Raw genomic sequence first — 65,730 nt, 5'->3', positions numbered from 1 at the left:
CCGCAGCCCGGGCGGGGCGGGCGCGGACGCGCTTTTATACGGCGGCGGCGGCCCCGCTCCTTCCCCGCGCCGCCGCCGTAATCCTCCGAGCGCGGCGCCTCCGCATTTCCCCGCGCCGCGCCGCGCCCGCCGGACCGGGACCGGGACCGGGACCGGGACCGGGACCGGGACCGAGCCGGGCCGAGCGGCCCCGGGGTGCTGATGCTCGGGGGGTGCGGAGGCCCGGCCCCGGGACGCCCGGCCGCCTGCCCGCGGGAGCGCCGGGGCTGGGAGGGGAGCGGGAGCGGGGGAGCCCTGAGCCGGGAGCGGGACGGCAGCAGCCCCGGGCCCCTCCCCCCCCCAGCGCCCTCCCGCCCTGAGCGCGATCGGGGACCGAGGCCGGCGGGACGGAGCCGTTCCCCCCCGCCCCCGGGCGCAGCCCGCTCTCCCCTCCGAGCTCTTGAGCTCATCAAAGCACTGAACAAAGCCGACAGCACTCCAGGGCGGCTCGGAGCTCAAGGACTCGCCGAGTGCATTAAGTGGTTTAATACCGTGGCCGGAGGAGTGGGGGAGGCAGTGCCACATGTCACGCGTTTCACCAGCACCTGGCGGGGACAGTGCTGGGGCAGGACACGGCCCAGGTGGTGCTGGGGGCAAAACATCAGGAGGATCCACGGAGCACCGCTGCAGGCCGCAGTGCTGCGGGGGGGGAGGAGGGGGGCAGGAGACTCAAAACAGGGTGATCGCCCCCAGCCCAGCTACCGCGTGGATTTACAGCCTTGGGGACAGGGATGCACCGAGCAGGACGGTGGCACGGATGGGGGCCAGCGGCTGTTCCTCCCTGGCTGCTGCCCCAGGGAAGCCATCAGGCTGCAGAGATGGCACTGTCATCCCACAGTGGTGCAGGGCTGGGAATAATCACCGGGAAGGAGAGCCTGGCTTGGTGAGCTCCTTCGGCAGGGGCTGCTGCAGCCAGGCAGCGACTGCAAGAGGTGGGAGGTCTCGGCTCCCTCTGCATCCTGACTCCGAGCTGATAAAAAGAGAAGCACAGCTATGCTGAGGCAGACCGAGGGCCAGCAGCCAGCTCTGCCAGGAGAGAAGGTCCCCAGGGCCTGGGGGAACCACCCTCCTCCCTCTCTGGAAGCGAATTGCCCTGACCTCTGCCTGCACCCCCTGGTTTCCCACGTGCCCCCCACCCGCCGTGCCCAGGCCTCTCCCAGCAGCGAATGGGCATTCCCTGGCAGGGCGAGCGCTCTGATTTATGGAGCTTCTCGACACACTGCTCTGCCTGGCTCGGAGCAGCGGCTCTGACCAGCTGCAGACCCTCACCAGGAACGGGCCCCTCGGCACGGCTGCCCCTCACCGGCCATGGGAGCGGAGCTGGGAAAAGCTGCTGGGACGCTCCAAACAGGGCAGGAACCAGCCAGGACCTGGAGGGGTCTGGGCAGGGACGTCTCAGGGGCAGCATTGGGAGGGGGGACAGCGGTGGCCTGGCTGGACCCTGGGCTCTGTACTGCAGGGTGCTGAGTCCTGGGTCCCGCAGCGGGGAAGAGGGCAGAGGGAGCCCAGGAGAGGAGGACGAGGCTCACGGGAAGGGGAGGCTGGTGAACAAAAGGCTGGTGTTTGCCTTTCCTCCACCCTGCACAACGGTGGGTAAACAAGGTGCAGAAATGGTTGAGTTCCCGTGAGATAACAAAGAGCACAGGAGCTGGGCCAGCCCTGCCCGCTCGGCTCGGGGCCAGCCATCTCTGGGGCACAGAAGGGAGCAGGGTGGTCAGAGCTGCCTGCTGCCTGCTGCCTGCACTGAGCTTGCCTGGGCTCAGCTTGGGGCAGGACTTCCAGGTTTGAGGCGGAAGAGGAGCTGCAGTGGCCGGGCAGAGACGCTGAGGTCCCGAATGCCCCAGACCCCAGTGAAGGGACGGCGGGAGAGACCCGGCGCTCATGGCAGGAGCTGGCATGGGTGCTCGCATCTCCGACACCTTGGGGACGTGGACTCTGCCGGGGGCATCCCTTCCCAGCATCGCAGGCAGGGGCTGCAGCCAGCACGGGACTGCCACAGACCAGCGCTCGCCTGCGGCACTGCACTGCCACAACCGTTGTGTGCGGCAGGAACTGACGGACCCAGAACAGAAACGGGCAGAGAACAAACATTCGCAGGGCCGGCAGAAAACAAGGTTTCCAGGGCCTCCAAAACAGACTCTGGAGCCCTCGCTGGGCACCCAGCGGCGTGGAGCCAGGAGGGGTGCCTTTCCTCGCCTGCCTCCCCCTTGTCCAGGGCTCTCCACGGACCTGGGCAGTGCGGGATGCCAGGAGGGGACAGCTCTTGGGGCTCCAGAGCCGGCTCCCCAGGCAGCGTGACAGGGAGCCAGGCGAGGGCTGGGCGAGACGGACAGGCATCCCTCGTTCCAGCCTGGAGGCTGCCGGGCTGGAGGCTTGGCAAGGCCTGGGCATGGCACCGCAGGCAAGAGACGCCTGGCTGGGGATGCTGGCAGGGCTAGGGATGCTGGCAAGGCTGGGGACAATGCCAGGGCTGGGGATGCGGCTGGCAGAACCGGCAGTGTGCTACCACCTGCTGGAAGCTGGGAAGGAGAGAGCCCTGGCAGGGGAAGGGGCTGGTGGCAGAACCCCGGGACCCCGGGGCAGGGGCTGAGCCCCCGCCACAGGCCTTCCAGGGCAGGAGTGCTGGCCACATCTCCTCTTCTCCAGCTGGTTAGTTATTTCCGTGACACTTGCTGAGAGCCAGTGTCAAAGACTCTTACCCCTCTGTCCAGGAAAACTGAACTGGGGAGTTTTTGTTGTCAGCACGTTTGGAGACAGACAGAGGGGACGGTTGGTCAGCAAGATCCCCAAGGCCCTGGGAGAGCAAGGAGGCCATGTCCCTCTGCAGTCGCTTTTCTGTGGCTTCCAAACCTTCCCAAAACACCTCATCCTTCCCACCATCACACGGGCTGAAGGAGCAGTGCTGAGAAGCGAATCGCTCTCTCCTTCAGCCCGGCGTTAACTCTGGAGCCTACAGACTGCTACTCCAAACATGCCAGCAGCCACCAGTGGTTTCAGCACGTGTGCTGCTACCCACTTCGCTGCACCATCACCCAGCCCCAGCCCCTCGTGGGCCCCTCCTCCCTCACCCTCCCTCACCGTCCCCTTGTCCCCGGCCCAGTGAGGACCAGTCCGGAGCGGAGCCGCACTGGGGGTGCAGAGCACAAGGAAAGAAATCCAGTTTCAGATGGGAGTGCTCCCTGGTGCTCTGACTGCATTATTCATGCCCATACTTAACTCAATAAAGGCCTCATATTTGTTTTAATTGCTTTTTGCTTCAAGAACACTGCTGTGCAGCTCCCAGTCCGCCTCTCCCTGCGGGGTCCTGCCCTCGTGCCGGGCGGCCGTGGGGCACTGCCCCACAGCGGGACCCTTGCAAGGAGGGTCCCCGAGCCCCCGCGCAGCAGCCCTGCAGCCCCGGGCAGGGGGGAGCAGAAACCCCCTGCACCCCATGACCATCGGGACCGCACACCAGCCTCAGCCAAAGCAGTTAAACCCCTAAAATAAATACCCCACCAGCCCTTCAGCCACCTCACGGCAGCATCGGGGGGCCGAGGGACCAGGGCAGAGCCAGCAGTAGCCGGTGGAAGGCGTGGGCTTGTTCTCCGGCAGCGAAACAAGAAAGTCCAGGCTCTCACTGCCTTTTCCTGCCTCTGCTATTGAGGGAACAGTGCAATTATCTTTGCAGACGCATTACTACATGACAAAAAATAGCAGCTGAGATGGAAGCGCCGTGTCCCTGTAGGTATTCAACTATCAATGGAAAATTACACATTTATTACTGGGCTTTATTTAGAGGCTTATTTTATTCATTGCCTCAGCCAGCACCCGGCAGCCCTGTCCCGGGAGGGGCCACCCCCAGCGAAGGGCAGAGGGTGCCAGGGTGACCCTGCTCCCCGAGGTGGGTGCCGGTGGTGCGGTGGCAGCACGGGGCGCGCGGGGCGGAGCTGGCAGGGCGAGCAGAGGGGACCTGGCAGGACCCTGGAGCCGGCCGGGGCCGGGGCCGGTGCTGGACCCGCCGGGAGGCTGCCGCCCACCCAGCACACGTGCCCCGCGGTTCACAGCCCGGCCACGCCGCCGGCTCGGAAAGCCTCCCGCTGCCGGGCTCCAGCAGCACCGGGGCAGCCTTCTCCCGCCTCCGCCGATTCCAGCCAAGCGCCTTTCCTGCCTGCCGGCCGCGCTGCGCAGCCGGGAGCCGTGACCAGGCCCACCGTGGGGCTCTTGCTCCGCCAGCCGCCGTGTTCATTAACGGGAGACGAATGGCAGCTCGGCCCCGGGCCGCTCGGTGCCAGCCCAGCTGCGGCAGGAGCCAGACGAGGCCTCACCAGGAGGCTCCACAGCGAGCGGCCGCATCCTGCCCCGGGCAGAGGTGGGACGTGAGCCTGCAGGCAGCGGGAGCGGGCAGGGCAGGGAGATGCTGGGTGCAGGGAGGAGATGCCGTGCAGGACCAGCGCCCTGGGGCCAAGCCCTGGGTGCTGCAGCCCCCTCCGGAGCTGGGGGGACTGGGGGGGGTGACCCACATGCGGAAGGGGGACAGGGTGACCCAGGGGAGCTCGGGGGGGAGAGCCAAGTGTGACCAGCCAGGATGGGGCCAGCTGCCACCGCCAGCGTGGGACCGGCCAGGAGCTGGTGGTGATGGAGATGCCATCCCTGCACCCTCTGCATCCCCGGCCCCCGTCGAGCCCCGATGCACAGGAGCTGGCAGCGGCAGCCCCATCCCAGCGCCATGCCCGGGGGCGGCACGAACAACCGGGTCGCCTTGCTCATTTCCACGTTTAATTAGAAAGGTATTCCAAACCACGAACCCGCGCAGAGCGCCAGACACGCTGGAGAAGGGGCTGTCTATGCCGTAAAAACCTGCTGAAGCCCCGAGCCGGCCGGGAGGGTCCCCGGGGGCTGTGGGACCCCTCTCCTCCTGGCAGCCCCAGCCTCGTGAGCCAGTGCTGGTAGCTTGCCCCTGCCCTGCGCCTTCCACGCAGCAGCTTCGTCCTGGCCCCGGCCTGGGGAGGGCTGTGGGGGCTCGGGGCCGCCGGGAGCCTCGCATGGCAGCCGCTCCTGGGGAGAATCCAGCTGGAAGTGTGGGAGCGACAGGGACATCCAGCAGCACCGGCCTCCGAGAGACATTTGTGCCCAGCCCCATGGGCAGAGCCGAGCTGGGGGCTACAGCCCCTGCTGACAGAGGAGTGCAAGTACGGGGGCACCCCCCGAATGTCCTGGCAGAGAGCGGGGACCGAGGCGGGGAGCTGGGTCCTGAGCAGCAGCGCTGGGTGAGAGGCACAGCTCTGTGGGCAAGGGGCTGGTCCCCGGCTGCCCCTCACGTACCTATGCACACACGCACACGGATGCACACACATGTGCACGCACGTGTACACCAAGCCTGTTCGCCCCATCCCACCTGGGGAGCCCTGGGACGAGGCTCCTGGCACCAGCCCCGACCCCATTTGCTCCGCGATCATCCAGGGACCAGTTCCGTGTGCCGGGATGGAGCCGGCGCTGGGGGCCGCAGTGCTGGGCAGCGAGGGCCAGTGGTACCCGCAGCTCAACCAGCCCCGCGTAGGCAGGGCTCCCGGGCAGGAGGGGGACAGGGCAGCCCCACAGTGATGCCCACCCAGGCCCCCTCCCATCGCTGGGGCGAGCCGGGGGCAGCCCCGGACAGGAGCGGGCAGCACTGCCCAAGCCAGGTTTGGGCCCCGTCCCTCTTGGCGAGGCTGCCCGCTGTCTCCCACCCTGGCAGCGTTTCACCTCCATGCATGGAATAAACGTCTTCACGTCCGGCTGTGCAAGAGGCCCCATGCGGATGGGGGAGGGGAGGCAGCGGGGTGGGGGGGCCTTCGGGGCCAGGGTCTGCGAGGCTTTACTGGGGAGGGGGATGGGGAGCCCGACCCTGGGGCGGGGGGGGGGACTTTGCCTCCCCCAGAGGCCAGGCACAACTGGAGGAGGGGAGAACGGAGGGGCTCCGGCTTTGTCCTGAGGGTTGGGGCGAGTCCGGTGCCAGGGGAGCGGGTCAGGGGCTCACGTACCCCCGGGCATCACTGCTTCCTCCGGACAACCTGGCGGAGGTGCAGCTCGCTCTCTGCAGCCACAATGGGCTGCTCATTCTGCCGGTGGTGGCTGATGAGGTGGCTGATGCTCTCAAACAGCACGTCCTTGGTCCTCACCTGGGGGCCGGGGGGCACAGCGGTCCTGAACCCAGGAGAGCTGCCTCCCACACAGGGTTCCTGCGCAACCTCCCCAGCGCATCCCTTCCCACCCTGCCCTTACCCCCGTCCCCCATCGCCCGCCCTGCGCCCTGCCCTTACCACGCCTTCGGGATCCACCAGCAGCAGGTGCTTGGGCTGCCCGCTGTGCATGCCGGTCAGCACGTACTGCCCCGGGTTGGTGAGGCTGTCCCGCACCAGGAAGTCCCCGTCCGTCTGCAGGAGCTTCTCGGCGTCCCGCCGGCTCATCTTCCCGTGGTACCACGGCTCCCGCCTGAGCTGCTCCTCCGTGGGGGCAATGGGGGCTTTCCGTGTGGGGGGGCTCGGCCACTGGTCCTCGATGGGGGGGCTGGTGCCGCCCCCAGCAATGCACTCGTGGAGCTTCAGGGCATCCTCGAACGGCCCTGCGGGAGCCAGGGAGGGTGGGGCGTCACCCCCCGGAGCATGAAGCACGGCTGGGGCGTGGGGGGACACAGGGACAGGCTGAGCAGTGGCAGCAGGACCCAGGGTTATGGCCGGACCCACCTCCGGGCCAGACCCCGCTGTGCCATGGCCACCCCAGGCATGATGCTGCGCCTGCGCCCAGGCACGGAGGGGACGGTGCTCCCCCGCACCGGCACGGCTGCCCCCTCCACAGGGCCAGGCGGGGCGGGCGGACGCGGTGCCCACCCGCAGCCCTGCCCCGAGCACAGCCGTGCTGCCCCAGCAAGGGTGGGCGAGGATGGGGCCCCAGCTCACAGCCACCCGGCCCCCAGCACGGCACTGCTCTGGGCTCAGCCAGCGCGGGCACCGCCGGGGCTGCGGAACACGGCTGGGCAGCCCACTGGCACGGCTCGGCCCCTCTGCAGCAGGTCCTGCGCCAGACCCCCAGCCCGGTGGCTTACTCATATCAAAGAGGTCCTTTTTGGGGCTCTCCTCCGGTGCCCCACGAGCTGCCGCCTCCAGCTCCCAGGCGTCCAGGCTCTGCGTGTTCACGTACATGTGCTCCTCGTAGTCCCGCGGCCCCAGGGGGTGGCCGTCCGCCTGCAGGTAGCCGTCGCAGGGCTGGCCTGCGAGGACCGGGCATCACCGCCAGCCCGGGCAGGGCAGAGCTGCGGGGAACCCTGCTCATGGTCCCCGGGGTCCCCCCTGCAGCGGTACCCACCCTGGCTCTCCAGGTCCCAGGGTGGCCCCGGTTGGCTGCTCTGGTCTCGCCTGGCTGCAAACCCGCCCTGGGGAGAGGAGACAGTGAGGGTGTCGGGGGGACCTGCCTGGGACCCCCACGGCAGGGCTGGCAGTGGCCCCAGGGGCTCACCTGGCTGGGGGAGCTGGAGCAGGAGGGCTGAGTGCGGACATGGCCCAGGATTGTGCCGTGCCGGAGCCGGGAATCGATCAGCCCCCCCGGGGGCGGCTCCTTCCCTGGGATGCTGTTGTAGTAATCGTGCTCGGCCGACTCCTCGTCCTCTCCCCAGACCGACTCCTCCGCACCCAGCACCCTGCAGCAGGGACAGGCGAGCTGGGGACACCCTGCCCGGCGCAGACCCCTCCCCATGCCCGGCAGGGACAGGGGCTCCCGGAGTGACCCCTGGCCAGGGGATGTGCCCGGGACAGGCGGTGCGGGGCTGCGGTGGGGCACCCGCCCCCCTACCTGTCCGGGGGTGCCACCACCTTGGGGGGGCTGTGCAGGTACTGCTTGAAGCGCAGCTCGAAGGCCTGTCCCACCGTGCTGATGACGCTCTGCGCCAGCCCCTCACAGCACTCCAGGATGTGGCAGGCTGCGGACAGACGGACGGACGGCTGAAGTGTTTCCCCCATGCTCTCATCACCCTTCCGGGACCACCCTGAGCTGCCCCTCGTGCCCCCCACGAGGGATCCCCTCCTCCAGCCTTCAGCCCCCAGTGCATCCCTCCTCTTCCGCAGAGCTCCCGGGCGCGGGGGCCAGCGTCACCTCTCTGGTTGATGGGGTCCTTGGCGACGTAGGCGACGTAGTCCATGGTGTCCTGGGGGCAGAGGGGGAGCTCAGGGCCTGCGTCCCGCTGCCGTGCCAGGAGCAGGGCTGGGGCTGCCCACATCCTGCCCCGGGAACAGGCTGCCCCGGAGTTCGGCTCAGCCACAGGACGGGCAGCCCCCAACCCCGTGGCCCCCGAGGGACCGCGGCCGGAGGAGGGCTGGGGCGCGCGTGCCTCACCGTATCCCCACCGGAGGCGAAGGAGATGGATTGCATGTGGTGGTTGGCGATGATCTGCAGGGGGGACACGGCCCATGGGGGGGTTAGTGTGGGGGCTGCCAGCCCCCCGGGTGGCGGCGGGAGGCAGAGGGCTGGGAGGTGGCAGGTGGTGGCACTGCGTCCCCAGGGACAGCTCTCACCTGGCGCGTGGTGGGGATCATGAGGTTCAGCCCATCAACAGAGATGTTGACAGCGATGCTCATGCCAGCAAAGCGGAGGTTGCTCTTGCCCAGGATGGAGAAGAGGGCTTTGTTGGGAGCCTGATAGGGGGAGAGGAGGCAATGCAGCCCCCCAGGGGGCAATGCAGCCCCCCAGGACCAGGTTTCCTGGGGTGAAGGAGACAAAGAGGGATGCCCCGAGAGACCCCAGGCTCTGCCCCGCCAACTGGGCAGGCACCCCCAGCGCCCTGTCCCGCAGCCTCGGCTCGCCCCAGGAAGGAGCCCAGGGAGACACGGGCTGGGGGGAAACTCACCTTCTTCTTCCAGATGCCCTTCACGCCCGGCACCGCCTCGTACAGTCTGTTGATGGCTTCCCTGCAAGCCACGGCCCCCCGGCCAGGTTACTGCTGCAGACCCCCAGCTCCTTCCCGGCCGCCTCCCTGCCTGCGGCTCCGTGGGGTCTGGGGGCATCAGCGCCCGCAGCCCCGGGCGCCGCAGCGTCCCCGCAGCACTGCCCCACGTCACAGGCCCGCGGTACGTAATCCCAGCTGGGGCCACCTCCCTTCTCCTCTTTCCGCCCATTGATCCGTGGCAGTGCCCTTCGTCCGTGTCCCCGCGTGCGGGCTGGATCCCGCAGGGCAGGGGTCCCCCAGACCCTGGCCCCGTGTCCCCCCCTCTCTGCAGGGCCCTGGGGAGGGGGAGCACCCAGGGCCGCCGGGGGCTGTGGGTGGCAGCGGGGTGCGGGAGAGCGGGGCCGTACCTGGTGACCTGTGTCCGGGTGTTGAAGTCGAGGGACCTCATGGAGCGCAGCACCTCGATGCACCCCATGTACTGCGGGAGGGGACACGGTCAGAGCAGCCTCCTCCGGCCGCCGCCGCCGCCAGCCCAGGGCAGGCGATGGAGAAGAGAGGAGGGGAGGAGCGGGGTGTCAGTGAGAAGGGCCCCTTCCACGCCAGCTCCAGGGCTCTCACCCCAACGCGCGGCACCCGTTCACCCTCCACCCCAAAATGCCCCATCGCACGCCCAGCCCCCCACGCTGAGACCCGACGAACTCATCTGTGTGCTACGTGCATCTGTGTTTCACCCTCGTAGGGGCTGGCGGCTGCTGGGTCTTGGGGCTGGTTCCCCGGCACAGAAAGCCCCCCCGGCCCCCGGCCTGTCCCAGGCCGGTTCGGAGGCCGTGCCGTCCCTCCCAGGACGCGCCGGACAACGCGGGCAGCGGAACGGGGCCGGGCAGCCCGTGATGGGGCGAAGGGGCCGCAGGCTGCGTGTGCCGCCGGCGGCTGCCCAGGTCACCCTCCGGGCCGCGTCCCCACCACGTCCCCTCGGCCGCGGTCACGGCACCGCGGGCTCCCGCGACGCCGGTCCCACGGCACAAGTCCCGCGGGACCCTGGGGCAGCCGGTGGGGGGGGGACGGGACACACCGAACCGGGGGGCTCTGCCCGCAGCCGTCGGGAGGAGCGGGCAGACCCGCCGAGCCCCGGCCCGGCGGCGGCGCCGGCGGGGCTCCCCGGCCGCCCGCTGCCCCGGCCACGCGTGGGGCCGGGGGCTTGGCGCCCTCCCGCGCCGGGGCGGGACGGGCCCGGCTCGGGCCCCGGCCCCGGCCCCGGCCCCGGCCGCGGCCGCGGCGGGACTTACCCGGACGATGTAGGAGACGCCGGGCCCCAGCACCCGCTCGTCGGGGTGCAGCCAGCCCTGCGCCGGCTTGCGGATGAAGCTGCCCTTGCGGCTCCACTCCTCCCCGCCCGGCCGGGCCGCCTCCGCCCGCGCCCGCCCCGCCGCCCCCGCCGCCCCCCGCGCCCGCCCGCCGGCCGGCAGCGAGCAGGGCGCGGCGCAGAGCGGCTCGCAGGCGCCCAGCACGGCGGCCAGCGCCGAGGGGGCCCCCGCGGCCGCGGCGCCGCCCGCCCGGGCCGGCGCGGAGAGCTCCCGGCCGGCACCGGCACCGGCACCGGCGCCGGCACCGGCGCCGGCGGGGCCGCGGCCGAGGAAGCCGGCGGGGCCGGGGAACTTCCACTGCGGCATCCGCGGCAGCAGCGCGCAGAAGGTGGTGCCGGGCTCGGGCTCCTCGCCCGCCGCGGGGCAGGGCCCGGGGGCGCCGGCGGCGGGCGCGGGGGCCGGCGACGGCATGGGGGCGGTCAGCGGCTCGTCGCGGAAGCGGTCATACTTGGGCTCCGGGAGCATGCCCGGGGCCGCGCTCCGCTCCGCTGCCGCCGCCGCCGCTCCGCTCCGCTCCGCCGCCGCGCCGGCTCCCGCCCCCCGCCCGCTCCCCCGGGGCCGCGCCGCGCTGATGTCATGGTGCGAGCGCTCCGCCGCCCGCCCCGGCCCCCCCGGCCGCCCGCGCATCCCCCGCCCCCCCGCCCGTTCTGGACCCGCGGCCGCCCCAGCGCCTCCCGGCCGCACGGCCCCGCGCATCCTCGGGCCGCCTCTCCCCCCCCCAGCATCCCCGGCCGCCCCGGGCCCCCCCGGGCTGTGCCGCCCCCCACCCCGAGTCACCAGCGGGGGCCGCGGGGAGGCGGCGGCGGGAACCGCGGGGGCGGCCGGGGACGAGGCCGGCCGGACTCCCCGGCGCAGCCCGTGCCGGCTGGCAGAGCCCCGGGCGCGGCTCGGCAGCCCCCACGCCCGGGCTGCCCCCGCAAACGCGGCCCGCGGGGACGGAGCCGCTCGCGCGCTGCCCTGCGCCCTGGTCCAAGCCCCCTCGCTGCGGCCCCGGCGGAGCCCCCCGGGCTGGCACCGGCCCTGCAGGCTCCCGGCTTTGCCGCAGGCGCTGCGGGGTGAAGGGGCTGGGGGGCAGCGGGGCGGGGAGGGCTGCGGCGGCCTTCCCCGGGAGCCGTGGGGCGGCACACGGGCCGTTCACCGCTCACGTTTTGCCATTAGCTGGAGTGGCGAGCAGGTGGCTTCTGGAAGGGGCCGGCAGCCCCTGGCCACTGCCCTCACCCACAACGGGGACATTTTCTGCTCTTCCCACATCCTCATCACCCAGAAGTGCTTGCAGGGCGCCCGGGGTGGGCGGGCGGGCGGGGGCGTGCAAGGGGGCTGCCCTGTTTCTGTGCCTCCCAGCCCAGTGCTCTTCTTCACTCTGATTTCATCTGCCTCCAAAGCCGGGTGCAGCTCCTGCTCGTTTCCATCTGTCTGGAGGGCTCAGGCAGTAAAAAGCACAATCATTTTCTTGCTTCTCTGCCAGTATCTGCAGCAAGCACGGGAGAAAAAAAACCAAAACAACCAACTTAAAGGGACTTTCTGACCTCAGCCAAGCAACTCGCCCTTCCTCCAGCCCTGGGGCTGCTGCTTTTTGCTGGCCGTTCAAAGGACTCAGACCTCTCATCGAGCCTGGCACCAGCCCAGGGCATCCCGCTCGCCGCAGGGCCCAGAGAGGAGCCGGGCCGGGCTGGGCCGTGCGTGTCTCCCCCGGTGCGAGATGGGCGCTGGGCTGCTGCAGACAGAGCTGCGGACGCCCCGTTGGGGTTTCCCGCCGGCGCCCGGAGCCGAGCTCAGGCAGGGGTGCAAGCCCCGTCCCCGCGAGGCGATGGGGCGATGCTCCAGCAGGACTCACACCAGCTGCCCAGCACGGCCCTGGCAGAGCCGGGGACCGAGCCCGGAGCTGCCACTTCCTTTCGAGTTCACCCTCTGTCCTGGCGTTTCCAGGGCTTTGCCACGGATGCTGACCCCCCGCCGCAGCCCGCCTCCGGCAAGGGGCCACGGGGCCCACAGCCGAAACCCACCCCCTGGCCCAGAGCAGGGCCTGCAGCTGCTCTGCCATGCTGGTGCCCAGGGACCCTCGCCTTTCCCCGGCCCACCCCAGCCCCGCATCCCCTCCGTCGCCAAAGTCATCGTAATGCCCGGGCTCTGTCCCCGCGGTGACGGCATCACGGGCTCTTTGCAGAGCAGACGCACTTGGCTCCAGCTTCCCGAGGAGCCTCCTCGGCCGGGTGGAAACCGCCCTGCTGCCCTGCCGTGGAGGCCATGCTGCTGCGGCCGCACAGCTGGGCGGGAGCTCTCCCCCCACGCCAACCGGCACAAACAAAACCGGAGCCTCCCCGGAGGCCAGCCGTGCCCTGGGCAACGCGCGGCCGCCTTTGTCTTGCCTTCTCCTCGCTGTCTCCTGCTGCCTGGCAGGTGATGGGGTGAAAGCCAGTAATTGCTCTAAGTGCGATCAATAAATCAAGGTAATAGAATTACATTTGCTGTTGCCATATTAGGAACCGCTTCTCTGCTCTCTCCTCTCTCTGCCCTCCCTGGTTTTGTTTTTAAACCGCTGCAGAGCACTGGAACGAGTCGGGCTCCTCCGTGCTCTCAAGGCGGCTGCAGTGGGGCCCGGCGGGGACTCGCGTCCCTGCCCGGTGTGGGCGGCTCTGGGTGCAGGTTGCCGGGGGCTGGGGGTCGGCCGGAGGGAAGGCGCCGGGTCCCCGTGGAGGTCACAGGCGTTTTACCCCATGCCACGTGCAGAGCGCTCTGGGGACTGCGGCACCCTGTGGCGTGGGGATGGGACCGGGCACCCCACGGCGCGGGGACGGGAGCAAAGCTGGGCACAGAGCAGCAGCCCCCGCCGGACCCTGCCCACCGCAGCAGTGCGTTTGCCTGCCGCCCTGGGGAGATGGAGCTGCTCCCCGCTCCTGCACAAGTCCCTGGAGGCCAGGGGATTATTTTCATCTCATTTGCAGCCGGTCTCGGGCTCTGGAGAGTTAGCTTCACATCAAGGGCTTTCCCCCGGCTGCTTTTAATCATTACTTAAAGGAAAGCCTCCGTGACTACAGGCTGGATCGCAGCCTCGGGCGCCCCGTGGGCAGGGGGGAGCCCCACAGCATCTCGTCACCCCACCGCTCTGCGGGGCAGCGTCCTGCCCCACCGCGAGACCCCTCCGGGCTCTCCCGGTCACTGCCACATGTGCACACTGGTCAGCAGCCCCAGCCCCTGGATCGAGCGATGCTGCTGGGGCGGCCAACTCGAGCCGGGGGGCGGGGGGGGGGGGGGGCAAGTAGGGCTGGCCCCCCCCTCGCCACTCCCCAGTGGCACCCGATTTGCATAACTTTTCTAAACCGTGCCTAATTAATCTCCTTACACCTCTGGCACTGCATTAGGGGAATCAACATCAAGTGCTCTCCAATCCGTGAAGGATTAATTAGGGGAGGAGAACACGTGCCTGCACAGCCAAGCACGCGAGCGACTCGCCGGCGGTGCCGAGGCGGGCACCGCTCTCCCACCACAGCACCGGCAGCCGCATCGCAGCCCCCTGGCAGTGCCGAGCCCCTCCAGCCCTGGGCCCAGCTGCCCCCTCCCCATCTCCCCTTGGCGCCAGGCTCAGGGAAAGGGCCAGGACCCCCCCAGGAAGGCGCTCGGCCACAACCACCCCGACTGAAGCCGGCCGAGCCACCAGCCTGGCACCAAGCGGGGCTGCGGTGGTGCAGGGAGGACCCCTCAGCGGCCTCCTGTGCCACCACCCCCGGGGTGCCCGTGGGTCCCTGTTCAACCTTCCTGCCCCCCGCCCGGCTCCTGCTCCAGCCAGGAGGTGCCCGCAGGCACGCCAGCGCAGTGGCCGGGAGAGCCGGCGGCAGAGCAGGCCTGCCCTGCACCGTCCATCTGCCGGAGCGCCTGCGGCGACTGTGAGCCCGGCAAAAATGAGCCGGGGGTGGCGGGGGGGAGAGAGAGGGCAGCTCTGGCCCGAGACGGAGGCGGTCGGGTGGGAGAGCACGGGGGACGCAGGGGCTTGATACAGGCTCGGTTTGATTTCAGATACATTGCGGAAACCAGAAGAAATTTTAAGGTTTTGAAAGCCAGGCACCAGGAGGGCTCAGTCAGGTCGTAGCAAGGGGGAGGCCCGCGGCGGCGGCGGGGGGCAGTGGCGGGGGGGCAGTGGCGGGGGGGCGGCGGGCCCGTTTCGCGGGGCAGGCAGGAGCGGCCGCTGCCGCCAGCCCAGCCCCGCCGCCGCGATTCTCCGCAGGCGCTGCGGGACGCGGGGACCGCGCCGACGCCGAGCAGGAAGAACCCGGACGCACCGAGGTAGCCCGGCCGTCGCCCGGCTGGCGGCCACGGGCAGGGAGCAGGACCGCGGCCCGGCCGCTGCACGGGCACCGCACGGTCCCCGCACCGCGGCAAGCCCGAGCCCCACCGCCGGGAGCCCGCCGGTGCCCTGCCTCCTCCCTGCCGGGGCACCCGAGAGAGGGGTACCCTCGGCAAGGGCAGCGCTGCACCCGGACAGGCGGGACGGCGGCCGGGCCCACGGCGAGCGCAAACCGACGCCCTGCCCGAGCTGCGCCCGGGGCCGCCGCAGCTCCGCCCGCCCGCCCGCGGCCAGCCGGCCCCGGGGGCAGGCACCCGCGTCGGCTGCGGCCGACGTCCCCCCGACAGGGCAGGGCCGGGCAGAGCCGGGCCGGGCCGGGCCGCTCCCCCCGGTAGCCCTCGGTGTCAGCCCATGCGGCCGGCGCTGCCCCGGGCCCGGTCAGGCGCCGGTGACGCGGGCGATGTAAGGGCCGGGGAACGGGGCAGCAGCCGCTCTCGCCCGGGGCGGCCCCCGCTGCCGGCGCCACCGCCCCGGGGCGGGCGGCGAGGAAAGGCGGCCGCGCAGACCCCCGGGGGAGGACCGGCGCGTCCCGGCATGCCCCGCGCGCCGCGGCGGCGGCGGCGGCGGCCCCGGCGGCCCCGGCGGCCCCGGCGGGGAGCGGCCCCGCCCGCGCCCTCCCGTCGTGCCTTGCGCCGCCCTCGGCAGGTGCCGTGACGCCAGCGGCACCGCCCTCCCAGCCCGGCGGAAGAGGCCGCGCGGCGCTGCGCTCCCGCGCCAATCAGAGGCCCGCTCGGCTGACCAGGAAGAGGCGGGGCAGCCAATGGGGCGCGGGGGAGCAGAGCGCCGGAAGTGCTCGTCAGCGCCGTCGCCCGGGCGACGGGGGCGGGCCGGGCCGCGGGGCGGGGCCTGCGGGCGGGCCGCCCTCCGCCGCCGCCAGCCGGGCCGCCGCCCTCGCCCCGCGGCGCCGCCCCCGCGCCCGGCAGCCCCGGGCCCGGCGCCCCCCCGCCCGGTGCGGGTCCGGGTCCGGGCCCGGGCTCGGCGCGGCGCGGCCCGCCGCAGGGAGGATGGGGCAGCGGCGGAGGCCGGCGAACGGCAGCGGCCCGGCGGCGCCATGACCGGCGAGAAGAAGAAGAAGAAGCGGCTCAACCGCAGCGTCCTGCTGGCCAAGAAGATCGTCATCCGGGACGGGGCCGGCGTGAGCGCGGGGGGCCGCCGTGAGCGCGGGGGGCCGCGGGGCCCGGGGCGCGGGGAGGCCTGGGCCGGGGCTGAGCGGCGCCGTGGGGTGGGCGGGAGCGCGGGCCCGGGGCTGGGCTCCGGGCGGCCGGCAGCCTGGGTCGGGGCTGGGGGCGGCGGCGTGGGGGCCTTGGGGGCGGGAGTGCGGCCTCCGGGGCCAGGCCTGGGCGGGAGCGCGGGGCGCGGCGGAGCGGCAGCACGGGCCGTGAGGGGGGCTGGCTGCGGGGCGCGGCGGCCGGCGCGGGGTCCCGGGGCAGGCGGGGCCGCGGGTGGCGGGGGGCCTGCGGCAGGCCAGGGGGGCGATGCGGGGCCCGCCGGGAGCCGGGGCCCGGGGAGGCGAGGCCTCACCCCGACGGCGATGCCGCCCGGCGGGCTGGCGCGCTGCCCTCCTCCCGTGCCCGCCGCGGGCGGGGGCTCGGCCGCTGTGCCGGGCCCTGGGGCGGTGCCGGAGCCGCGGTGCCTGCTGACAGCCCCGCTGCCCTGGGGCTCCCCGCAGCGTGGACGAGCGCGGCTCTGCCCTCGTTCAGGGCTGCGAGGCTGCCGTCCTCCCGACGGCCTTCTCGGCCTGTTTCCCCGGGGGCAGGTGTTCGCCAGCCACGAGATGTCAGCGCTGACATCTCGTACCTGCTCTGGGGATGACAGGCTGCCTCCAAACCCGTGTAAAGCCTTGACCCCTCCTGAGAGGAGGCCTTTCCTGTGGGGAAGAGGAGCGCTGCGAGAGGCCCCAGGTAGTGCGGGCGGCAGCGTCCTGCCTGCGCGGAGACAGCCTTGAGGTGGGCGCACCTGAGCCTAAGATGGTTGCAAGCTCTTTCCATCTGGGCTTGCTCTCTTGAGAGAAGGGGGTTCTGGTCATGAGGCACTGGCCTGTCCCGTGGGCTCCTAGTACCTTTTTGCATATTTTTACTTCTTTTCTGTAGCATCTTTATATTTTGCGGTAGCAGCTGTGCATCCTCCGGAGGAGTGGTTCGGTGGGGTGACCGCGTACTCTGAAGGAGATCAGCTATCCTAAATTGTTTAAGGAGTCTAACACGATACCGTGGTTGATAAGTGGAAGGAGTGACGTTAAGCTGTGAACAGGTTAGATCTGGACCTACTCCGAAAAGAGAGATCGGCTGTTAATGTTGTTGCAGTCATGTGGTAGAAATGTTTAACTGCTTGAGAGGGTATAAAGGGGGATGATGGAAGGAAGAGGAGAGGACTGCTCTCTTCTGAGAGAGACTCTTAAGCCGGTGGAGCAAGGTGGGTAATGAGAGCTGTACTCTTAATTGCTGGCTTCGTGCTGCCTTGGGGCTTCTCCCTCTGCTGCAAAACATTATCTCATTCGTGTGCAATAAAACTGACTTCTTTTAATGACCGTGTCCCCCTCGGGTAGGGTGCCTCTCGTGTTGATGCTGTTGACTTGTTTTTTAAGCAGACTTAGCCTGTCTGCGGGAGACAGTTTTAATAGAGTCTGTGAACATAAACAGCGTTTCAGCAGAATAACGCCCCTCGCTGCCTTCTCTCCTATTTCAAATAACTTACAGCTGTATTAGTTCTCTGAGATGCAGTATTATTCTGTCAAAACCTGGGAGGATGTGACTGGGTAAAAGATTGCTCTTCACATGCCAAGTTTCTTGAATTCCTGTCCCTGAGAATCTGTCAGTAGTGAATGCTGGAGGCAGGATACTGATACAGATACATCTTTGGTCTGGTCCATTAAATGATTTGTATCTCAAGAGCACAGTGTAGAAATGTTAGTCAGCTGTGAGGAAATTAATACAAAAGGCCATTCTCTTAGCCTAGAAGAAATGCCCATAGATTTGAGGTTTCCCATACCAAATCCAATATCCCTTTGGATGCGAGATTTGCGCAGCTGATGGAAGTGTTTTTAACTTCTGGGTACTCTTCAAGCTGCTGGAAGCTGTCTAAATTGCTGGGATTGCAGACGCTTCGGGTGGTTTTATTAATAATGTATCAGGGCTAGACTACACTTCTTGGTGAGTTCAAATCACGTGGTTTGCTAATATAAGAAATGGGTTCCTGTGGAAAAGCACATTGTGCTACTAAATGTTTGGCCCGTGTGATTCCCTGATGTAATTCAACTGAAACTTGTGTGCTTTCCTCCTGTTCCTTGCGATTTGTTTTCCTTGTGAGCTCGTGACTTTGCCAGTGTCCCCCGCGTGGCAGGGAAAAACCTCCTGGGCTAGCAGCTGAGATTTGGCACTTGGAAAAGTGACAGAACAAATGCTGCCCTGAAAGCACCGTGAGAAGTCTTTAAGGAAAGAAAGATAAACAAGGCCTTGAGGTGTGCGGGGTTTTTAACAGCTGATCTAAGGCCTGACTTTCCCACCACGCTGGGTAGATGGAGTTGGTGCTGAGGAGTAAAATTGCCTTCCCGAACTCCCAGAGTCTTTTCTGGAGTATTGCACGTACTGCTGTCAAAATATGCAGAGAATTTAGGTGTTTCATTTCCAAGTCCTTAAGGTGAGGATTGAAAGGATGATACGTTTGGTCATGTTTAGAGAAAGCATAATGGTATGAAAGATATTAGTTCTTGGAGAAAAAAATTGAAAACAATCAGCTTTGTAGGAGGGGCACGTGTTGGTAGACCCTGGACAGAGAGATGCTGCAGCATGAGCTCACCTGCACTAGACAGCACTGAATCGCCTTGGGAATGGCTTAGGTCAGAGCTGATGTTTCAGCATCCAACCACACATCTCAAATCTACCGCAGACCAGGATAGGTGTATTTTGTTACTTACGGAGCTCTGTTTTGCAGCGACAGGGGATCGGAGAGCCCAGTGTGTACCACGCCGTGGTGGTTATTTTCCTGGAGTTCTTTGCCTGGGGGCTGCTGACCACGCCGATGCTAACGGTGAGTAAGTCTCCCTGGGAATAATGCTGGCTCTTGTAGACTAGAGTTCACCTTGGGTTGGCGAGGGTAAAGATCTTAACATAGGCCTTCGGAGTGTAGGAATTAGAAACCAAGATGTAATGGCTTGTACCTGAAAAAGCTGGAGCTGTAGTAATTTTTTATGGAGTTGGGTACTTATTTTCTTAATTATTGTAGCTTAACTTGAAGCAAAGCATGAGTTAGATTTTTGAAAGCTTTTGGAAGATTTCAAGAAAGCACGAGTGAAAGACCTGACCTGAAATTACTAGAAGTTACTGGTAGTTTACTGTCATTTATTGCCTTTTTTTTTCCTAGGTAGTAAAAAAAAGTGCACTTGGGAGCTTAATGAAAGAAAGTTGAGCAAAGCTTTGACTTCTTATCCGAAGACTGCACCTTTTACCCTACACTGACTTATTTAGGGATAAAAGAGATTTTTCTTGAACTACCGCCATCATTGTCTGGGGTGTCAAAGCACAGAGGCAATTTCCTGGCAATTACTTGCTACACCAAGTCACGCTCATTCTAGGAGAGCCCACCAGTAACTCATTCAGGACTTGACTGAGTTATGGTTAACACAGGCAGCAAAGGCAACTTCACAATCAAGTTAAGTGGAGAGGGGTAGCTTTATTAAAGAAACTTAAAATCTAATCTCAGATACTTGCCTTTAGTTAAGGAGCTGTAAACTTCCAATTTGGCACTTTTGGGAAGAATTCTCAGCTTTTTAAGTTCATTTTCTGGTGGTGGTATGCCAACTCACATTGAAGTCCAACGTGCCATGTGTATTTTCGACCTGATCTCTGACATCTAGGTAACCATGCAAAAGGAGTCTTTGTTTATGCAAAGGCATTTAGAAATATAGTATTAGCGTAGTAGAATAAAATGCAAATCGAACATAGAGACAGTACGAAAGGGGGAGAGAACAACAGAAAAGTTATGTGGTCACATGAAGTAAAACCAGAGGGAAATCAGATGGCGCAGGGATGGAGAAAGGCATGTTTCTGATTGTCTTAGCCTTGCCCAAGTGTGCTGGAATAGTTTATAGACCTGGGAAGTATTAAAGAAAGTGGCTGCCCCTGTTGGAGAGGGGAGGTGGAGCTCCTCACATAGGTACAGCGTGGCATTGTCGGTAGTGTATTTCCTGTTTTCCCTGTTTTGTGCTCTTCCAGGCATCTAGCTGTCAGGTGCTAGCTCTGTTTTTTTGTTTTGGGTTTGTTTTTTCTTTTTTTTTTTTCCCCTAGGTGTTACATCAGACTTTTCCTCAGCATACATTCTTGATGAATGGCCTGATTCATGGAGTCAAGGTAAGGAATAGTCCTTCCAGGCTTTCATTTGAAGCCGCGATCAGTGCAAGAAGTGGCAAGCCATTATAATCTGTGTCATTTTCTGATGTCAACCAATATTTGACAGATAAATGTTCATGTTTCAGTTTGGGGTGCTACTGGCAAACCTAATGCAAAATGAAGAATTGACAGAGCATAGATACCAGGTAGCTTGTGTAGTTGATTTTACTGAGCAGTATTAACAACGTGCTACTTGTCAGCATGGGTTTGGGGCTATAACAGCTGTGTGTTTCAGCTGAAAATATTCACATCAGCATGAGATCAGCCCTGTATCCATATTCTGGAGCGTAAAAAAATAAAAGATCAATGACATCTGAACTCATCAGTAATAGAAGTTGAAACTAAGCAGGCCTTAGTGGGCTCTCCCCAGACAGAAGGTGGGGAGTATGCTGAGACATGGTAAGTGGGCGCGGTGAGTTTGGACTAGACCAGCATTTCCAGAGCAGAACTGGAGGCAACTATACGAACAAGCAGTGGCCATGTGTTCTGACTTGGGAATGTGGCAAAACAGATTGTTAGGCCTTGGCCCGGGCAAGAGGATCTCAGAAAATGGCCCCAGAGAGGTTTGCTTCAATATGAGTTGGGCACTCCCTGCCCGTCTTGGGTCGGAAAGATGTTGAAAGGCATCGAACAATTTTATTGGTGCTTAATGGCCTTGGCATCTCATCGGGCCGGTCTTGTCTCCATCTAAAAGAGAAAGCTTTCCCTAGAACTGCAGCAGATGTTAATGTGATGGAGCTGTGCCAATATCTTTTTAGGTACTGGCAGGGCAACTCCCTGCTGCACAGGCGTGCTGGGAAGAGCACAGCTGCAGGCTGAGCAGTTGCAGAGAACGGGAAGTAACTGGAGTGTTTAGCAGCACCTAGCTGGTCGAGGATATTTTTTTTCCTCCCTGAAAGAATGTGAGCAGTTTAACAAACTGATATGTTTTGGCAATATTGCCTGCTTGTAGAAAATAATAATGGATTGTCTCCTCGTGTTTTTATCTTGAGATGATGTTGTCAAAAGCTCTTTCTATCGACAATCAGAATTTGACTGAGGGATTTCTCTCTGTCGTCCTGTCTGTCGTTCTTAGGGTCTGCTTTCTTTTCTAAGTGCCCCACTGATTGGTGCTCTCTCTGATGTCTGGGGCAGGAAATCCTTCCTCCTCCTCACTGTCTTCTTCACGTGTGCACCAATTCCTCTTATGAAGATCAGTCCATGGTGAGTTTACTCTTGTTATAACGAGGGGTTCTGAGGAGAGGAATGAGTGTGAGGTTGAACGATGGGGGATTTGCGGGTGGGGCATTTGAGGATGAGGTGGAAGAGTCTGTCCAGTGGAGAAGGATGCTCAGCCTAGAGACTAATTTACTTGTCTGGTTCAATTGGAGGGTTCAGCGTCAGGAAGAAAGAGTCTGTCTTTCGTCTCCTCGTGCCTGTTCTCCTGATAGGTGCATTATCACTATTAGGGCATGTTGATGTTCCCTTCCTGCATGGGGAAAATAAGTGATAAAACTCCATGGGCCACCAGACTGAAGCTTGGGCCACCAGACTGAAGTGCAATGAAGTAGAATGGACTGAAGGAAGAATAAGGGAGAGGTTCTAATTCAGCAGCTGTGGGCTACCGTGTGGTTGCTCTCTAACTCTGCCTTTGGCAATGCCTGTTTCAGGTGGTATTTTGCTGTCATTTCCATGTCTGGAGTCTTTGCTGTCACCTTTTCTGTGATTTTTGCCTACGTTGCTGATATCACACAGGAGCATGAACGCAGCACGGCGTATGGCTTGGTAAGGAGCTGAGTAACTGGCTTGTCTCTTGAAAGAAATCTTAGGGGCTTTGCAGGTAGGAGAGATATAAAATTAGGGTGGGAGACTTATCGACGAGCCCGAGGACAGTATCAGTGAAAAGATGATATGCGCTTCACTAATAGTACAGCCTCCCTGTTCTTCTGTTTGTCATTTAGCACCGAGGGAGAGGCCTAATTTCTATGCGATCTGAATACGGGCTGTATTGTTGCTTAGCCTTTAAACCAGCCTGGACTGTGAACTTCTTTGCACCAGGAAGGGGGGCAGGCTGTGATGCTGGCATGCATACAAGTAGCCTGTGATCGGGCCCTTTCTATAGGGTTACTGAAAGTATTGTTATATGAATTGTTAGGATAGCTTTAATTTCCCTTTGCTAGAACTTAGCCTAGATTACACCAAGAGAACATGTCATCTTTCTGTCTACAGGAGTCCCTGTTCACCTGGATTATTTCCATCAAAGATGGCAAAACTAGTACCCTTGGGTTACTCTGGAGGAGAAAATAGGCTCTAGGAAGAAGAGGCTATATTAATGTTTTATGCTTCCAGGTGTCAGCCACGTTTGCTGCTAGTCTGGTCACCAGCCCAGCAATTGGTGCATACCTTTCCCAAGCCTACGGCGATACGTTGGTGGTTGTGCTAGCTTCAGGTGTTGCTTTGCTGGATATTGGTTTCATCCTGCTGGCTGTGCCAGAGTCTCTGCCAGAAGAGATGCGCCCGGTCTCTTGGGGAGCTCCAATCTCTTGGGAACAAGCAGACCCATTCGCTGTAAGTAATCTTGCTGCTGTTTTTCCGCATGCTGGTAATGCTTATATTTGCTTTAGTTCTGCTAATTTCTCTCAAAAGGAAGATGTATTCCACAGAAGGTGAAGGATGCGGGCCCTAGATTAACCCTGTCGAAGGTACAGTGTTCAACTGGTGGCAGACTGCACATATCTAGAGCTGTCTAGCAGCTTCTAACTGATTTCATATAGCTACAAACCATCTAGAAGCAGCTCTGGATGTCCTGAAGCAAGAGCATCTCTTGGTGGAAATGTTCCAGTTGCTTGAATATAAATCCCATTACTTAGCAATAGCACTGTGTCAGGAGAAGTCTTCTGCCTTCCTGGCTTCTCAGGACCTTTGCTAATGATGATGAGCTTTGCACAGTTTCACCTCACCTTTGCTTGCTGGGAAGATTATTTTGGCTGTCTGAGGAAAAACCAATTCTGATCAAAAGCACTTGACTATAATTCTGATAAACTGAAAGGTAAAAATTCCTCATTCTAGGGTGTAAGTTGATGCAATGGTATACCTGGTCTGGTGTTGTGGCAGTGTTTGCATTTTCCTCTGAAATGCTGGACTGGTTTCGTTCAAGTATTCACTTCTTAGATATAAGATGGTGACTTAAGCACTTGGTTTTGCTGTCTCTGTACCTGGAGAATATTTAATGATATTAACTCTTTTTTTTTTACATTTTTTTTCGTTCCCCACCCCCCTTCCCTACAGTCCTTGCGGAAAGTGGGTCAGGATTCGACAGTGCTGCTCATCTGTATCACCGTCTTTCTCTCCTACCTTCCTGAAGCCGGCCAGTACTCCAGCTTTTTCCTCTACCTGCGACAGGTTGGTCTCTTGCAATGAGGGAAGGCTCTGAATGCAGGAAATCCCAGCCTACAAATGTTATCTTATTTGCATGACCTGAGGAAGCTGATCTTGGCCAATACCTTAGTAAAGTTGAAGCTATAAGAAATAGTGACTTGTTCTAGCTTTCCTAAAAAATGTGGGAGCCTGGCGACCACTCTGTAGGCATTGCCAGGACCCTTGCTTGGCTTCTTGCTGGTGGTCTGCCTGTCTATCCTGTCCATGGCACACTCAGGCATTTAAGGTGAGCCCAGTGGTTTAAAGCTGTTTCTTCAGCCCGAGGAAAATCTTCCATTTTATTCCTGTGGCAGCAGGGAGGTAGCAGAAGGTACGGTTGATTAATGTTTGAGTACCTGATAAGCAATGTCAGTAAACATTAGTGACACTGATGGAGCGGCTGTTCTCGTATGGTACAAATCTCTTGCCTGAAAAGTCCCTCTTTGGTGTTTTCACAGGTCATTGGTTTTTCCTCGGAGACTGTGGCAGCCTTTATTGGTGTAGTTGGAATTCTCTCTATACTGGCTCAGGTGAGAAGCAATTTCTGTCTTGGCTCTAGCAGTAGGGTTATAAGAATGCCGAAAATCTCTGATAATCAGGGCTGGCGAGTTGTCAGAATCCCTGTGGCCACACAGACATCATCAGACCCATGCACGGCTACCTGCGGTCCCTCTTTCTTATCTTTTGAATGTAGCTGCTGTTTGTTGAATAACAAACTGGTAAACTGTGGGGTGGCCCCGTGTTGCTCTGTGAAACTCTCCAGTTTGTGCTCTGATTGCCGTGGACAGGGACACGCTGGTTTCTAGCACAACGTTATGAGAGTGGAGGAGTGCATGCGCGTGATAGCCAGTCTCATGGCAGCACGAGTTCCTTTGGATTCCCATCCTCTTGTCTTCCAGTGTTGTCATCTTTCTTTGCACTTACTTTGAAAGCACCTGTTTTTCTTTCCAGACAGTAGTGTTGGGAATTCTCATGCGTTCGATAGGAAATAAAAACACCATCCTGTTGGGACTAGGCTTCCAGATCCTGCAGCTTGCCTGGTACGGCTTCGGATCGCAGCCTTGGTAAGAAGAGTTTGCCCGCCTCTGTCTCCTGGCGTCGGCGGGTTTCTCCCTCCGCGGTGGCTCCGTGGCTCTGCGGCAGCTCCCCAACCCCCGGCAGAGGGAGATGCTGCCCTGCTGCGGTGCTGGTCTGCCGCTGGCCTGCCGTGCCGGAGCCTGCCTCCTAACTGCTGCCTCTTTCTCTCCGAGGATGATGTGGGCAGCAGGAGCCGTGGCTGCCATGTCTAGCATCACCTTCCCAGCCATCAGTGCCATGGTGTCTAGGAACGCGGACCCCGACCAACAGGGTGAGTCCCTTGGGGATTTGTCTAACAAATTCATCCCAGCAGGCGCTTGAGCTGACGCACGTTCGAATTCTCAGCATTGGTGGTGGAGGGGTGGGCAGGAACATCTGTGCCAGCTGTGGAGTGTCGCTTTATTCTTTTAATTCTATTAAGTATTCTATTAAGTATTTTAATTCTATTAAGTATTGACACTTGTGCCTTTGACCACAGCGGATGCTTTGGGAGGGAATTCTTAAATGATGCACGTAGGTGTTCAGTGTTGCCTGTCTGAGGTAGAGAGGAGACTGCTGCTTAATTGTTTGCCTGCTTCATGGTTCGACCCTGAGTCCTCAGACTGGGCTGCCTTAAATGCTGGTTCAGTTGGAAATTGTTGCTTGTTATGCCCATGCTCATTTTATTCGTGAAAGTAGCAAGCTCAGCATTACTGATTTTTGTAAAACCTGATACTGAGCAAAGCTAATCACCAGCTAGCCACTTCATCTGCAGGGTGCATGTCAATCCAGATCTGAATGTTTGATCCTGTCTTTGAATGTGTAAGCAGCCTTGAATAAAACAAGTTTCTTCAGGAAGCTGTAAGCCTATCTTCCTTTCTTCGCTCTGTCCCCAGGTGTGGTGCAGGGGATGATCACTGGAATTCGGGGTCTGTGTAACGGCCTGGGGCCGGCGCTCTATGGCTTTGTCTTTTATCTCTTCCATGTGGAGTTGAATGAAATGGCTGAGGTGGAAACTTTGGGTAAGGCCTCCAAGCCCAACATGGCCAACCCTACAGATGAGGTAACCTGTTCAGCTTTATCATTCCATTTGCTGGGCTTCGTATGCCCTTGCACTTGAGCATTAATCGTTCCTCTGTTTCGCCCTACAGAGCAGCATCATCCCAGGGCCTCCCTTCCTGTTTGGGGCTTGTTCTGTCCTGCTGTCGCTCCTGGTGGCCTTGTTCATTCCAGAACACAACCTTGCCTTGAGATCAGGCAGCCACAAGAAGCACGGTAACGGAGCCCAGACCCACACCCACAGCCTGCAGGCCGGAGGATCAGATGGCAAGGAGCCCCTGCTCGAGGACAGCAGTGTATGAGGTTGGGAGAGAAGGACCTGGCTTGCATCTCAACTCCAGATCAAGGATGGACTTAGCCAGTTGGAGTTTGGGGAGGGGGGGGGGGGGGAGAAGAAAAGAGGTAACAGACTGTGCCACTAACAGCTAATGAGAAGGGACAGGGTTTCCCTTCGAGCCAAATATACCCAGCTGGTGCAAAAATGGAATTGTATCATCTGGTGCTGATGGAAAGGGGAGATACTGAACTGCTCCACATGAAGGGATAGTTCCTTAAAGCAAACCTGCCCTTGTATGTGAATACTGAACTTCATGGTGTGACCTGCCAAATATTCCACTCGCCAGTGAAAAATTAAGGAGCTAGCGTTGTCTTTGTTCTAATGGGAACTAACTGAGTTGCCAGCCAGAATAAAAGAAGGCATCTGTTACATGTGCCCATCCCCTTACAGAATTGGTACTTGCCACTGATCCCGTCACGGCTCGGCTGGCCGGCCTCAGCCCTCGGAGAGGCTTGTCAGCTCTCTGCGCAGTGCGTGCCGCCCGTGCTGCGGTACTCCGAGGACAAAGCGTGTGCAGGTGTGAAGAGCAGGTAGCGTAGTCAGCGGTGAGCAGATCCCCGCTGCTGAGGGTCTGATGGATTTGCCCGTTCTGGCCCAAGTGAAACTTAGACCAAAAAACCCAAATCTACTCACTTAATGATCTGATGAAGGTAAGAAAAATTACGAAGTGAAGTTGCAGCTGACCCAAGGGAGAAAGGGCAGATGAGAGAAGGGCAACTACATGAATTACAAATGCTTAGGTGGTCAACAACGTTTGTATTTGGTTTTTCTTTGTTTGTTACACTGATGTAACATCTGTCTGTCGCTACCTCCATGGGTAGTAGGTAGAAGGGTTTTTCAGAAATCTTTTTCTGGAACTGTAAGTGTTGTTTAGAAAATACAGTTCTCTGAGAGGTTGGAGAAACAGCTAAACTCTGCTAAGCACTTTGATAAAGCGTGGTTTCCTGAGAGAAAAGTCAAAGAAATAGCTGTTTATCTTGAGCACTTTTATAAAGCATGTTGATTTTTCCCCAGGCTCTTGCCATCTGATATTAAAACCAGATAATGACTGTAGCTTGTTTTTTCTCAGTCCAAAAGATCCTAATGGTGATGATTGCAATTGATTTGAACTTGGAGGTTTGGATTCCATGTAGCATTTCTGAGCCTGCTATGAAGGCTCTCGTTTTGTTGAAAAATGAAATTGCAACCTCTGCTGCAGGGTTCAGCTCTGTTTAGAAAGAGCCGCAGATACTTGAACTTGAGTGTTGCAAAAGAAGCCAAGACAAACGTATAGGGGATGCTTGGTTGTTTATAGATACGCAGAGATATGGCAGAGAGCAGGAAACTATTGTTCTCATTTGAGTGAGATCCGAAGTAATGGCATTGAGCAATCACTGGGGACGTAAAGACCAAACTGGGAACACTTAAGAAATTAGTTGTTAAGGGAATTGAGGCTACAGTGGCCAAAAATAGTCCTGTCTCAGTGGGCATGTGCAACAGCTGTCGTCCTCTGGCTGGGATCCCTGCTCTGGAGGTTTGGGACAGGTGACTTAGGGGAGAAGGGCCAAAAGGGAGGGAGCACTGTCACTTAGTGTCTTGGGTCTTTGCAAGGGGGTAACCGTGGCTGATGCTGGGCCTGCGCAGCAGTGACTGCAAACGCCATTTGCCTCTGGGCTTAACGGGGAACGCCAGCTGCACGACGCTGGAGAGCTCAGTCCCTGACCCGCAACCGGCAGAAGCGGGGGAGAGCACTGTCCGTCCCCTGCTCTGCCCCGGCCATACAGCTCGCCCCCTCCGGGAGCGTGCGGGGACGTGAGCTGCAGGGTGCGTTCAGCGTCTGACCTCTTCTGTGCACTTGTCAGTGCGAGGGCTGGGTGACGTTGGCTTTGGACAGATCGAGAGCTGCCGTTTTGTGTAGGTCTCTGAAACGCCTGTCGGATATTAACAGCTTGGAAGCACTGCCTGCCTAGACTGGGCTGAACTAATAATTTAATGTCTGTTTACCGATTTGCTGACCAGTTAGTTATTGGAGGTGGACATTTAAGTGAAATAATTCATAGTTTGTTTTGCATTAATCCGGCCTGGTACCCAGATCCTGTAATCAGAACTGTAAGAGTAGATTATTGTCCGTGCAGAGGGCAGCCGCCTCAGACACTGAGGGTTTGCTGATGTGGATCTAATTGCAGGACTGGAGAACAGAGCTAGCAGAAGGTCTCCGTGACCTGCGGTGACTCCAGTTTTCCCAAGCTCATTGTGGTGAGGCTCCACATTCCCAAACGTTGCTGGGATGGTCTGTACTGTGTGTGCACAGCAAACTTCTTTCCTGAAGGAAATCCAGTCACTTAAACTTCCAGGCAGCAATCCCAACTCTGTATTGCTCACAGAAACGCCTTTTTTAGACTGGAGCTTTACCCAGTACATCTGGTGATGCATTTATTGATGAATGAACTGAACTAAGTTTGTCCCTCACACACAAATGAAGTGAAATGAAACACCGAATTGTTACCTCGTTCACACTGAGGCACTCGGAGCTTCACGGGTAGAATATAGCGGAACGTTACAAGAAGACGAGCATAATTTATATGATATAAAGTATATAGAGATATATTTTTAAAAGTTCTTTCCTTTATTGAATAGTTTATTGAAACCCATGTGTTTCTAGTCCCATTCCCTCTCACCGCCGCTGCTGCCTGCAGCGTCTCAGCCTCTCTTTCCCTTCAGACAGCAGACCCAACCGGGCGAGCTTCCCTCCTCGGTCCCCGTCCGTCAGGACATGATACCCGAGTTTCCAGTGATGCCGACATCCCCCGGGTCGTGAGTAGTGGACCTGGAGTGTTTTGGTCACTTCTTCAGCCCCCGAGCTCGGGCCAGGCGATGCCGCAGGTTACCGCCGCGTCGGCGGGCTGCAGCCTGGCTGTTGGAAAGGCTGCACCGCGGCAGAGGTTTCTTCGGCTGCTGGGGGGTGCAGCGTCGGGCAGCTGCACCGGCAGAGGGTACGGCTGCGAGCGCCGTTACCAGCGTAAAGGTGACTTGTGCATGGGGCCCTCGCTGTGCCGGCGCAGGGGCCTCTCGTGGCGCGGGGGCTGGCCCCGGGACGCAGCGTAGCCCCGAGCCCGGGCACCCAGCATGTGGACCTGTGCTGGGAACGGGGTCTCCCCGCGGGGCAGGGCTGCTCGCCTGCCCCAGAGGTGTCGCTTGTTCCTGGCGCTGGGATTAGGCAGGGATTCCTTTCCATGCTTTCGGGGTTCCTTTCACCTGGTTCGGTGGGGGCCTCGGCCCCAGGTACTTCCCCTCCCCATCAGCGCGGGGATGTGACCCACCCACCCTTCCGCCTTTAGGTGACAGAGGGGGACTTGGGCCAAGCGGTGACCGAGCTGAAATTACCGGACCTGAATGAAGAATGTCTCATTCTGAAGGGCTGGTAGTTCTGCAGCGTCCCACGTGGAGACTGGAAAATATGTATGGAGCATTCAGCTAGTTTTGCCAATTTTTGTTACTTTATATGAAAATGCAACTTTTTTAAAAGAGCCTTTTCTTAAAATCCCCTTGATCTGCTGTGTAGTGCCTGAACCTGGCTGTTTAACATCGCTGTTCCCAGAATTTGTCTGCAGTGACTTATCATTCAGGTCAGTAACGGCAATGCCACAAACATAAGGCAAAAATTGGCTTAATTGCCCTTCTGCAGTTCCAGTATTAATGGCAGCAGTTCAAGTGACTTTAAACTGATCTTGTCGCATCAAAACCCTGCGTTAAACCATTGCTTTCTCTTTTGCCATTACTTTTGCAAAATAGTAACTTTTTCCTTCACTGTTTTTTATTCTTTTCTCTGCACTTGAATGGCTGCTGAGATCTTTGATTATCTTTAACAAGCGTGGGCATGTGGCAAGCCCACGTTCACTGAAGAATGGCAGTACCTCTGCTCTCTCACAGTTTACTATTGCGTGCGTTTCTGTATCTCTCTTTTTCTTAAGCTAACGATGAAATGTATTTATTTCAGTTCAGGTTGTGTTTAGAACTGGCTAATCTCTCCCTCCGATGGATTATTTATTAAACTGCTGCTTTCCTGTTGTGTTGAAGTTCTCTGTCCTCATCCTTCTCCCCTGCCTGTGCTACAAGACAGCTTTCCAAGCCGCCCTGTGCGGCTGCCCAGCACGTCTTGACCCTGTAAGCTGTGCTGAAGAGGTTGTTACGAGAGACTGCGCATCAGGCCTTGTGATTCGACCTCCTGACTCGAACGGCCGCGCGTTGTCGAGTTATTTCTACCAATTCCTTAAAACTATTCTAGAGCAAAAAGTACTTGGAACCAATGCACATTCACCCTTCATCCTAAAATAGCTATCCAGGTTTCCACTGGAGTATTAAAATAGCAATACCTCAACAGCTCAAACTTCTCCGGTGCTTAGGCATAAAACACTTTGAGCCCTGACCCTGCTGCTTGTACTCGATGGGGGCCGAGCGCTTGTGCAAGAGGAAGCGGTTTTGGGGCAGTTTGTGCAGGGCAATATTTACAATATCGGGCCAGGTAGGGAGCAGCAAAACGCTCTGGGGGAGCGAGCGGTCTGCTGCGTGCAGTGGGCCAGTGCCGCAGTGCCGTAGCTGTTGCCTTCAGCAGGTGAAGACTTGCTGGCTGGTTTGTGTGAGCTGGGACGGCTGCCTGTCCCCAGCCCCGGCCCCAGACGGCGGAGCAGGTCCCCGCACCAGGTCCCTGCTCCTGCCTCCCCACGCCAGCGCCTGCCCCCAGGAGCCTCCTCCCAGGGCTGGTTTTAGCAACCCCAGACTCTGTTGTCTTGTTTCCAGACAGGCTTAATTTAGATCTTATCTTACTCATTTAAACACTTCTTTTGGTGTTTGAGGATGGTACTAAATGAACAATATAATCACAAGAAGTATAAACACATCCAAGTCAGATCTTGGATGGGATCTGGTGTTTGATGGTCAATATCCTGTAATGAGTTGGAAACACAAGCCATCTATTATACAATACGTTGCCTTTTGTATGTATTTCCTCTGGACTTGAGCTTAGCTTTATTTTTTTCATCTTTATTTGAGAAAGAACCCTCAGCTTGTCTCATTTTGCATCACTGGAGAGAAAAAAGGGAAGGTATTTCAATACAGTATGTTGCTGGCCCTCCTCTCCTCGATGCGGTGGTCGTTGAGGCGGCGTGCGCAGCCCGGCATTTCTGCTATGGGGATGCCGCAGCCGTGCCGCCGGGCGAGGGGCAGAGCCGGTCTGCGGGACGAGCCTTGCCCGGGTGGGATTCCCGTGTTTTGCACCGTGCAGAAAACCTTAATCTTGTTCCAGTCGTCCTCATTAGCACCTACCCCAGCCCTGTCATTTCTGATACCAGGCGTTAGGGAGTGCCGGTGATGACAGCCCGGGGCTACGCCCCAGCCCGAGGGGCTCCAGCGCTGGCGGCGGCGGTGGCGCAGAGTTATCCTGTGCCGGGGGCCGGTGCTCGTCCCTCTGTGGTTTGTCTCTCCCCGCTGAACTGTTTTGTTTCCTGAGAAATGCCTCTGGGCCGAGCATTGCCCAGCGAGAGCCCCCTGCTCCTGCCCCTCAGGAGGAAGCACGATCGGCTTCCAGGAAAAATGTTCAGGCTTCTGTTTCTTGAAAACCATCGTTCCCTTCGCTCCGACCCAAAAGGTTTCCTGTTGGGTGGAAAACTGTCCCGGTGCCTAAGCTTGCTCTTTCCGCCCTACGTCTGCAACCCGTTGATCCCTCTTTGCTGCGTTCAGGGCAGGGGGAGCTGCCTGTGCGCGCCTCTGGGATGGAGGGAAGATCCTCCGAGTCTGTTAAAGGAAAGACCCCGAGCAGGTGGTGGGGCAGGAACTGCGGTGGGTCGCTGCATGGGGGGCGAGGGGGAGCTGGGGGCCAAACCTGCGAGAGCTGCCTTGGGGGCCCGCTGCCATGCTACTCTGAGCTTGGACGAGTCCCCTGACCTCTCCCTGGCTCGATAACCGGGCTGTTAGAGCTGGCCCTCGTGGAGTTGGAGGTTTATCAGGTTTCCGTGACTCCGATTTCCTCAGTGATCCGCGTTGCCCATCCGCCCACGCCGCAGAGGCCGGGGCAGCTCCCGGCGCTTGTGGCGTCGAGTGCTCTGCAAGTCCCAAACCGGAGGAAGTGCATCATGAGGTGCTGGACTTTCTGGTAGCTATTCATCTCCTGATGACCGGTCCGGGAAAGCTTCTTTTTAAAAGAAAGGCCTGCTCCATAAGTGCTCAACTCTGGTTCAGACGCTGATTTATGGGGTTTTTCTTTTCGCGCCTGAAGCATCATTTTGAGGGGCACCCGGGGGCTTGGGGTGCGATGCCGAGGGCTCGTGGAGAGCCACCTCTCACGGGAACATCAGTCCCGTCCCCGACGGCCACGGCCGCTTTGCCCTCCGCTCGCGGGCGGAGGCTGTGCAGCTCCGCGGCCGCCGGCAGTAGGCACGGACCTGGCAGCCTGTGCAGCTGGCGGGCGCCGAAAGGCCGGGACCAATCCCCCAGGACCGGTCGCTGTTGGTCCTTCGTTGCAGGAGCCCTAGCTGAAAGCTGTGCCAGATCCCAGCCAAGGGCGGCTTCCAGGGCTTGGATAATTTATTTTTTTAACTGTCCGGGTTTCGCCCCTCCTGGCCCGAAACCCTGTAGCGGCGAGCGCAGTCTGTGAGGACGGTATTTCTCTTCTTTAAACTCTTAGTTGGTGATATTACGGAGCAATCCTTCCCCTAATGAAGTAACTCATTGCTCGGTGATGACCCTCTCTGCAAACCACCGTGGGTCTGCAGCCTGTGCAGCCCTGACTGTTCCCTCCCGGGCTCGCTGCTGGGAAGATCCTGGCCGGTGCGGGAGCAGCCCTGGCCACGGCTTGTCCCACGCCAAGGCTGGGCCGGGGGCTCCGGCAGCCCTGGAAACTCCGGGAAGTGGCTCTGTTAACACAGGATGGAAGGAACAAAAACCCCAGAGCCATTAATCACCTGGCTTTGGCTGAATGTGCATATTTGATGGCGGCTGTTTATAGACCACTTCCCTTGCTCGGAGGCCTCCCAGACCATCAAAGGATTAATTAATTGCCCAGCCTCCCGAAAGGATACGCGACGCACCCAGTGCCCGGAGCTGCCTCTCCGGAGAGTTCCCAGATGGGAAATGGCCAGGTCCTGCACCGACTTTGCACCTTCTGCGACGGGAGGTGCAGGGCTGCGCATGTCCCCTCCCTCGGCCCTTCGGCACCTTCCCTGGCCCCGGCCACAGCCCGGCGGGACGGGACGGGGCAGAACCGGGCCCGTCTCTTCCCAGGGAGATGGGTAGGAGCGAGGAAGCGATGCCAGACCTGCCATGAGACGGGGGACAGGCGCTGAGGCTGTGCCGGGGCCGTGGGGCTAGATAATGCAGGGTAATCAACATCTTGCATGTGGTAGCACTTCCTCCTTCTATACCATAAAACCGACCATCCCAGGAACACCTACTTTCATCCTTGAAAACACCCTGTTCTGGGAATAAATGGTGTTTGCAGCCCTGCTGAACAGCACCCAAGCCTGGGGCTGGACACCTCCTCCCTCTGCCCTGGGGATGCGTCTTTCCAAACCCCACGTTTCAGGGCAGCCGGGGCTCGGGGCCGGGTTTCTCCCACATGCCCTCGTGCCGCTGCCTGGCCTGCGACGGGGGCTGTCCGCTCCCGAGGCCGCGTTCCCGCAGGGGTCCGGGTAGGTCGTGCCCTGGGCGGACGCTGCAGCCCCAGGCTACCCCCACTCTGCCCCGCGTGCCGGCCGCAGGCAGCCGTGCTCGCCAGCGATGTAAACGCGGGCCCTGGCCCCGGCTTTGGGGCAGGGGGTCTGAGACAGCCCCTCCGCCAGACAGGCGTCCCCAGCCAGCCCCACGATGGTTCATTGCAGCTGTTGGTGCTTGGGGCATGAAAGCGGCTGGTTTGCCAAGGGCTCTGGGGGGAGCGGAGCCCGGTGAGGACTGCGGAAGGGACGGGATCTCGGCCACGTCTTGGGGTGCGGGTGCCTGTGCAGGGCGGCCCGGTGGGGGTGGCGGGGGTCCTTGCAGCCACGCGGTGACCCTTCGGACCAAGGGCTCTGCTGGGTCTGGGGCTGCCGGCACAGCTCTCGGCTGCGGAGTTGGGTGTTGTGCAAGAGCTGAACTTGGAAGAAAATCAGAAACCTCCCTCTGGAAATACCCTTTGGGCTGGAAAGTCACAGGGGCCCCGGGCCGGTGCTTGTGGGGGCGGTTCCAGCAGAGCTTAAGAAGGGCTGAGGACGGGGCTGGTGGCCAGAAGGAGACAGCCCCGGCCGGCAGCATTCACTCTCTGGAAGGAGGGAAGGAAGGAAAACCAGCCCTTGCTGCTGCCCTGCCCCGCCGCTGGCTCTGCAGGCGATGGAGCCGGCTCCTCTCCTCCTCCTCCTCGGCTTGCTGTGGGGCTGCAGCGGTGAGTGCCACGGGGGCCAAGAGCCACCCCGATCCCTTAACCCGCCATGCTGCCCGGCCCTGCCCGCTGCTCTCTTTGCTCTGCCATGTGGCACCGCAGGCCAGCGCGGCCCCAGGGTCTCCCCGCTCTTGAGCCCCGACGGCCGCCGTGTCCCACATGTGTGGCTGCTACCGCGCTCCTTGTCCTGGCGCTGCAGCCCGGCGCTCAGAGCCGCGGAGCGCACCGCCGTGCGAGCGACAGCGTGTGCCTGGCCTGGGTTTGCTGTCCCGCGGCCAGAAGAGCAGCGGTGCTGGTGGGGGGGAAGGGGCGTTTGGGCTCATTTCCCCAAGAAATGGCTGCAAAATCTCAGCGGTAAACAGACAGATCAAGCGGCGATGCCTGCGACGGGGCAGAGCCAGGCTGGCAATCACGAGCTGTCGCTAACAAGCGGTGCCCCTCCCGTGGTGATGAGGAAGGAGCTTATGCAGCACCTGAGTCTGCTTCTCAGCAAAGGGGGAACCAGCGCCTCGTTTGCCTTGTAAACGACTGGGCTCTGGTAATCGTCCCCTTCCCTAAACCCCGCGGTTTCCTCCTCCCTCTGCCCAGGGCGACCCGCTGACAAGCTGGCGGTGGTGCCGCAGGAGCCGGTGGTGCGGTACGGGGGCTCGGCGCAGCTGAACTGCTCCCTGGCCTGTGCGGGGGGCACGGTGCAGTGGAAGGGGCTGGACACCAACCTGGGGAGCGTCACCTCCTTCCCCACCCACAGCATCCTGCACATCGGCAACGCCGTGGTCGCCACGGCGGGCACCAAGATCTGCCAGGGGACCTGCCACGGGCGGCACTACCAGCACGCTGTCCACCTGAAGGTCTACGGTAAGCATCCCCCGTCCCGTCCCTCACCACCTCCCCAGCAAAGTCCTGCATCCCCTGAGGCAGCCCCCTCCCTCCAGGGCAGCGGTGCCAAAAATCACCGCTTGACGCTGCGATTCCTCCCTCAGCCCTCCCGGACTCGCTGCAGCTGGAGGCGGACCCCCGCGCCCTGGAGCCAGGGCAGCCCGCCAGCCTGCGCTGCTCGGCCCAGCGGGTCTACCCGCTCACGGGGCTGGTGCTCACCTGGTACTGGGGGGACCAAGCGCTGGAGGAGACAGACTTTGATGTCACGGAGACTGATGAGGAGCTGTTTGACATCGTGTCCACGCTGCCAGTGGCCGGGAAGGAGGTGGAAGAAGGGGTGGAGTTCAGGTGCGAGGTGACGCTGAGCATCGGGCAGGAGACCTTCACCCGGGTGGCATCTGTGACCGTGAGCGCCGGGGGTGAGTGCCGAGGTGGGAGCTGGGAACCCCGGTTCACACGCTGCCCCGTCCACTGGAGCCGACCCCCATTGCCCTGCGCTGCTTGAAATAGCGTTGCTGGAAGGGGAGCAGCCCCCATTTCTGCACCGCTCTGCAAATCTCCCGTCCCCATCCCTGTCCCCGTTCCCGCTGCCGTGCCAGCAGTGCCCGTTTGCTCCTGCTCGCTGCCTCTCCCTGCCCCGGGCTGGCTGCGGTTGTGGGGCGGAGGAGGATGAGGCTGCCGGGCGGCACGGGTGGAGGGGGTTGTCACCCCGTGGGGATAACACATGCCAGAGAGGCCCCGTCCCGGCTCCGAGCCACGGCAAGGCCGCTCATGACCCGTTGTGTTCGCAGCTGTGACGGAGCAGCCGGTGGCCATGGCCACCTCCACGGGGAGCCCCTGGACAGCGGCGGCTATGACGGGGACCCCCAGCACAGCCGGGCCCGTGACCACCACGGCGCTGGCCCCAGAGCCGAGCGTCCCCACACATGATCCCACCACAGCCCTGACCGCCACACCGTGGGAGCCCGACGCTGAGACCATCCTGGAGCTGGCTGCTGCCACCGAACCCCCCTCCACAGAGCGCCCTGCTCCCCGTGACCTCGTCGCAGGCAGTCCCACGGCACATCTGGCCACCACCACGCTCCCTGGCTCCGGCACTGCAAGCCCCCCAGCTGAGGCGCAGGGGACGGCTGCGGACAGCATCAGCTGGGGCTCTCCCCCAGCGGAGAACGGGACAGGACCGTACGTGGGGACGGTGCCCGCCTGCAGCCTGCAGATCTGGTCGCTGCCTCCCAACGGGATGCGGGGCAGGGCCCTGCGCATCGAGTGCCGCGCGCAGTGCGCCAGGAACGCCACCGTCCGCTGGCTGCAGACCCCCGTGGCCCTCTCGCAGTACCGGGAGAAGGTGGCGGGCAGCAGCTCCACGCTGCAGCTGGACCACGCCGAGCCCCAGCACCAGGGCCGCTACCAGTGCGTCCTGCTCGGCCACCACTCCCAGGTGGTCAGTCTGCAGCTGGTGGTCTTGGACGGTGAGTGGTGGTCTGCAGCCCCCTCCCCTGCACCCCCCACCACTTGGGCTTCACACACAACACGCTGCAGCGGGTTGTGTTAGCGCCACGTTCGGTGCTGGGGTGTCATGTTCACCCCTGGGAATTTGCTGGCGTGGGCAGAGTCTGCCTGCAATTACACTCCCTTCGTGTGTCTTTGCAGATTTGTTCAGCACGGGCCCTGCCATCGCCGTGGGGACAACGGTCTCGCTGTTGGGACTGATCCTGACCGGCATCATGTCTCATCGCCTGTGGAAACGATTCAGATCTCAGTACCAGCTGCCCTAGGAGTGGGAGCTGCCTAGAGATGCCCACAGCCGCCCGGACCGGTCCCTGCTGTCGCCCTTTCTGCTGCTGGCCTCGCCCAGCCCCTGGCACGACGGAGCTGGTGGGGTGCGGGATGCTGCCGTGAGACCCGAGAGAAGAGCAGCCCCCGCCCCAGGACAAGCGCTCTGGGACCCAGAGACCTCCGAGCTGCTGCTGCTTTTGGAAGCTTCACCCGTGCCCGAGGCCGCTGCTGTGGGGACGCAGAGGGGCTTGTGCGGGGAAGGCTGGGCTGCCCCGCGGGCCTCCGAGCGCTGGGAACTGCTCGGCTCCTGGGCACGTAGGGTGTGAGTCCTGCGGGAGAGGAGAGGGAGAGGAAGAGGAGAAGGAGAGGGAAGGGAAGGAAAGGAAAGGAGAAGGAAAGGAAAAGGAAAAGGAAGAGGAAGAGGAAGAGGAAGAGGAAGAGAGCCGAGCCTCGGGGCTGCCCGCGGGACGCGGGGAGGGCCAGGCTGGAAGGGGGGCGAGCAGAGACCCGCGGTGAGGGCTGGGTCGTGTCGGGCCGGCGCTGGGCGCCGGGGCAGGTCCGGCCCTCGAGGGCTCCCGGCACCCACGCGGATGGGCGGGAGAGCGACGGCCGATCGTCTGTCACGACAGAGGGGTCAGGAGCAGCCCGGGGGGGGGTGGGGGTGTACATCCCCCGGGCGCGGGCGGAGGAGAGCGGGCCCTCGGCGTGCGGGGCACTCCAATAAAGGGTTGTGTCCGTCTGAACCCCGAGCAGGTGTCGTTTCGGCCGGGGCCGGGGCGGCCCTGCGGCCCCTCACCGGCTCCGGGCCTGCGGGGGCCCCGGCCGCGGCGCGGGGCAGCGACCGCCGCGCGCCCAGTTGCTAAGGGCGGGGCACCTGCCCGGAGTAGCCATGGCGGCCGGGGCGCCCCGCCGCGTTATACAGCTGCCAGGGCGGCTCCTTTGCCCACACTCAAGACGGCGGCCGGCGGCCTCGCCCAATGGCGGCGCGCTCGCCTGCCTTCCCGCCCACCGATTGGCTGCCAGTGTGCAAGATGGCGGCACGGGAACTTCCCGCCCCGGCGGAACGGTGGTCCAAGATGGCCGGAACCGGCCTTCGCCGCCCGCAACCAAGATGGCGGCGTACGAGAAGCGGCGGGCGGCCGCCGCCCCGGCCCCGGGCCCGGGCCCGGCGGCGGGCAGCGGGCTGGCGGAGCCGGCTGGCGCGGCGGCCGGCGGGCTGGGGAGCGAGGCGGAGTTCCTGCTGCGGGCCGGCGTCACCGCCATGGTGCGGGAGGCGCTGCTGAAGGTGCTGGAGGCGCGGCCCGAGGAGCCCGTCTCCTTCCTGGCCGACTACTTCGAGCGGCTGGTGCTGGGCAGCCCCGGCGCGGCGGGCGAGGCCGCCGCGGAGCTCCCGGGGCCGCCGCAGCGCCTGGCCCGGGCGCTGTGGTACGTGCGCCTGGCTCACCACTCCCACAGGTGCGGGCGGCGGCGGCGGGGGGCGGGCGGCGGACTACAGCTCCCGGCGTGCCCCGCGGCCTCGGCCTCACCGCGCCGGCGGGCGGGCCGGCGCCCGGGACACGCTGGGAGTTGTAGTTCGGGGCGGGCGGGGTGAGGCTGCGTGTCTGTGTCTGTGCCGTGTCGCGACAGGACGGCCTTCGACAGCAACGCCGGCGCGGCCTACGAGGTGCTGGGGGCCGGCGGCCGGCGGCGGAAGGCGGGCGTGGACGGGCGGCTGTACAGCGAGCTGCTGCGGCGCATCTGCCAGCACGGGGGAGCGCCCGCGGAGGCGGCGGCGGCGCTGCTGGGGCGGGTCCGCTGCCGCGACCACGAGGCCGTGCCGTTCGACGTCTTCCGCTACGGCGTCCTCACCTGCTTCGTGCTGCTGGAGTTCGCAGCCAAGGCGGACGCGCTCTTCGGCGTCCTGGACGGCGGCTCCGGCGCCGCCGACGGGAGGGTCTGCCAGGCCGTGCTGCGGGCGCTGGAGGACGCGCTGGGCACCGGCCACTTCTCTCTCCCTTGTCGCTACCTGGAGGCGGGCTCCAAGCTGGGGCCGGACGGCCTGGCCCTGGCCATGGACCGGGCGCTGCAGGAGAGGAAGCTCGGCACCTCCATGAGCCGGGAGGAGTTCCTGAAGAAAGCCACCGCCTTGTTCGTTGCAAAAGTGAAGCCCGTTGAGTAGCGCCCGGGTGGGAGCAACGCTGGCTGCGTCCGCTTTGGCCTCCGCACGTGCTCCGCGCAGAGCCGCTGATGCAAAGGGGGCTCCAGACTGCGGCGCTGAGCTGGACGGCGAGCACCGGGGGCTGGCCAGGCGCTGTCTGCCGGACGAGATTCCCGATTTCCGTGCTCCCTTCCTTGTCCGAGTGCGGCGGGTGCCCAGCCACCTCCGGCGCTGGACGTGTCGCTGTCGGCTGTGCCTCTCCCGGCCGCGGCTCCTCTGCCCCAGCTGGCATTAGCAAATCTTTTTTAGGCGTTAACTGGGGACTTGCAAGGAGGCCTGTAAGCTGTAGGGCAGTGTTAGTCATTAAAAATGAGCCAGAATGAAGTAAACGTGGGCTGGACCTCCAGATATCCTGCAGTTTCATCCTAGCCCCGGCCACATCGTGTCACGCAGCTTCAGCAGGGAACGTTGTTTCTGCTTTTGCGTTTGTTTCACACCGACCTGTGACGTGGGGGGATGCTTATCTAGCTACTACAGAGAGGATTCCCAGGTAAATACGGGGCTGATCCGGAGTGTGAGATAAAGCGTTCTTTTATTAAGCAAAATGTTTTAAACGCACAGCAGATGAGAAATGGCTGGCTGGAAAGCAAAGCTCCCCGTGAAGGGCTGCGAGCCGGGGGGGTTCTGCCTCTGCCGGCAGCCGAGCTGTGAGGCGATGAGCTGTCCCCGCTGCCTCCTTGCTCGGTGCTCACCCAACCGCCCCTGGCCGCCGTGGTCTGGGCTCTGCAGATCAAAGCTCAGACCTGAGCGATGACTTCTCAAGGGAAGCTGCAGAGCGCTACGGATCCGATGATTTGGGACGTGGAGCACTGGGTCAAGATGAGACAAACCCCGTTCCCTGAGGGCGTAGTTTGCTTTGGAACAGCGATGCGTGTTGAACCGTGTGTTATTTATTTGAACTTGTCTGTGTTAATTATTTATACTGTGCAATTATTGGTTTACTGTAAGACATTAAAGCTTTTTATTATTTTTTTAGTGACCAATTTCTTTACTGCCTGGCGGCATGTAGTGCCAGGACAAACCGCAGCAGCGCTCGGATCCGTCAGGCAGGCTCTGTCTGCAGGGGGTGGTGTCCGCAGCCTGTAGCAGCCTGCCCGGCTGAAGGTATGGGAGTGCCAAGCACTTGTAGTTACTACCAAAAAAGAAAAAAAAGAGATGGGAGGATGCCTTTCATGCTCTGGGATGCTTGTTTTGTTTTGCTGAGCGGATGTTTTGAGCCCTGCGGGCAGGAGGGGCACTACCTGGAGGCGGTCTGGGCGAGGCTGCAGGCAGTGGCTGCTGAACAAGGTGCAGGTGACAGGATGTGACACGAGGGGAGGTGGGAACCCGTGATGCTGGGGAGATCTCTGCTGGGGCCGTGCCAGGAGCAGCCTCTGCTTGAATTCCAGCCTTGTAAAATGCTGTAAAGTATTACATAGGTGCTTCCTCCTGGCTGACGGGTATAGTCACCTGGTGACGTGTAAACCGCTTTACTTATCCTAAACGCTGACCTGAAGCAGCACGGCTGCATTGCGAGCACCGGGGCCGTCATCTGGGGTGGGATTCAGGGCCGGTCAGCGTGCTGAGGGTGTCCTGGTGCTGTGGGCTGGGGAGCCTCCCATGGGCCGTGGGATCGCGGAGCCCGGGGCAGTGAGGCCTGCGCGGCTGCTCAGGCCCGAAGGCGAAGCGCCCGTCTCTGAGGCGAGCCTCGCACGTGCGATGGGTATGCACGGCAGGAAAGCTGGCTGCGCTGGCGGAGGAGGCCAGAAGCATCGACGCGTGCTGTTAAAGCGGGCCCGGGACGCCGCCTCCGCCATCCCGGCCCTCGAACCGCGGCTCCGGGGCGGCATCCGGTAGCGAACGCCCGCCGCGCCGCAGAGGCTGCCGGGAAGGAGCCCCGTCCCCCGCACCGGCGGTGCGCCGTGATAGGCGGACATCGCCCGGAGGGAGGAGCCCGCTGCCTGCCCCGCCCCCCGCGCCGGCAGCGCGCTCTGATAGGCGAGCGGCGCCCGTATAGGAGGAGCCTGCGCCGGCTCCGCCCCCCGCGGGCGGACTACAGCTCCCGCCGTGCCCCGCGCGGCTGCGCTCGCAGCGGCCGCGGAGCAGCAGGACCCGTCCCCGCCGCCCCCCTCCCCGCAGCGGCCATCGCGCCTACGCCAGTCCCCGGCTTCGCTCGCGGCCTACCCCGGGTCCTCGGCATGGCGCGGCCCCTCGTGCCCAGCTCGCAGAAGGCGCTGCTGCTGGAGCTCAAAGGGCTGCAGGAGGAGCCCGTGGAAGGGTTCCGGGTGAATCTGGTGGACGAGGGGGACCTCTACAACTGGGAGGTGGCCATCTTCGGCCCCCCGAACACCTACTATGAGGGCGGGTACTTCAAGGTGAGGGGCTGGGGGCAGCAGGGGGCCGTGCCGTGTCGGGAGGACTGAGGTCTTGAGGAGGGGAAGCCCTAGTGGCGTGTGGGAGCTTGGTGTCTGGGTGGGGGGACCTGGGGGGTGGAGGTGTGTGGTGGGAGATGGGGCTTAAGGGCAAAGGCAGAGTAGGTGGTGTGGGGGGATGCCTTGGGAAGGGATTTTGGAAGGGGGAGAGACCACAGGAGACTGGGGAGACGCAGGGAGGGGGCCGTGGGGCGAGAGGGAGGGGGTCTTGGGGGTCGGGCTGAGGTGGGTACTGGGGGGGTGTGATGGGGTGCTCCTGGGCTTGAGGGGGTGATGAGAGCCAGGGAGACCTGGGTCTGTAGCTGGACACCGTGGGGTCACTGGGGCTTTGGGAGCTGGGGTGTTCCTGAGGTGCCTGCAAGGAGGAGCTGGGGTGAAGAAGGGAGCCTGTGTGCAGGTGGCTGCTGCCTAACTAGGCAAGGATTCCCTTCGTTGGAAGGGGGACTTGGCCCCCCCAGGGGCTCTGCCTCCGAGGGCTTTTCCTCCTTCCTGCTCCCTCCATCCCCCCGGTCTGTGGGCGCAGGAGAGTGAGCTCTGGGTCACTGGTGTTCCCTCTCCTGGAGGGGACCCAGGGCATTGCCACCAAACCAGAGGGAAGAGACGAAGGACTCTCCTGTGCAGGCACAGACAGTTCGGGCTGAGCAAGCAGCAGCTCGAGCTGGGTGGGGAGCGGGTGTCGTGGTTTTCTTTGGGGTTTGTGGGGGGGAGAAGGCGTGTGCGGCCTGACTGCGCAGTCCCTGTCGGGAGGATGTGTATGTGCTCTTCCCAGGTGTTGTGCAACTTGTGTAGCTGTTTTCTTCCTCTTTCTCATCCTCCCTCCTCCACTACCAGCTCTTCTGTCTTCATCCTGTTGCTGGCAGGGTGGGGATGCACGCAGGGTGAGTCAGCCCGAGGGTCAGCTGTAGCCGAGAAGCTGGGTGGTTTGTTTTTCCCGTGGAGCAGTGGCAGGCAAGTTTGATGCTTCAGAGTCAGGTTTTGTCTCTTTGCTGAAATGGAGTCTTTTTCCATAGCCTCTTTTGGCACTAGGCCCTTCGAACTCTCACCCTTTCAGCAGCTCATGCTCCTGTTTCGTGTCTGAGAGCTTCCAGACTCGGCGCTGCTGGGTGGCAGTAGAGGCGACTTTCTACGTAAGAGGAGAGCGAAGGGGCCAAGTCCTCTTCCAGCTCGTGGTAACGTTGGTCCATTTGTGTACAGCGGGATCGCTTTGCCTCTGGCTGGTTTTGTTCTGATCCCCTCTGACACAACAAAGGGGATTATTCTGCGAAGTTCAGCTGTTTGGCCGGAGCCCAGCACAGGGCCACGTGTTGCTGTGTGCGTGCGCGCTGCCCTGGGCTGCCTGAAGCTCCACGCGCACACAAAACACGTCCAGCCCCAGCCGCTGCCTCGGTTTTCCTTCTTTCCAGCCCTTGTCCTGTGCCGCAGAGCACAGAGCGGTCAGGCAAAGGGCCAGCCTGGCAGGCAAGGCAGTAACGTGTGTAGGGACGGACCCGCCGCGGTCGAGGGCTCCTTGGACTCACGATAAGATCAACCTGTGCTGGGGCCAGATCCTGGCAGGGTGGGAGGGGGGCGGAGAGCAGAGGGGTTGGAACCCAGGGTGGAGTCGGTGTTGGTCAGGGCTGCGGGGAGGGGGACAGATGTGTCTCTGCCTTCTACACTAACCTTTTAACGGCTGTGAGCTGACGACTGGGTTTGGCAGAGTCGCCTATTGTCGAGGCTGTAATTCCAGAAGCATCCGAAGCCCCGTTTGCAGTTACCCTCCTGAATGGGGCCCACGCTGGGCTCGTGGGGCTCATTTCGTGGGTGAAGAGTGATCCCGGGTCACTGTCCCCGCTGCTGGCAGAGCCGGGGTGGTTCGCACTGTTGCTTACGTATCCAACGTCTAAATTCTCATGTACACGAACTGAGGGAGCAAGAAATGTTCAGGGAGTTGTTGTGTGTTTTAAATCTTCACCGTTTTTTTTTGTTTGTTTCTGGCCGTTGGCTTTTTTGGGAGCAGCGGTTGAATCTCGATCTGGAAGTTTGCTTCCAGAGCCTGGAAACACCCGAAAGCTGCAACAGTCACCGCAGGTTGTGCAGTGACGCAGGGAGAAGCTGCCCCCATCCTCGTGGGATGCCTGGCGCCGGTGGGCTGGGGCAGCAGCTCTGGGGAGGGCGGGGATGTTGCTGGATGTCTCCGTGCCACCTCAGGTTTTGCCTCCTCACTCGGAGGCCGACAGCGGGCCTGTCTTTTTGGCCTGCCTTAATACCTTGGGTTTTGCGGCCATCACCCGCAGGAGAAGCCAGTGGTGGGCCGGGTGCCTCTGCTGGCGCTGGAGTCGTGGACTGCAGCGTGATCTTCATGTGCTTTTATTTTTAGCACCTGAGCTACGCGCAGCGGCCAGTTTTGACTTGGTCTCTTTTTTCAGCGGTGACGGGCTATTTTTAGAGATTCAGTGTGTTAATCGGAGCACCGAGCACCTGATGCTTCCTTCCCTGTGAGCTCTGAAGGGTAAACAGCCTTTTCTCCGGTGGCGTGGCCACTGCGTGTCCCTGACAGCAGGGCCAGGGATGACCCCAGACTCGCAGTCTGGCTCCGCGTGCCGCTTGGGTCGTTCAGGCGTGTGGCTCGAGCTGGGGCCCCCAGCCCCGCCTGCCACCGTACAGCCACGAGGCCCTCGCCCCGCTGCTGTTTGCCATCCAGAAGCAGCCTGCCCTCGGTGTCGTCACCCTGTGCTGTGGGTGCCGGGGTGGGAGGGGGCGGTGAGCGTGCGAGATGTGTGCCGGACCAGCACCGTGAGCTCCCGCTGCGCTCTGCTGGGGCCCGCTGCCTCTCTCCGCGTCAGAGAGCACCGGTTAGCACGGGTGGGCCCCGGTGGAGGAGAGGTTATGGGGCAGGATGGTGGTGAAGGAGCTGCCGCAGCTCACAGGCCCATCCACTCGCCTTCCTCTGCGCAGTGGCAGGGCGGCCGCGCTGTCGGTGTCCCGCCGGCGGGGACGGGGGCTCTGTCTCTGCAGGAGCACAGCTGGACTCGGCAGAGGTTCCTTTTTCCTGGTGGTGTCGGGAGATCTGTAGTTTCCTTCCCTTCCTTCTCACAAGTTGATGCTCACTTCTCCTTATTGTTTTCTTGCAGGCTCGTCTCCGGTTTCCCATTGACTACCCCTATTCTCCTCCTGCCTTTAGGTTCTTAACCAAAATGTGGCACCCCAACATCTACGAGGTAGGTTGCCTGGGACAGTGCGGGGCATCTTGGACGGGTGGGGGGGCACGCGTCTGTTGCGATGGTACTGGATGAAAATGCCGGCCTTTGTCTGGCGTTGGAGCACGGCATTGGAAACTCGGTGCCTTTGGCGTTTAGCGCCTGGCACTGGAAATGCAGCTAACGAGCTTATGACAGCCGGTGTCCTGTCCTGGAGCTGCTTCTAGGTCAGCCAGGCTTTCCAGGCTCGAAGGCTCCCACGCTTGGCTAGCGGGGACGTTGTGCTTACGCCAGGAGCGGATACAGAGCGGGCGATGTGCGTGGCCCTGGGGCTGCGTGCTTGCGGTGGATTGCTGCTGCAGGCGTGTGGGGTTGGGCTGTGTCTGCTGGGCACCGGGAGGGCTGTGCTGGGGACACAACGTGTTTGGGCACAGGACAGCTGATGGTTAGGCAGCCTTGTCTGTGCTGTGCTGGCAGTCGCGAGGTGCTTATCCACGAGGCCTGAGGCTGTGGGCAGCATAGCAGGGACCACCACTTCTGCTGTCCCTTCCTAGGGACTGAAAGAACGGGCTGGGATTGCCTCACCTGGCTTAAGGCAAAGCGAAGAGCAAGCAGGCTGCTGGAACAGAGGACCAAGCTGCTGCTGGAGGGTGCTTGGGGCAGCAGCTCCTAAGGATCCTGTTTCACTTGTGCTTTCAGACCGGCGATGTCTGCATCTCCATCCTCCATCCGCCGGTGGACGACCCGCAGAGCGGGGAGCTGCCGTCTGAGCGGTGGAACCCCACCCAGAACGTGCGGTAAGGGCTGCGCAGGGAGGGAGCTGCGGGCGGGAGGCTCATCCGAGGGCAGGGATGAGAAAGTGGGGAGATGGGGACTGCCTTCCGCTCCCAAAGCCTGCGGGAGATGCCTAGAGGCTGTTGAAAGGCACTTGGGCTGCGTGCTTTGCTGAAGAACAGCTAGAGCTTGCATGGGAACGTGCGTGAGCCCGACAGCCCCTGCGCCACTGTCTCCTGCCTGGCCTGCTCGACTTCGCTGAGCTACACCCTTGCTGGTGGGCCAGCACCAGGCTCTCCTCCTGACCCACGGGACGCAGCGGCGCTGTGACTCCGAGGCTGCTGGCATTGCTGGGATGTGGGCAGTTGCTGACCTGCCTTGGCTCTTACCTGCGTGTGTTTATTGATTGCCAGGACCATTCTCCTGAGCGTGATCTCGCTGCTGAATGAACCCAACACGTTTTCTCCAGCCAACGTGGACGCCTCCGTGATGTACCGCAAGTGGAAGGAGAGCAAAGGGAAGGACCGGGAGTACACGGACATCATCAGGTGCGTGCTGAGCTGAGCCCAGGCCCGGCAGCGCTGTGGCACTGTCGAGAACACTTGCTAAGCTGTGATCTTGTAGGACAGAGAGGATCTTGAGGGCATATCCCGCCCTGTTGAGTCCCCTCTGCAGGCTGGTAGGAGGGAAGGATTCTGGCTCTGAGCGTGGCTTTTGGGAGTAGCTTGGCTGGGTTGTGGGCCCAGCTTTGCTCTCAGCCTAAGCCCTGGCCGTTCTCGGCTCCAGAGCCGAGGATCTGGGTTCGTAGCAGACATGGTGCCAGCACGGCCTTGCTGTCAGGGCTGTCTCATGGGACCGGCATGTGAAGCTCCTGAGCCGCAGACTGGCCAGCCCTGGCGCGGCAAGGGGGGCCCTCGGAGCAGGGGGCATGTCGCAGTGCAGCCACGTTTGCTCTGCGGTGCTCTGCCTCCCCTGCCCTGTCACCAGTCTTGTGTGGGTGAGCCACCCATGAGCTGGGGGGTGAGAGGGGAAGGGCTGTGTCACCGGGCGTCCCCGCGGGGTGAGCCGCACGTGGTGACATGGGTGTGCTGTGCAAAGCTCCGTCCTCACCCCCCACTTCTCGCCCTCCAGGAAGCAAGTCCTGGGCACGAAGGTGGACGCTGAGCGGGATGGCGTGAAGGTCCCCACCACGCTGGCAGAGTACTGTGTGAAGACCAAGACTCCAGCCCCAGATGAGGGCTCGGACCTCTTCTATGATGACTATTATGAGGATGATGAGATGGAGGAGGAAGCAGACAGCTGTTACGGTGATGAGGATGACTCTGGCAATGAGGAATCTTGATGGCCCTCTGGCATTGCAAAACTTACTATAAACTACTGAATTTTACCTCAACTAGGACAAACTCGTTTGAATTTAGGATCTATCAGCCCTGAAATTAACTCTCTACCTCGCAGGGAGACTGTTCTGCTGTTGCAAAGGAAATCCCACCACTGTCTTTGTAGAAAAAGAAAAAAAAAAAACCCAACCAAAAACAAACCCTATTTTATAAAATTCCTGGGTGGGGGGCGGGTGGGGAGGGGGAAGTCGTGTTGGGGCATTCACGAATCCAGAGAAACCAGGGAGCTGGTGGCTCTGGCTGGATGAGGAGTGGCGGCAAAACCTGGTGTTGGCTGCCCGTCGTTTGGGCATGTTCAAGTCCTCAGCCCCGTGTGGGAGGAACGGTTTGGGGAGGCTGTGGAGCTGGTGAGTGGTCGCTTTGGGTGAGAAGCGTGTGAGCGTTGTATAGCTTTCGACAGCCTTTGAGGTGTCCGAGCAGGAAGGGCTGCAGGGTGAGCGCTGCCGCCCTCTGCCCCCGGCGGGGCTGTCCCCGGTGGGACCCTCCTGCCGCCCCTTCCCCTGATGCCAGAGCCGTGTTCGCAGGGAGCGGGACGGGCCGGGACACCGGGCAGGGTGTGGGGATGGGCCGTTTGTAGTTTTTAACGGGCTGAGAGGGTTCTGAGTCTTTCTGCTTCTGTTTTTTTGGAAACTATTTAATAAAGTACTTCAAGGGAATGGCTGTGTGGTGCATGGGTGAGGCTCTGCCCCGGTCCGTGCCCAGGCTGGGCGGGTTTCTGTGTCAGCCGTGGACCGGCTCCTACCTGCAGCCCTGGCAGGGAGGGGTGGGTGGGCTAGGGGCTCTCCCAGGGCTGTGGGTGGGGGCTGCAGGGCGGTTTGGGACTTGCGGCAACTGTCTGTACTCCCTCCCCAGCCTCGCAGAGCGGGCAGGAGCATCTGGGCAGGGCTGCCTTCGGCCTAGGGAGCATCTCTGCCCTTCCTGGGGAGGGGAGGGCATAGGGTTTGCTGCCTCTGCCCCGGAGCTGTGGCCGACACTCGGTCTCTGCCGGGGCAGAAGGGTGGGCTCTGCCAAGCCCTTGCAACCCTCCAGCACCGCACTGGGAAGGTGTTTTTCCATCTCGCTCCTCTGAGAGCAGCCGTGCGGCACAGGCACCTCTGCAGGCAGCAGACCTGCCCAGGCAGCGCCTGGCTGTGCAGAGCAGCGGCCAACGGGTGCCCGGGGCCCTCGTGGTTGCTCTGATCTGGGTGCAGCTGGGTGCGCCCTGAGCCCACAGGCCAGGACCAGCCGGGACGTGCAAGCTCCCAATGCTGTGGTGAGCTCCCAGCTGCCTCGCTCCAGCTGCGTGGCCGAGGGGCATCGCCGGTGCCTTGTCCGGCTGGGCTGGGGAGGTTGGCTCTGCTGCCAGCTGCCCAGGGTCCTGGCAGGGACGTGCCCCTGGCAAACTGCCTGCCTAGGGCTCTCTGACCCTGGTGGGGCTCCTGCCCCTGCTCCCACCTCCCTGGGCAAAGCTCGTCAGAGGGGTAAGGAGCAAAACTCCCCCCGCAGAGTTGTGCAAATGGGACCAGGGTTTGAGTGACACCTGCAGTCGACTCTGCATGTGGAAAACGCACGTGCTTTGTTGCCTTAGGAAATGAGGCTAAAAGGTGAATAGGATTATTGTCACTTTACTCAGGCCTGGCAAATGGCTTCCAAGGTCACCTGGCCAGCACGGAGCAGTGGCAGCCCCAGCTGCTGGTTCAGAGCCAGCCCCCCACCTCCTTTTCCTGGGGGGCTGCTCCACGTACCCTCTGCAGCTTCCTGCACTGTGGCTGGTCCCCAGCCATGCATCTGTCCGCCGAATCGCCGTGCCCATGTACCCGCTGCCCTTGCTGGCTCCTTGCAGCCCGTTACCTCCCCGCTGCACTCGGGATGCTGCTGCGGGTGACGGGGCGGTGATCCCAGCGGCACCGTGAGCTGTCTCTGGCCTGCGGGTCCAGGAGCACCCCAGCCTTGGCCCTGTAAAACTGGGCAGCTTGGAGGGGAGTAGCTTCCCTGCCACTCGCTGTCCCACTCGCAGGAAGGTACTGGGTACTGGGGCCCTGCGCGGCCCCTCTCCCCCAGCCTGGACGGCCGAGAGCTCCTGGTGGTGCCGGCTGCGAGACGCGACATGCTGGAGGCTGCCCGGAGCAGGACTGGCTCCTTGGGCAGAGGATGCCGCGCGCTGCCGTACTCTGCCCCGTTTCTGCCCAATTTCTGCCCCGCAGGAGCTGCGTCTGCCGAATCCCCCCGGCGCAGGGGCAGCGTGGAGGAGGATTGTGGCGGGGCAGGGCGCGCTGGGGGCAGACGCAGAGCTCGGGGCAAGAAACGATCCGGGAGGATTCAGGGGCTTACGAGAGCCGGCAGATCCCTGGGACTGCCGCCGCCGGCCCCATTGCTTCGGCTCTTGCTCCCCCCTGCCCGGCCCCCCCGGCTGCGAGCGCCGCACCTCGCTCCAGGGCCGGGTTAGTCGGCTGCCGGGCCGGGGAGGAGCTGGGGACGGAGCCGCTGCCCTGCGGAGGCCCCTTTGCCCCGGGCGGCCTCGGGGCCGAAGCGCCCGGCCCGGCTCGGTTATCGCCCGCCCCAGCCCCTCGGGGTTATCAGGCGGCTGCAGCTGGGCCGGGGCCGGGAGGCCCAGCATCCCCCCGGCCCCACGGACAGTGCCGCCTGGGCCGAGATCTTTCCCCGCGCTCGGGGCACCCCGACCGGGGGCTCTGGGGCCCTCGCCCAGGGCCGGAGGAGGCCGTGGGGTGGGGCCCCGTGCAGCCGGCCAGCTCCCCGGTGCGCAGGGCCGCCGGTTTGTCTTGGCACGGGCCCCGCCGTTCTCTGCAGGAGCCATTGTCTCTGCCCCGCGCCCCGCACCGGGGAAGCACCGCCCGGTTCCCTTCCCACGCGTCCCGCTGTGGGGACGCGGTCCCGCGCCGGCGGCCCGGCACCGCCACGGCTCCCGGCCCTGCCCGGGCCGCCCCCCCACCCCGCCGCGGGCTGCGTGGCCGGGGAAGGCGGGGGGTGCAGCCCCCGTGCCTGGCCGTGCCTCCCGGCGGGTCCCCGCCGCAGCGCTCGGCGGTGCTCCCCCCACGCCACGCGCGCTCCTCGGCGTGCAGGCGTGGGAACTCTTGCAAACGTGCTTTAGCCTCCCCTCCCGACCGCAGCGAGCCCCCACGTTCCCGGGCCGGCACCTCCGCCTGCTCCCCGTTGCCCCGACCTCCAGCCCGTGCCCCCGGCACACGCAGCCGCGTCCCCCCCCGCCAGCAGCCTCCCCGTGCAGCACGGAGCCGCGCGGCCCTCCCGCGGCCGCGACCCCCGCGCGCCGCCCGCCGCTCCCCGGCCCGGCCCGGCCCGGCCCCGCGCGCCGCCAGGGGGCGCTGCGGCCGCTCGTCCCCCGCCGCCCGCCTCTCCCCGCCGCGCCTCCCCATTGGCTGCCCTCCCGGCGGGTGGGCGTGGCCGCGGCGGGACCGGCCCGAACCGGCTCTCCCCGCAGGGGGGACAGGAGGGAGGAGAAGGGCGCTCTGTCAGCCCTGCCCTCTGATTGGCCGCGCCGGGCCGGGTGGGCGGGCCGGCTTGCCGGAGCGCCGCGCGATTGGCCGTTGGGAGGGCTGAGGGGGCGCGGCCCGCCCCGGCCCCGCCCCGCCTCCGTGACCCGGCGCGGAGCTTATAGCGGGCGGCGCGGCGCGGCGCGTGGGTGGAGATGGCGGCGGGTGCGGTGGGGCCGCGCGGCCTCTTGGCGCTGCTCTTCCTCGGCGGGCTGGCTGCCGGCGTCGCGGGGACAAGTACGGGACGGCGGGGGCTGGGAGGGGGGGCCGGGGCGGCTCTAGACCGGGGAGCTCTGAGGGGGCGGCCCAGGTCGGAGGGGTGGTGGGGGGTCCCTGAGGCGGCCCGGGGGCGGGGGGGTGGCTCTGTGGGGGGCCCGGAGGCGAGCCCGGCGGGGCGGGGCGGGGTTCGATCGGAGGCCGGGGCTGTGGGCCGCGCGCGGGGAGCGGGCCTCCGCGGCTGGGGGCTGCGGGGCTCCGCGGCGGGCTCGGGCGGTGCCGGCGGAGCGGCGCTGGAGCCGGCCGGGCCCGAGCAGGCGGCGGCGCGGGCGCCCTGCGGCCAGGCACGTCGCGCGGGGGCGGGGCCGGGGCCGCGGGCGGGGGGGCCCAAACCTGCGCGGGGGCCGGGGGGCTCGGGGCCGGGGGCTCGGAGCGGGGCCGGCTGGGCTCGGCTTGGCTCGGCTCGGTGTCCGCGCTGCCCGCCCGGGCTGCGGCGGGGGGGGGGGGGCGGCGGCCCCTGGGCGCGGCGGGCCGGCGTCCTGCGGTCCGGCCGCCGCCGCCGCCGGGTCGCACCTTCCGCGGGCCGGCGCCCGTGCGCGGGGGGTGAGGTCTGCCGGTGCTGGCTCGGTTTCCCCTCGGTAAAAACGAGAAAGTTTATTCCTCGCGGCCGCTTCTCCCGTTTCTGAGGCTGACGAGGAGTAAGAGATCGCTGGGCTTTAAAGCCGTGAAGATGTTCGCATGGGGCTTAAGTCGATAATCCCCTAATGAGGAAGCCGTGCCTGCTCTTGACCTCCGGCCGCTTACGACGTGCGGCTGGAAGCTGGATGCGGTGCTGGGAATTACAGTGCTGGGAGTTGCGGTGGCCTCTTGTTGGGTGCTTAAAAGCACAACCCCAAACGAGCCCGGATTTGCCGTGTGCTGTTGCTCCGCCATTTCATTTTCTCTCTCCTTGGGCTAGCAGCAGAGGAGCCTGGGCGATTGGTGCGTTCAGGGCCACCGGCGAGCAGGCTGCCTGGGCAAACACAACGGGTTTTGCCCGGAGGGCTCTGCAGTCTGATTCAGACCTGGCGCAGGAGGCGCTGATGGTAAAGGCTTTGTTTTATTGTGGGTGGTGGGCGGCTGTTTCTGGCTGTTTAGCATATGAGGTACTAAAAACTTTGTAGCCTGTTTGTGGTATCAGACTTACTTCCGTGTAGTAGAGACAAACCCAAAGACTGAAGCAAATGAGTGGGAGAATTCTGAAAAATCCAGGGGTAGTGACACAAGTGTGCGCCCCAGTATTTCCTTGCAGCAGAGTTGCATTTTAATACTGCAGAACAGGCGGGCAGGGGAGAGCCTTCTCCTAAACGTCACACTTTGGGTAGAATGTGAGTTCCATAAACGAGCCTGAAATGGCCCGTGTCGGCTGATTCCCACTGCCGCACCGAGCAATCGCTTCTCTAAGGGATTGACATGCGTGGGATGTGGAGAAGGCTGTTTCTATCCTTGATCTGAAAAGCCTTGGAAGGAAGAGCTGCTCCACGGGCCCGTTGGTTGTGTAACGCGCGTGTCCTGCCCCAGCCGTGCGGCTCTCGGGCTCAGGGTGTAATGGAGCTGACTCTTCAAGCAAGCAGAGTGGGGGGCTGGAAAGTGAGGGGTTTCACCTCTCAGCAGTGTTTAGATTTGGCTTTATGGCGCAGGCTCCATGAGAGATGGTCCTTTTAATCTGCGGTGTCTCGACTCTTGGTAGCTCACCACGCAGAACAAGCGCCTGAAGCGTAGGTAGGTGTGTGCTTGGACCCTGTGCCCTCGGGAGGAGGTATCCTGACTGGAAGCACTTGCCTTTGGCCCGGTTGTGTAGTGACTGCCTTGTTATGCGAAACTTAAGGGGAGAGTAGATTTTATAGCTATTCATGGAAATGGCAAAAAGTGTCAGAGCCTCGTATATCCCCTTCCGAGGCCAAGAAACGAAGGTCATGCCAGGGAGGAGAGTGTACCCCATGGGACGGTGTGGGCTCCTGCCAGGCTGCCCTGCACGCCATCCCCGGGCTTGCAGACACTGCTTACACCACGAGGTCTCCTCCCTCTGCTCACGGGGAGAGGTTGTTTTTAGTTTGAAGGTGACTCGGGAGAACGTTATCTGGTCTCGTCTGCCGTCACCACTGTCCAGCTTGATCAGATACCACGCTGTGCCCAAGAGAAGCGTCCAGCTCAGTTCTGTGAAGAATGTCCTGTTTTTGTGAGCTTGTTTCAACTTGCAGCCCGTCACCATTTGGAAAATGTTTGAGTAGCTCTAATCAATTCCGGTGGGTTGATGCTGGCTGTGCTCGTATGCCCCTTGAGTGCCCAGGATCTTGATTGCCTGGTCTGCTTTGTGTTGGGAGGAGAGAGGATATTAATCCCATGTGAATGCAAATGGTACTTGCTGCTGTTCTGCTTGCTGAAGCTTTTTAGCGTGTCTGAACTGCATGAAGTGCCCTCTAACTCAGAGCAAATAACCTTGCAACAGCTTATTTTGTCAGCACACAATAATCACCTTGTAAAAAAAAAAAAAAAAAAAAAACACCCAAAACAACCAAACCCAAAAACCTTGATCTTTACTAGCTCCCTTTTTAAACCAGGCTATAGTTAAAATGGGACAGGCTTCTACAAGTGCTGTAGTCAGTTCTGTGACTTTTCAAAATTAGGTGCTTTGGAGTGTTTAATCACAGGCCTGTGGTGTAAAAAACCCATTTGGCACACAGGTCAGTTGTTCTAGGAGTGAAACTCAGTGTATGAGACTTGCTTACAGTTGATACCCCCATATGTCTTTTGGGACCCCTGCCACCTCCCACTTCTTTAAAAATTGGTTCAAGAAGATAATTCTTGTGTCTCTGGTACAACTCCGTCATCCAGAGTCACCTGGAAACCTTGAAACCTTTGCAAAGGTGGTGTCGAACGGTGCATTTCTGAATGTAACCAGCAGTACTGTGGCTGGTGTATGAAATAGCAACAGAGTTTTTTAGCCCTCAAGTTACTCAGACCTCTGTTTTAAGGTGCCTCAGTTTTCAGTATCAGCCTTCTCCTGAAAGTGTCTTCCTCTCAGATGAGGGTCACACCTCCTCTTCCTCTCCTTCTCCTTCCAGGCACGTTTATTTTTCCAGACTTTTAAAGCTTTAGTATGTAAAACTAATTTTTCCTTTGAGAAATGTGGAATTGATTTATTTTGGACTCTGAAACTTACCTTGCAGACTGACTTGTGTTTTTCTTGTTTGGGCAAACTTGGTTTTGCAATACTGATTTGTTTCTATGCTCACAACAATGGTCATAGGATTTCATATTAAAACATCTTCGGGCATTCAAAAAGCAAACAAAAAATTTGCTCCCAAACCCACCTCCTTTGTGCCTGTAGGTCATAGTACACACATATGGAGGGTTGTATATAATTATGAACTTCAAGTGCTTAGTAACCAAGTAAACTAATTTCGTGGAAGCCGTCTTGGTGTGCGGGATGCCCCGCAAGCCTGCTGTTGGCACATCTGAAGTGCAGTCAGTGTGCAGGAAGGACGTGTCGCAAGCTTCACTAGTTCTTCTTAAACCTGACTGAGGTTGAGTCACGTAAGTAACCTCGACCCATGAATGATGTCTTTTCCTGAGGCGATGTTGCAAGAGCCTCCCTTCCTGCCTCTCCAAGAACAGCTCCCCTGGGGCCCTGCCCTTCTCCCGGCCGCCTTGTAAGCACTCGGGCAGCCTGCACCCAGGGACCGCTGGTCACAGTGGCTGTGCTGCGCCTGGCTAGTGGCCCAAAGATGTTTGGCAGCTCAGCTTTCTGCAGTCCAGCGGCTCACAGACCTACCTTTGGACTGTCTGTGTTCGAAAGCTGAACCCTCTGGCCTCTCACAGCAAGAGCAGTTTGAAAAAAAACAACCAAACCATAGTTCTGGCCTGCAGCTGCTTCTCATGCTTTTAATCTGTTTATTAGTAATTTAGCTCTGCAAAGTTATCTTGCCTGAGATGAAAAGTCCGATTTCACTGCTTGTATGACAACAAATATTACGTGTTTCCTCACCTGGCTTGCGACATCTTGCAGACTGCAAGACATTCCTCCCCCCCAAAAAAAAGCTGTTATATTAATACTGTGTTTAAAAGTACCTGCTGGGCATTTTGGTGAGCAGTGTGATGAAACAAGCGTGTGAGAGCGGGTCAGAGCAGCCCTTGCCGTGCAGCCAGGGCTGGCAGGTGAGGCCAGCGAAGGGCACGGTACGTGTAGCGGTGGGCGCTGCCAGCTGCAGCCACCTAGCAAAGGTGCTGCCTGTCCTGCGCAGTGGGACGCGCCAGCGGGGCTGTGCTGCCTTGCTGCTGCCAGCCTTCCGTCCCAACCTGCAGTGGGGGCTTTGGCAGACCCGTGGAGCACCTTGCTAGAGCACGGGGATGCTAAAATTGTGTGGGGACCATGGAGGCTGGATAAGCCCTTGCAGCAAAAACCTGTTGCTGTCTTCGGCCTGAACTGAAGGTGCTTGGAGACCAGGCAAGTGTCGGAGGAAGTGTTGCAGGCTTTTGGTCTGCCCTAGTGAGCGTCATGCTGTAACGCCGTCCCTCGCAGAAGGCAAACAATGCCATGACTGCTGTGGGTTTCTTGTTTGGATAGTGGCAAATACTATGTGCTGGTTTGTATGTTCCGGTTTTACAGCGGAGTTGCAGGAAGTATCATTGGCTGGAGATACAACAATTTGAAATAACAGCCCTGTCCGAGCTGGGCAGAGTTCAGAGAGTGTGGAGGGGGGGAGAGGGAAGAGTACACTGATCTGAAGATTGTATGTGGCCTCTTCTCAATGGCTGAATTTTTTTTCTTGCTTGTAGAGGGTGAATTCTTGCTTTGCACTAACACTTTGCACTAATACCTCTTCAACTCATAGCTGGTTTTATAAAATCACCGCTGTCTCAAAAGAGACTGACTCAGGACAGCATCGAGTTGTACTGCGAGGCGATTGGCAATCCTATCCCTGAGATCCAGTGGTGGTTTGAGGGAAACGAGCCAAATGAGACCTATGCTCAGCTCTGGGATGGTGCACGGCAGGACCGTGTCAAAATCAACGCCACCTACAACCTGCACTCTACCAGTACCATCTACATCGCAAACCTCACAAGCGACGACTCGGGCATGTATGAGTGCCGGGCTAGCAACGACCCTGACCGCAACCACTTGTCGAAGAGCCCCAAAGTCAAGTGGATCCGTTCGCAGGCGAACGTTTTTGTCATCGAACGTGAGTGGCCACGCTGAGGCCTTGGCACTTGCTCGGACACTGGTGTCTTGAGTCTCCTGCCATGCTCACCCCTGCACCCGTGTCCTGTGGCTCCCAAAAGCTCCCCTCACCCTCCCACCCCGGCTGTAGAACTGAGAGACTCCCACCCTCTGTCATCTCCCTCACCACCCGTGACTTGACCCGAAATGGCCCTGCTCAAAAAGGGTTGTGGCTTCCCAACCAAAACACCCTTCGGCAATCCCGCGCCTTTTCCGGAGCCGAAGACCTGGAACCTACCGCTTATTCCCGAGTGCCTCTGAGTCCCGGTGCTGGCTTGCAGAATTGAGAGTCTTGATTCTGCGGTAGACTCTGCCCTAACCACCACTGACAGACTGGCCCTTCCCTACAGCTCGTACAGCTTCTGCTCCTGTGAACAGTCTTGCTTGAGCTAGCTTTCTTGCTAGTGATACAAGCTGTGGGGAACAAAACCTGCTTTGAGTTTCCTGAGATGCAACCGTTTTTGAAATGGCCGAGTCTGTGTGTGACACTGAATGTGATGTAGTTGCTTGTCCTGTGGAAGTGATCAGATTCCCTCTACTTACAGAGCTGGCAGTTGAACTCTGGAGCTAACAGGCGGCTGCTTTGAGTAATAGAAACCTGGGCCAGTGTGAGGGAATTTAACGTCCTGCTGAGGTCTTACCATGAATCCTGAAGTTAGCAGAGCAGCATAGCAGTCTTTTCAGCATAAATGTGCTAGGGAATACAGAACTCCAGCAGAACCTTCTTCGGTTGAATTTGGGTAGGAGGAAAAGCAAAATGCCTGTCAGCCCTCTGCAAAAATTGTTCCTTCCAAGAGACTGAGACTGGGAGGAAGGGTAGGAACAGTAGTGCCACCAGGGCTGTGTAACGGTGCTGCTAATGGCAGCTGTTTTTGTGGACTGCCTCCTACGAGTAGAAATGCCTGAGTCATCTTATGTTGCATGATTTGCTGCTGCTTCACACATGGAGGCCCAGGACCTTTTGGAGTCATGGTTCTGTGTGTTCTCCCTGGAGTAGATCCAAGTGTAATCTTTTGGGCTGCATCAGATGATGCACGTATTGCTCGCATATGGTCTGAGTTTGCTGCCCCTCACAACAGAGGGTCTTGACTGACATCAGTTATGTCACCTGGAGGTGTCCAAATCTGCTCAGATTCTGCAAGTTGACGCAGTGAGGGCTATAGTGGCTCATAAAAGCAGAGCCCTACTCTTGTAACTGCCCTTCACAGTGTGACCTTTTCCATTGCTTATTGAGCACTTAGCTCTGCTGGAGCTGCACCCGTTGTAGGGACAGCAGGAGGCTTAAAACTACCCAGAGCACATGGCAGCGATCCTGCTTGTGGTGGGAGCAGCTGCAGGGCCAGCATTGGTTATCGCTAGGTGCAGTCAGGCCCTAGTCGCCTGGTTTTTGAGTCTCTCCTATGCTGGTGTCATCAGCTCTGGTAGGAAACGGATTGCAAAGGTAAGTGAAAGCTATGATAGAGACAAGGAGCTGTGGGTTTTGGTAACTGTTTGCATTAAAGGTTCTTGAGCAGGTACATGACCTCTGGAATACTACATGTTAACTTCAGTTGAATTATTTACAAATGCAGGTCCAGACATCAAAGCTCAGGTAAATGGCGTTTCTGGCAAGCTGATCCTGACCTGTAACATGACTACGCCTTACTCAGCCATCGAGGGTCACGAATGGATGCATGGGGACAAGATACTTCAAACGGACATGGAGTCAAGTGCTTTCACCAGTTACATGTGAGTGTCAGGGGCAAGGTCAGATAAGAATCTGAACACAGGGGACAGGTTTTTTACCAGGTGCAGTTAATGTTTCCTATCAGCTGAACCCAAAGCCAAGTCCTTGCAGTCTTGCTGAAAATATAGGCTTTTAAACATTAGAGCATAAGATGAGCTAAACAAAGTTTTGGTAAGGCCCAACATTTTCTCCTTTATGGGGAGGAGGGGACAAAAAGGAGGAGGAAGGGAAAGTTATATGCCACAAATATCCTCTTAGTAAGAGGAGTTCTGCTGCTTCATGTTTTTATGCAGGTGTTCAGCTGGGCTCTGCTGGTTTGTCAGGTGCAGCATGCACCATGGCTGGGGCTGCTGCCTGGCCTGTGTCTGCAGCACTGACATCAGTGTGCTAGAGCTGTTTTCCCAGAACTTTGAGGGACCCCTGCCCTGGGCAGGACATTGGCTCCCTGCTCCCCAGAGGCCGTGTGTGGAGCGAGAGACTCCAGTGTATGTTCTCTCTGCCTTTGGGTTTTATGTACCTTTCCAAAGTCCAACTGTTCTTACAGAACAAGCTGGGAAGCTGCCTGCAAGTGATGGTCAATGCTCAGACACTGTTTGCAGGGTGTAGCTGAAGCAGGAATACCAGCCTTATTGTAACAGTGCAATGAGCTTTCCTTTTTGATTGCAGTCAGGCCTGGCTGGCACTGACCCAGCAGCTGTAGAGGCATCATGTCCTTTCGTATGGCAGTGCCGACGTGCCTGTCTCCCCATAGCAACAGGGAGCTGAACAAGGATTAAAGTATTTATAACCCAGCCTCCCTCGCGTGACCTCAATTCCTTAGCTGAGTGGTTTTTTGGAAGTGGGAAGCGCCATGCACAGCAGAACTAACAAACAGCCTGTTGTCCCAGTGCAGCCACGGGACCGAAACTTTGCCTGCCCCTTCCCTCGAGTGGGTATTACTAATCTGCAGAATGAGATGTTTGTTGCAGTGCAGCATAATCCACTAAATCTCATTGCAGCAGCTTTACAAAAAGGAAAATGGGAGAGTTCTCCCTACGCTTGGATCAATCCAGAGTAACCCAGCCTGGGCATTTCTTTGTCACTGCTTTGCCATGTGTTTCAGTGGGCTTTCGTGCATGGGAGGAACAGCCTTCCTCTGAATCTGTTGTCCTAAGCTCCTTGCCTGTCTCCTTTAGAGGTGAACTGCAGGGCTGATGCCTTACCCGAGGTGTGTGGCCATGTCCTGGGTTGTGCTAACTAGAGGGGACTCTCTTGCTGCGCTTCAGATTCTGTTGGCTTTGCTCAGGAGGTTATGATTTTTTTAATGAGCCTGGGATCTGTATGGAAGAGGGAAGAGCATGGAGTTGGCCACTTCTGAAGCGTACATATGGCACTGCACCTGGTGATGGTGTAATGTTGTCCTGGTGCTCCTGGTTTTCTTCATCTATGCTAGCTAACAGTCTAGGTCTTATATTTTTTCCCTTCGTAAAGGCCCTGATGGCAAGAGTGCTTTGGGTTAGGGAGTGAGAGCTGCTGGTTTTCAGGATTCAGAACACAAGGTCAGGAGGTCTCTGTGATCGCTGACTTGACAGACCTGTGTCAGACTTGGTGTATGTGAAATCCTCTTCTGCCATCCTCAATGTGTGGGGAGAGAAGGGCGGAGAGTTGAGTTGCTGTAGGTACGTGGTGCAGCGTAAATTCTGCCACTGGAACGGGAGAAATTGCCTATGGAGGAGATTGCTGATGCTTATAGATGTCTGTTTCTGTGGGTCTGGAGTTCGATACCTGTTTGCGGATAAGTCGGTTGTGCTGAATGCTTATCTGACATCCTGTTTTTTGGTAGAATCGAGGGGAAGATGGAAGAGCACTCTGGCATCTATGAATGTGTCTACAAAACAAGCCCGGTGATAAAAGGAGAAGTGAATATTTCAGGTAACTTCATATGCTTGCTTCTGGGTCTGAGGAGGGGAACGGGGAAGTTGTGATCTCCTGAACACTTTGTTTTGGTATCTTTTCAGCTTCTTGAAAAGCTGCTTCTAGCCCTTACTAATAAGGCTGCAGGACTCTACACGCGTACTACCAGACTTGCTCTGTAGGCAGCTCCATTTTATCAGGCAGCTAAAGTGTCTGCAGGGTCAGCTCTTAGACCTTGCATTAAATCAGCCTTCTGCTGTGGGCATGTTCCCACAAGTATAATGGGAGAGGGATAATACCTGGTGGACAAATCTGTTTGAGTCTTTCTCAAAGCAGCTTGATGTGCTTTCCTCTCTGAAAATGCCAAACAATGGGCAAGTGAGGGGAATAGACCCACTAACGCATTTCTTAAACTGAAGTCAAGCTTTATGGGTAACTTTGATTCTAGCTAGGTGGACTGCAGGGAGTACAAATCTTCTACGTGTTTTCTAGAATGAAATGTCTGATTTTTTTCTTTTTCTCTTGCTACAGTTCCACCCCAAGTGATGGCATACAAGAAGTCTGAGCATGGGAATGAGGGGGACACAGGCGTGCTGATCTGCAAGAATCCCTCTTTCCCCCCTGTCAGCTCTTGGGTGTGGTACAAAAATGGTCAAGACGTAAGTGGTTTGATGCTCTTTCTCCCCTTCTGCCTAACCTACTCCCCAGCAAAGAGGTGGAGGACCTCCTCCCATCAGAATTAGCTATTTCAGAGTAGCCTCCTCAGTGCCATGGCAAGGAGGATTTGTGTAGTGATAGGACCGTGCAGGGTAAGTGAGCAGCTCCCCTCATGTCAGCACTGCCCTGAGGGCTGTCTCTCTCCCTCCCTCCCTCCAGCCCATCATCAATGGTTCTGGCCGATACATTATCAAGTCCAGTGGCAACAAGACAGAGCTACGCATTCTTAAACTGAATATTGAGGAGGATACAGGTGACTACCACTGCAATGCCACCAACTCTTATGGCTTTGGTGGTGCTACGGTAAACCTGCGTGTGCGCAGCCGCCTGGCAGCACTCTGGCCCTTCCTGGGTATTGTGGCAGAAGTCCTCGTTCTTGTCACCATCATCTTCATCTATGAGAAGAGGAGGAAGCCAGATGAGGTTCTTGATGGTAAGAGGTGCCTGGGGTTAAATCTTTCTGGGGAGACCAAGTAACTTGTAGGGTGCAGGCAAAATGTTCTCGTGGAGAACTTGGCGTTCCCTTCGTCAGGTGGGCATGAATTTGAGGGCTGCTTCTCAGGGCACTTCTTGTAAAACCATGGTAGCCTTTACCGGGCTACTTTAGCCATGAAGTTGCAAGTAATTGCACTGTTTCTGACAGTCCTTCAGCAAGCTGTGCTTTGGATCTGGAGTGAGATAAGATTGAGTGCAGGTCAGCCTGACCCTTTGTCTCACCAGTTCCTCTGCACTTTGCTCAATTGCTTCACGTGAGTGTCTGCGGGACTGGGTTTTCTTTGGCAGCTAACGTTCTGGAGAAGCTGATTTCTGAATAAGTACTAGAGCCTTTCGGGTGCTGCAAAATCGGGGGACTGTGTCGGTGGCTCCATAAGACCAGGCTTAGCTTAATTCAGGTTCAGTTCATGGATCTGTTTTGGGTCCTCAGATGCACACATCCTGACTCTTTGAGACTTCCTCAAAGCCTAGTGCTATCTTTAATCTGTTCTGGAAATACCGGCTCCTCCCTTTCCTTATCAGTAAGAATCTGCATTGTGTTAGCCCAGCCACCCCTCCCTTATCTGATCCAGTTAACAATGAAGTGTAAATGCTTGGTATCCTTCCTGCTTGCTGGGTCAGGCCCCTTAGCCCTCTGCCAGGGAACAGCACATCAGGTAGTGTGAGGTGCAGCAGAGGGACTAAAACTAAATATCCCTCCCCTGACTACAGGGCTTGGGGAATTCTACTCAAGGCAGTTTTACAAGCAGATGCTTTGCCCTCTGACACTCTTGGCTGAAAGGCAGATGTTGTCTTAAAAGATGTTTTTGCTGCATCTTCCAGGAAAAAACCTATAGCCTGTGTGTTGAGTGATCTGGCTTCTGATGACATCAGCCTGGTCCAAATTGTGTCGAGTGCTGACCTGTCAGAGCTGTAGCCGATGCTTTGACAGACAAAGACAGGGCCTTATACTGAAGTGTCCTGATGCTCCTTGGCCAGAGCTCTTACGCTCAGGTTCCCAAGTGCTTGTGGATGAGGATACAGCATCATACCTGTTTGACAAACATACACAGCTTTACACTTTCCTGGTGTAAAGTGGTTCTCTCCCCAAAAGTCTTTGTAGCTTTGCTCCTCTTGAGAGGAGGTAACAGTAAGGCATCGCTGAGCCAGCTCAGACAAACGCTGTTCCTCACGGTATGTGGTTGTGAATTGGCTGCTCCCTGTTACCTGGGCTGGGGAGAGTCTGGCTTGTGTATGGTGTGATACCCTTGCTGGTGTTACCTTTCCACTCTTCCCTTCTCTGCTGCTGGGTGCCACCTCAAACGGTAAGTAGAAGATAGTTCCAGCCATGTTTCTGCATCTGTCCTCTCACCAGCTGTATGCAGATCTTGGTGCCCAAGGCAGTCCTGACGCTTAGAGCGTGGGCCTCACTGCTTGGTGCCATTTGAGGGGACTCTGGACTGTGGAAGAGGTGATGGGGAGCCTTCTGTTGGAAGGTGGCAGATTGCAAGGAGCTGGTGAAAGGCCCCAGGGCTTGGCACGTGTTGGCAGAGATGTTTTCTTAGCTGTGCTTCTCAGTGTAGCAAGAATGTGGTGTGCAATGTGTTTATTTTGATTTCACAAAATGAGGGGGGAGGAGGAAAGGTGTACTGCTGCTGATGCTGGAAGTCTCATTCCTGAAACATCCTGTTTGGATTCCTCTTGCTGTTGAAGTCTGTGCTCAGATCTGGGAGCCACCTGAATTAGTGGTGCTGAAGGGGTGAGAGCAGCAGGTATAGATCGGCTGTGCTGTCTTGCTGGCTGGATCTGTGGCGTGCTCTTCCAGTTTTAAGTGCTGGTGGCGGGAAGACTGGCTGGTATGCTGAGGGTACACCGGGTGCAAATGTTAAACAGATGTTACCAGTCAGCGGTGCTGCTTCAGAGACTGCCCGGATGCTTCCCTCTGCAATTCCACTTCTGTGGCCTCCTGGGGCAGTCTCAGGTGTGCCTCGGGGTTAAGAGGTGCCAGACCTGACCTGCTGATCGGCAGGGATGGTGGTGGTGACTTGGTTATCCCATGAGCCAAGCCTACCCTGTGCCGACAGAAGCAACTGCGCAACAGGAGCTTATGTCTAAGTTTATGCCTTGTCTAAGCTTAGACAAGAAGCACCTCAAAACTCACGCAGGGGGTGGTAGTGTTCTGGTAAGAAGTAGCCCCCTGCTCTTGCCAGGCCCTGGTGAAAGAGGAGCCCTGGGGGTGAGAGGACCTTTGGGTTCAGTCCTGTGCAGGCAGTAGTATCCAGTGTATCCAGTAACCTGTCTGGAATGCAGTCCCCAGGGTTTTAAGAGGTGGCAGAGATTACTTCGTACATGCTCTTCCCTGACGCTGTTCTTTCTTTCTTTCTGTGCTGTCCTGAAGATGACGATGGAGGTTCTGCACCACTGTAAGTACATTGCTGTTTCCTATTTAGCCAGATTTGTACTGGCAGATCACATCCACCCAGGGAATCTGCTCTGAATATAAAAGCTAGCTGGTGTGGGGATAACACACTAGCTTGCTGGGCGGGAGACTTCCCCCTCCCCCCCCCGGTTTATTTAATGTGGTGGCCTGTCTATAAACCACATACAACTGGGGATGGCACCAGTGTCTCGGTGATGCTGTTCTGGTAACTGATCTCATCTTGCCTTATCTTGACCATCTATTTGGACCTGAATTACATTAGCGGGTAGGGTGGGGCTTTGTGCCTTTTCTTTTCTCACTGCCCCTTTTTTCTTTCCAGGAAAAGCAATGCCACAAACCACAAGGACAAGAATGTCCGCCAGAGAAATGCTAACTAAGAGCAGGGGCCAGGTGAGTGCCATTCCTGAGGGCAGAGTTGCAGCTGAGAACAGCTGCTGTGCCAGGCTCTTCACCTCCTCACAGCGAAGGGCTCCTGCAGCGGCCCGAGGTGCCCGTCTCTAGCTGTAACCTAGCTGGAGCTCTCGGTCAGCTGCTCGGAGGTCTGGCCCGGCTGCAGTATCTGCATCTGCAAAGGGTGTCTGGAAGAAGCAGAAGCATCCATGCAGGCAGAGGCGTTTCTGGCCCACATCATACTGCGGGGTCTGGGGAGGTGGGGGGGAACACGCGTTGCTGTGAAGTTCAGGCACAGGCCAGTAGTAGCCTGGTAGGAACGTGCCAAAGCTGCTGGGACTGCGTGTGGCGAACAGCAGTGTGTCCGGTCTCTGCCCAGGCAGACAAGGGGAGAGGGAGAAGAAAGCGTTGGACTACTGTGGGGCTCTAAAGCATGGGAAAGCCCGGTCTGCCTGACAACTCCTGCCCGGGACTCGGCAGGAGATGAGTCCTAGCCCACAGCTTTACTGAAGGGCAGCTGTTGTCCTGTACCGCTCCATCCACCCCCCCAGCACAGTACAGCCTTACTGGTACAACTGCGTTATCTAACTGGCTTTTCTTTCTCCTGCCAGGTGACGTGTAGATGAAGAACTCATCTGGACAATTTTTGTTTTCTTCTAATTTTTGGTAAAATAGCACCATGAAATATTCTAGTGCGTCCTTGCGATTCAGTTAGTTCACTTTCTAAAGAAACTTAAGTTGTAGACTCTAAAATACACTTTTTTTTAAAAAAAAAAAGAGCTGTGGGAGGGTTTTTCTACCTGTAAATGTAAATTCCTTGTTTCTGGTAGTCTAGGTCCCTGGCTGTCTCTGTCCTAGGTTTCTTCATGTTGGTACAGAGGGGGTGGGTGGGAGTACAACTTTTTTTTCTTCCTCGCCTCTGGGAAGAAAAGGGCGTGTTGGGCAGGGCCATTCCAAACTGCCCTCCTTGCCCCACCTCAGTGTTTGAGGCCGCTCAAGGAGCTGTGGCTAGCAGACCCGAACACGCAGTGAAACGCGTGCAGTTCCTTGTGTGCTGCTCCGCTGGACGTGGCTGGCACGGCCTCTGTTCCCAGCAGGTCTGTTGTCCTGCCCTGTTTGCGTGCGTCAGGGAGAAACCGCTTTGGTGGCCGCCCGGAGATGACCCCGTCTGACCAAAGGGTTTAGGAAGGTAGTTCTGTGTCTTTCCCAGTGCATCACCTGGAGCAAGGCTGCACCCTTCCCTGGCGTGGAAGTGGTATGTGTCCTTGTAAGGCACTTGGCCAGGGCCACCAGGCACATCCGCTGGTGCGGCTCCTGGGGAGGAGCGAGCGAAGAAGGGCTCATTCCTCGGCGCGTGCCACGCCACGCAGACCCCCACACAGAGCTGTACAGTGTCAGGCAGATTCCCGGCGGCTCCTCCAGAGCTGCATTAGTTGCCCTCTTAAGCAGACAACCAGGAGGCAGTGTTAGAGCTGGACACTGGATAAACATGACTGCCGTTAACTTATTTTGTGGGTTGTTAGTATCTCTTCTCGAGTTGCTACAGTGGGGGATAGGGGCAGAGTGAAAAGGGGCTGCGGTGCTGGGGGGGGGGGGGCAGTTCAAGGGCGCGTGTTCTTGTGCTTGAGCCATCGTGATGTTTGCGTGACACAGGAGCCTGAGAGCAGACAAGTGCTCAATGGAGTCTTAACGCTTTTATTGCTGGGTAGCATTGAACTGTTCCATCTGTTAACACACTTCACAAATAAAGATGATTCCTCTCCTTCCCCCCCGCCCCCCCATCTTTGTTTGGACTCTGGTCTCTCTCCCCTGCTGGCTGGACCCCTGGGTTGCCTGACCTGCTGACTCACTTCTGGCTCCAGAACACAACGCTGTGTCTCACAGTTCGGTGCCAGCTCTGACTGCACTTGAATCACCAAGAGGTGTTCAGGCCTTTGCGAAGGGAGATGAGCAGCGTTCCCTGCTCTGCAGAGCCCAGAGGAGCGCTGGTCGCTGGGGCACGCTTGCCTGTTTGGGGACAGGTGTCACCTTCCCCTGCTGCACAGTTCCTCAGTGTCTTGTGGCTGTGGGGTCAAGGATCAGCCCCAGCCTACAGGAGCCCGTGCAGGACATGCGCCTTGCGTGTCACATGCTTCTCTAAGCAGTTATTTTTCTTTCTCTCTGCTGTTTCCTGTGGGGGAGACCAAAGGTGCAAGGCCTTTGCTGCCTTTGTGTGCAGCGTGGTGCCTGCGGAGAGGACAGAGGATGTGGCATGGGGTCCCTTTTCCTG

At 60.0% G+C, this 65,730-nt stretch overlaps 6 protein-coding genes across 10 annotated transcripts; 5 read left to right on the top strand and 1 right to left on the bottom strand.

The window, feature by feature from the left end:
* Positions 1-4,781: 4,781 nt before the first annotated feature.
* Positions 4,782-10,874, bottom strand: SHC2 (SHC adaptor protein 2). The gene is given in 13 exon segments (XM_072845676.1): positions 4,782-6,176; positions 6,318-6,619; positions 7,100-7,264; positions 7,360-7,426; positions 7,510-7,690; positions 7,843-7,969; positions 8,143-8,194; positions 8,383-8,436; positions 8,562-8,681; positions 8,894-8,954; positions 9,340-9,410; positions 10,219-10,809; positions 10,812-10,874. Coding segments are annotated over 13 exon segments (1,983 nt in total). The 3' UTR covers positions 4,782-6,047.
* Positions 10,875-15,519: 4,645 nt separating this feature from the next.
* On the top strand, positions 15,520-26,164 carry LOC140643700 (hippocampus abundant transcript 1 protein-like). 5 transcript variants are annotated; one of them, XM_072845860.1, is made up of 14 exons: positions 15,520-15,770; positions 16,750-16,885; positions 18,566-18,661; positions 19,918-19,980; positions 20,106-20,165; positions 21,095-21,222; positions 21,669-21,783; positions 22,348-22,566; positions 23,287-23,400; positions 23,874-23,945; positions 24,367-24,479; positions 24,666-24,763; positions 25,368-25,534; positions 25,623-26,164. In XM_072845860.1, exons 3-14 carry the CDS (start codon positions 18,653-18,655, stop codon positions 25,830-25,832), a joined length of 1,368 nt encoding a protein of 455 aa, XP_072701961.1. In that variant the 5' UTR covers positions 15,520-15,770; positions 16,750-16,885; positions 18,566-18,652; the 3' UTR covers positions 25,833-26,164. The 5 variants fall into 5 exon arrangements, with proteins under 5 accessions (XP_072701961.1, XP_072701960.1, XP_072701958.1 ...); XM_072845859.1 differs by having other exon boundaries at positions 16,726-16,885; XM_072845857.1 differs by lacking the exon at positions 16,750-16,885.
* A 6,039-nt stretch (positions 26,165-32,203) lies between these two features.
* MADCAM1 (mucosal vascular addressin cell adhesion molecule 1) lies at positions 32,204-37,602 on the top strand. The gene is made up of 5 exons (XM_072845863.1): positions 32,204-34,253; positions 34,839-35,105; positions 35,231-35,545; positions 35,918-36,595; positions 36,777-37,602. The coding sequence occupies exons 1-5, from the start codon at positions 34,202-34,204 to the stop codon at positions 36,899-36,901; spliced, it is 1,437 nt and encodes a 478-aa protein (XP_072701964.1). The 5' UTR covers positions 32,204-34,201; the 3' UTR covers positions 36,902-37,602.
* A 393-nt stretch (positions 37,603-37,995) lies between these two features.
* TPGS1 (tubulin polyglutamylase complex subunit 1) lies at positions 37,996-40,063 on the top strand. Its single transcript, XM_072845864.1, has 2 exons — positions 37,996-38,357; positions 38,529-40,063. The coding sequence occupies exons 1-2, from the start codon at positions 38,014-38,016 to the stop codon at positions 39,058-39,060; spliced, it is 876 nt and encodes a 291-aa protein (XP_072701965.1). The 5' UTR covers positions 37,996-38,013; the 3' UTR covers positions 39,061-40,063.
* Positions 40,064-41,121: 1,058 nt separating this feature from the next.
* CDC34 (cell division cycle 34, ubiquitin conjugating enzyme) lies at positions 41,122-47,504 on the top strand. Its single transcript, XM_072845679.1, has 5 exons — positions 41,122-41,453; positions 44,621-44,707; positions 45,386-45,483; positions 45,874-46,008; positions 46,592-47,504. The coding sequence occupies exons 1-5, from the start codon at positions 41,277-41,279 to the stop codon at positions 46,800-46,802; spliced, it is 708 nt and encodes a 235-aa protein (XP_072701780.1). The 5' UTR covers positions 41,122-41,276; the 3' UTR covers positions 46,803-47,504.
* A 2,922-nt stretch (positions 47,505-50,426) lies between these two features.
* BSG (basigin (Ok blood group)) lies at positions 50,427-65,227 on the top strand. Its single transcript, XM_072845218.1, has 8 exons — positions 50,427-50,582; positions 57,393-57,549; positions 59,370-59,458; positions 59,972-60,099; positions 60,317-60,590; positions 63,030-63,054; positions 63,391-63,461; positions 64,073-65,227. Exons 1-7 carry the CDS (start codon positions 50,501-50,503, stop codon positions 63,446-63,448), a joined length of 813 nt encoding a protein of 270 aa, XP_072701319.1. The 5' UTR covers positions 50,427-50,500; the 3' UTR covers positions 63,449-63,461; positions 64,073-65,227.
* Positions 65,228-65,730: the final 503 nt, after the last annotated feature.

Source organism: Ciconia boyciana, chromosome 24 (assembly GCF_034638445.1).
Source record: "Ciconia boyciana chromosome 24, ASM3463844v1, whole genome shotgun sequence".
NCBI classification, from domain to species: domain Eukaryota; kingdom Metazoa; phylum Chordata; class Aves; order Ciconiiformes; family Ciconiidae; genus Ciconia; species Ciconia boyciana.
Note: the sequence above shows the minus strand (reverse complement) of the source record. Positions and strands in the feature narration are given on the sequence as shown.

Coding starts and splice junctions, on each gene's coding strand:
- BSG (XM_072845218.1), top strand. CDS start 50,501: ATGGCGGCGGGTGCGGTGGGGCCGCGCGGCCTCTTGGCGCTGCTCTTC. Junction 57,550..59,369: donor AGTGCTTTCACCAGTTACAT/GTGAGTGTCAGG, acceptor GTTTTTTGGTAG/AATCGAGGGGAAGATGGAAG. Junction 60,591..63,029: donor GCCAGATGAGGTTCTTGATG/GTAAGAGGTGCC, acceptor GCTGTCCTGAAG/ATGACGATGGAGGTTCTGCA.
- CDC34 (XM_072845679.1), top strand. CDS start 41,277: ATGGCGCGGCCCCTCGTGCCCAGCTCGCAGAAGGCGCTGCTGCTGGAG. Junction 41,454..44,620: donor ATGAGGGCGGGTACTTCAAG/GTGAGGGGCTGG, acceptor GTTTTCTTGCAG/GCTCGTCTCCGGTTTCCCAT. Junction 44,708..45,385: donor GGCACCCCAACATCTACGAG/GTAGGTTGCCTG, acceptor TTGTGCTTTCAG/ACCGGCGATGTCTGCATCTC.
- TPGS1 (XM_072845864.1), top strand. CDS start 38,014: ATGGCGGCGTACGAGAAGCGGCGGGCGGCCGCCGCCCCGGCCCCGGGC. Junction 38,358..38,528: donor CTGGCTCACCACTCCCACAG/GTGCGGGCGGCG, acceptor GTGTCGCGACAG/GACGGCCTTCGACAGCAACG.
- LOC140643700 (XM_072845857.1), top strand. CDS start 15,687: ATGACCGGCGAGAAGAAGAAGAAGAAGCGGCTCAACCGCAGCGTCCTG. Junction 22,567..23,286: donor AACAAGCAGACCCATTCGCT/GTAAGTAATCTT, acceptor CCTTCCCTACAG/TCCTTGCGGAAAGTGGGTCA. Junction 24,480..24,665: donor GGCTTCGGATCGCAGCCTTG/GTAAGAAGAGTT, acceptor TTTCTCTCCGAG/GATGATGTGGGCAGCAGGAG.
- MADCAM1 (XM_072845863.1), top strand. CDS start 34,202: ATGGAGCCGGCTCCTCTCCTCCTCCTCCTCGGCTTGCTGTGGGGCTGC. Junction 34,254..34,838: donor CTTGCTGTGGGGCTGCAGCG/GTGAGTGCCACG, acceptor CCCTCTGCCCAG/GGCGACCCGCTGACAAGCTG. Junction 36,596..36,776: donor GCAGCTGGTGGTCTTGGACG/GTGAGTGGTGGT, acceptor GTGTCTTTGCAG/ATTTGTTCAGCACGGGCCCT.